At 39.3% G+C, this 72,089-nt stretch overlaps 1 protein-coding gene and 1 long non-coding RNA gene across 2 annotated transcripts; both read right to left on the bottom strand.

The window, feature by feature from the left end:
* Positions 1–42,214: 42,214 nt before the first annotated feature.
* Positions 42,215–55,606, bottom strand: LOC150040068 (serine-rich coiled-coil domain-containing protein 2-like). The gene is made up of 6 exons (XM_090327428.1): positions 55,558–55,606; positions 53,450–53,506; positions 50,591–50,644; positions 48,312–48,365; positions 43,411–44,866; positions 42,215–42,459 (listed from the first exon to the last, which is right to left on the bottom strand). The coding sequence occupies exons 5-6, from the start codon at positions 44,825–44,827 to the stop codon at positions 42,215–42,217; spliced, it is 1,662 nt and encodes a 553-aa protein (XP_090183554.1). The 5' UTR covers positions 44,828–44,866; positions 48,312–48,365; positions 50,591–50,644; positions 53,450–53,506; positions 55,558–55,606.
* A 9,291-nt stretch (positions 55,607–64,897) lies between these two features.
* LOC150040067 (uncharacterized) lies at positions 64,898–71,662 on the bottom strand. Its single transcript, XR_016534105.1, has 4 exons — positions 71,627–71,662; positions 70,812–70,862; positions 69,530–69,586; positions 64,898–65,064 (listed from the first exon to the last, which is right to left on the bottom strand). It is a non-coding gene; the product is annotated as an uncharacterized LOC150040067 (long non-coding RNA).
* Positions 71,663–72,089: the final 427 nt, after the last annotated feature.

Here is a 72,089-nt window from a genome sequence, read left to right as displayed (position 1 = left end):
TTTAGGATTTTTTTGTTGTTCATTTTTTTATTTTAAGAAAGAACTGTTTACACAAAAAGAACACTCCAATTCATGGTTTTAATTGAAAATAGTAAAGGGATAAGTGATATACTTCTTATACGTATTTTTTAAAAGAAGGAATTAAAAATGCTAACATATAACTAAAATTATTAACATATGTTCACACTTAGTTATATGCATATTTTGGAAAATGTACACAAGAAAATACTAGTAGTTGATTTTAAGATGTAAAATAATCCTTTTGCATTTTATTTTAATTTTCATGAGCGTCTATGAATTCTACAAGAGGAACTGATTTCCTTGTTACATTTCTTTACACTTATCCCAGTCAATCTCACCCTGTCACATTCCCTTAACCTCTACCCTCTACAAAGTATCAGGCACAACAGACTTCCTTATCTCATTTTCACAGTTGCAAATAATCTCTTTAGACAGTATTCAGCCTCCTTTATCCTCCCTGCCATTCCAAACCCTGACAGTTGTTCCCACCCATCTACAGAGTTGATTTCTCTTCCCTCTTACCCTTCCCCCCTTACTTGTCAACAGCTTTCACTGAATTTCTATGTGGTATGTTAATATATACACTTTAAATGTGTTGCAGTTCTGAGCTGTTTCTTCTTCTTCTTCTTCTTCTTCTTCTTCTTCTTCTTCTTCTTCTTCTTCTTCTTCTTCTTCTTTTTCTTCTTTTCCCCCTCCTCCTCTTCCCCCTCCTCCTCCTCCTTTTTCTCCTCCTCCTCCTCCTCCTCCTCCTCCTCCTCCTTTTTCTTCTTCTTAGTGTTACTCCTGGGGCTTGAACTCAGGGTCTTGGCACTGTCCATAAAGCTTTATACTCAAGGCTAGTGCTCAACCACTGATCCACTCTACTTCCAGCTTTTTGGTGGTTCATTGGAAATAACAGTCTCACAGAATTTTCTGCCCAAGCTAGCTTTGAATCGTGATCTTCAGATCTCAGCCTCCTGAGTAAATAGGATTACAGATGTGAGCTACTACAGCATGGCTTATTTCATTCTCCCCTCCCTCCCCTTCTCATCTTGAGTTAAGGCAAGCACTCTCTCTCTCTCTCTCTCTCTCTCTCTCTCTCTCTCTCTCTCTCTCTCTCTCTCTCTCTCTCTCTCTCTCTCTCTCCGTATCCTATGTTTTCACTCACATATGGAAGCTAAGCCTAAAAAACATATATATTCAAACGTATTCATAGGTATATATGACCATGTACATAATTAATAATATGGCTAAACATAAAACATGGATTGAGCTAAGCTAAGAGACTACTCAAGACAAGAATGCTTTGGCATTGTATAGTGTTTGACTTCACCATCTATGCATATTTCTTTCTTTCTATTTCTGTACTAATCCTAGGGCTTGAATTTAGGGCCTGGGTGATATCCCTGAGCTTTTTTGTTCAAGGCTAGCACTCTACCAATTAAGCAACAGTTCCACTTCTAACTTTGTTTAATTGAAGATACGAGTCTCACCAACTCCTGTCTGGGCTGGCTTTGATTGATGCTCCTCCAATCTCAGCCTCCTGAGTACATTTCTTTATAGTAATATGTGTGTATACCATATCTAATGATTACACATAAACACATACACACATTCCTGCAATCATTAGTTATTTTAATATTTAAAACTGCTTTAAAAGTTATTATGTGCTTTTTTTTGAATTTTGTTAGATGACTATCGCAGGGATCTGGAAGTATTATTGAAACATCTAGAGTCTGGCAATTATTAAAATGTCCTCAGCCTCTGAGGACATGACCAGTCTGAGGTAATGAAACCTTTAGATTTCATTGGAAATAGTCCTGCTATAGCCCTATCACCAAGAGATAGAGAGTCAACATGCAGGTCTAGTCCCACACAGGAAGAGAGGGCTCAGCTAAATAAATCCTACGCATCAGTGATTTGTTCAAACAATTTGTATACTCCCTGCCCTATGCTCAGTACAGATGAGACAGAGGAACTACAGAACCAGCACACACCACTCTCATTTTGTATGTCTTTGCAGTCATGTCTTGATCCATCCTGGTCTCTCCTTGTTCTTGATTCAAAACTCACTTGTTTACCTTTAGTTCTACTCTATCCTGTCTTTCCTTTGAAGCTACCTGCTGGTGACTTACACCTGTAATCATAGATACTCAGGAGGCTGAGTTCTGAAGACTGAGGTTTGAAGCCAGTGCAGGCAGACAAATCTCCCATTAACCACCAAGAAGCCAGAAGTAGAGGTGTGGATCAAGCGGTAGAGACCAGCCTTGAGAAGAAAGGCTGAACGCATAAGGCCCTGAGCTCAAGCCCAGTACTGGCACGGAAAGAAAGGAAGAAAAAGAAAGAGAGAAAGAAAGAAAGGAAGAAAGAAAGAAAGAAAGGAAGAAAGGAAGGAAGAAAGAGAAAGAGAAAGAAAGAAAGAAAGAAAAAAGAAAGAAAGAAAGAAGAAAGAAAGAAAGAAAGAAAAAGAGAGAGGGGGGAGAGGGAGGGAGGAGAAGGGAAGGGAAGGAAGGAAAGAAAGGAGAGAAAGAAAGGAAGGAAGGAAAGAAGAAAGGAAGGTCTACATGGGGTTTTTATTTGGAAGATGGCATTTTAGGTTTATCATTGTTTCGTAGTATTTAGTTTACTTCCATTTTTAGCCTCACATCAGTAAGCAATCACTCTCTCCCCTTTAAAATCCAAATTCTGGACCTTAGTACGCTAGGCCAACATTAGTCAACTCCAAGTTATCTGCATGATGCAGTTTGTATGTTGGTAGTGTTGGAAATATACAGTGACTCTCTGGTATCAGAAAATGAATACACAGGAGAAAGAGCAGCTTTCATCAAGGCCTTTTCCTTCTATACAGAAGGGTGATCTGCCACTCTCCTCAGAGTGAGGCAGGCCTGGTTGATCAGATCAATATTCATCCCAACCCAGATGACATCTGTGATTTGTTCAAACCATTTGTATACTCCTTACCCTCTACTCAGTACAGATGTGATAGAGGGACTCTGTGCTAAGGAGTTGCGTGAGGAGATCATATAAGGAAGCAAAAATGCTTTCTGGTCATCAGTGGAGGAAAAGATGCACATTCTTCTCATCCTTGCAGTCTGGGAGTGGGGCTGGGAGCAGGCTGCTGGGAAGTACAGTTTGAGGAGATGGGTAAAGTCAATGGAAAGTGTTCACTGAAGGGGAGGGGTCTATTCTTTAACACTTTTAGTAAGGACTCGTCCCATTGGCATGGCCAACTGGTCACAACACAGGTGATAGTGATAGTGAAAACCAAGAATTTGAGGAACTATCAGTACAGAATGATGACTGCAAAATTGAGATAGTTTATTTTATTAGGAAGTACAAAGGAGTTACCACTGAACAGTTTATGAATACAATGTTGCTGGGTCAAGAGTAAAGATAACAGTCTCCCAGACTTTTCTACCCTGGTTGATTTTGAACCTTGATCCTCAGCTTCCTGAGTAGGACTGACTACTCATTGGTATGAGCCAAGCTGGTGCCTGGCTTCATCACTGCTGTATTATAATTATTTGACTCCCACACAACTTAGATGAGAATAAAATCTGAATATAAAATCTCTTCAAGGGAGCAGGGAGTTTGGGCTCATGGGAGAGTACTGCCTAGCATGCACGATGACCCGGATTCGTTCCTTGATGCCACCTATACAGAAAAAGCCGGAAGTGGTGATGTAGCCCAAGTGGCAGACTATTAGCCTTGAGCAAGACCAAGGACAGTGGTCAGGACTTGAGTTCAAGCCCCAGGATTGACAAAAAAAATCTCATCAAACTCACAGGCATTGCCTAAGTGTGGAGTTGGGCTTTTTAATAAAAAATCTTTTCATATTTTATATTCTTTTGGCATGATTTCAGTGTCTGTATACTGTCCCTGAGCTGCTTGTGCTCAGAGCTAGTGCTCTACCACTTGAGCCACAGTGCCACTTCTGGCTTTTTGCTGGCTCACTGCAGATAAAAGTCTCACAGACTTTTCTTCATGAGCTGAGTTTGAACCTTGACCATCAGATCTCAGCCTCCTGAGCAGCTAGGATTACAAGTGTGAGCCACATGTGCCCATGCAGTTAAGGCCCCTTTTGTTTTAGAGGCATGTGCCTTACTCTCTCTTCATTCCTGATTGACTTCTACAGGTGTGTCTTGCTCTGGCAGCACTGCTAGCCACTTCCTCCCCACAGCTGCAGCTTTGTCAATTCTCGGTGAATTAGCCATCCAGTCATCTGATGACTCAGCAAATGGATTTCCAGCAAATTACCTCCTAGTTATTTGACTTTTAGCAAATTAGCCATTTAATAAATTAGTTTTCTTTGGATTGACCTAGATCTGTGGGCAATCTCAGTTTCTAAGTAACGTTTTACAACAATACCAACTGAGAAGCCAGGTGCTAACCCTGAGTAGCTAATCCTAGCTACTCAGGAGGCTGAGATAGGAGGATAATTATTTGAAGACAGACTGGAAAGGAAAGCCCTTAAGACCCTTATCTCCAGAGCCAAAAGTGGAAGTATAGCTCAGGTGATAGAGCACTAGCCTTAAAGCAGAAGACTCAGAGTTCAAGCTCCAGAAATGGCATGCGCACGTACACACAGAAATACACACACACACACACACACACACACACACACACACACACACACACACACATACACGGATAGCAATTGAGAACAGAGCAGAGAGAGCAGAGTCACCACATTTGTTAAAGAGAATTAGGACGTTTAACACTGTAAGTGCACTTGCACTCTCCCTCCTATGTCCTCTCTTGCTCCCACCCACCTCTCTTCTCCCTTCTCTCTTTCTCTTCAGCTCTAATATCTACAACAGCCAACATAGACTGGGCTTTGGTCAAATACACATACCATCCCACATGCTTGTATCAACCCTAAAAGGTAAAGCATCTCTCCGTGTCCATGGTAGACTGGTTCCAGAATCCCCACAGTCACCAGCATATGAGAATGCCCAAATCCCCTTTCTAAACAGCACAGTTTGGGGCCGGGAATTTGGCCTAGTAGTAGAGTGCTTGCCTAGCATGCATGAAGAGCTGAGTTTGATTCCTCAGTACCACATACATTGAAAAAGGCTGGAAGTAGTGCTGTGGCTTAAGTGGTAGAGTGGTAGCCTTGAGAAAACCCAGGAACAGTGCTCAGGCTCTGAGTTCAAGCCCCAGGACTGGCAAAAAACAAAACAAAACAAAAACACATATTTGCATAAACTTCCATATACTCTCCCGGATGCACAGATATCCTCTCCTGATGTGAAGTAAATGGTTTGCAGCTACACTGTTCTGTTTAGAGGATAATGCAAAGGGGGGAAAGGCATGCACATTCTGTTCAGAAGCGGTTCAGCTGCAATGGGTTCAGCTTGTTGGTGGCTTGTGTCTGCAGATGCAGGTCCCATGGATACAGAAAGCTTGCTGAATGCGCAGTCCCTGTAACATACAAGAGGAAAGCTGAAGAATAGAGAACTCTGAGGCCCTGGTGGCTCACTCCTGTAAACCTAGCTACTCAGGAGGCTGGGATTTGAGGATCCAGGTTTGAAGCCAGCTTGGGCAGGAAAATCTGTATGACTATTAGCTTCCATTCAACACCAAAGCACTAGGGAAAAAAAATAAGCCAAAGTTGGTGATATGGCTTCATGGTAGATTGTCAGACTTGAGTGAAAAAGTGCATGGGTCCTAAGTTCAAGTTCTGGGACTGGCACGTACACACACACACACACACACACACACACACACTAAGTGACTCAACGCCACTGAGTTAATACACAACGGAATGAGCAATAAAATCCTACCCCCAGCAATTCCCTGGTGGTTGCTAAAATTTGGTACAACTAGAAGGTAAAAAAAAAAAAAAGATGGTGTCAGAACTACAGTGCAACAGGGTGGAACAAGCCAGAGGCCAGAAGGAGAGAAGGGAAAGAAAGAAAAAAATAAGAAGACTGAGCTCCTACTCTGTGCTAAGCACTGGGGCCAATACTTTTCCTAAGCCTAGGAAAGTAGAAGCAAGCCGAAGGGAATAGACTCGGTCACAAAGAGGACACGCTAGAATCAGGCTCAGCCTTAGACAGATCTGGCTGCAAAGCCATGGACAGACAGTGCAAAGCTTGCAGCTGAGTAGCTTTGAGAAAACAGAAAGAGTTCCTGTGTGTTGGGAGCCAGAGTGGAATCAAACTGTACCTTGATTTGCATCAGACAATGGCTTTATTGTCTTATTGTTTTCTGGCCTTATTCTGTTTAAATGACCTGAGATTTACCATATGAATGTAACACCTGGAAGTTCCTTGGGTCTCCAGAAGGGAAGAAGCAGGAGTTGAATAAACGAGGCAGTCTTTACTTGGGCTGCAGACATCCCGGACCCGGTGTGTCTGTCTCTCTTCTATTTTTTCCTAGTCCTTGCCCCCTATTTCAGGAACCCCAATCTGCGAACCCTGGTTTGCTGCCGGCTGGCCCCGGCACCTGTGTACTCAACACAATGTCTGACTCCAGCAGGAAAATGACCTCTTTTCGCCCCAGATGCCACTGTAGAAATGCCCAACTGCTTGACTCTTGGAAGAATATTCTAGAATCCATGTTCTGCCACTTGGTGGTTACCAGGCATTACAGCCTTTCCACTACCCCGTAGTCAGTAGCAGCCCACCAAGGCATTTAACTTTGCAGAGCAAACATTGGTTATCAGTTAGAATTCTTATCAAATGTCAATCCATGCTCTGCCATAATAGATGCCTAATTAATATGTCCTCACAGGTTGCTGGATGCCAATTAAGTGCTTAAACAGTCCTTTCTATTTTATTGCACGAGACAGTAATTGTACATTTCTCAGTTAAGTAACTTTGGAGTTAATTTTATGGTGGGCTTTTTGGAACATAATTGATATGTGCTCCTTTGATGTTGTTAAAGCCTATCAGTCCCTTCCTGAAAACAAAAATCAAATTATTCATCTCTAGGAGATGTAGGTACCATACACATACAGATGTAAAACAGGATCAAGAGGGATGGAGGAGAAGGAAAGAAAGAAAAGCAGTTCCACAGTTTCCTTCCTTCCTCCCTCGGTCCCCTGTAGTGCCTTTCTGGAATATTCTGGGAAGGGATCCTGCTTGCCTGGGACACCTATAGGACACCCAAGTAGGGATGTGTGGATGGCTGAGCCTTCAGTCCTGCACGCAGAAGACACATATGCATATAAATATCTAGTCATCAGGTTTGGCTATGGCTTTCACCAGAGGAATTTAAAACACTTAGCTAAAGAGAGGCCAGAGAACTGAGCACAAAGGAAATGTTGGAGGCACTTAGCCTGGAGTAGGAGAGACAGAAACAAGCCCTTCACCTTGACCAGAAGAAGTAGGTCATTGATTCAGTAACTGTATCTCAGCTCCTGGCCCATCTCAGCCCAGGGATGCAGCAAACCCATAGATGCTCTAGCTGCTCCCTGTTGGATTCTGCCAGTAGAGGGCACTGGAGAGAAACTGCAAGGCTGGCAGAGGGCTCAGGGTTTTGCCTCCTCCTGTAGATCTCCTTACCCCATCCAGGCTTCTTCACCCCTCCGAGGGTAGGCAGAAATCGGGTGCATTCTGCAGAGATGCTCATCCGATCCACCCTCATCCACTGGAGAGAGCCCAGCCCTGGGCCCAACCTCACTCAGCAATCTGGGGCCTCTTCTGCTGACCTTAGAGATTTCAGACATCCATTCTCTTCCTTCATTCCTCCATCCGTGGGGTGAGAGCTCATTCCTGATACCACTCACTATGTCTGTGACACTCTAGAATCCCTTTGCGTGTTTTAGTGACAGACTTTCACAATGGTATAGCTTGTGAGAAATGCTTTATATTAAATGTGCTCTGATTATTGATAATCCCTGTCCTATGACAGTACCCAGGTTGATGAGGAAGCACAGACTAGACCTGAAGAAACCTTTGCCAAGGACCATGGCACACACCTGTACTTAAAGAAAAAGGATGAATGGGTGAGGGGTCAGGTCTGGGAAGAAGGAAGGACTGGAAATGAGGAAGCCCTGTCACCAGCCTGGCAAGGGAGGATTGTTCTGAGTTGGAATCTGACTCATTCTAGCAGGTTACCTAGCTTCTCTGTGCCTCGGTTTCCTCAATATGGAGAGGGGGGGAACTTGCTGGGAGCCCCTGCCTTGTTAATTTGCTTTGTATATTTGATATTACATGGAAGTAGAGTGTCTGGCAAGAAAGAAAGGGGGAAAGAAAGCTCAAGTCCACACATCCACAAACACCGTCCTTGGGAGAAGTGGAGAGAGGTGGGTGAGTAAATGATGCTCAGAAAGGCTCGCGCCTGCCCAGGACCACACAGCCAGCTCTGGCAGCTGCTCCCTGGGGACCCACAGCTGGGACAGGGAAGTGAATGACCTGCTCCACACAGCTGATGTGGGAGCTGCAGGTCACAGGTCTTGGGCCTGCCAGTCATGCCAGGAGCTGCTCAGATAGCATGGGCGGCTCACTGCATACTCTCCTCCTCAGTCCTGACCACGATGTCCTCAAGCTGTTGGAGCCAAGGTTGCGCCTTCACATACCCTAGGGCTCCTCCAGAGGCAATACCCACCCACAAACCCCTCTCCAGAGAGCTGAGAAGGGGGCTTTCAGGAGATCAGCCCCCCCTGGCTGTATGAGAACACGCCTGGGAGGGGGCCTCTCAGATAAGGGTGGGGAGGGATGTGTTTCATCAAGATTGTGGAAGGAAACCCTAGGATCTGGGTGTTGTGGCTGCCCATGGGGAAAGCTTGAACAACCTGAAGGCAAGGAAAGCTGCATGGTGAGGCTTCTGTGTACATGGATTTGAGAGCATGTGAGATCATGAGGATCCCCTCATGCCTTGCATCTGTAGGCTGCAAATCATGTCACCAGCAATCCCAGCAGCCCTCCTTCAGCTGTCCACCTGTGGGTGCCCAGGCCTGGCTTCCTAGCCTCCTCCATGCTCAGCACACTCCCAGGGAATTCAAGGATTATTCATATATAAGCCCCCCCCCGCCCCAGAACTAGAACAGAACTTCTATGGTTTGAATACATGTTGACATCTATGTCATGATGAAGTAAGGAGGTCAGGTGTGGCTGGCACCATCTTGGCCACATGGTGGATGGCAGGCTCTGGCATCTTGTCTTCATGGTGGGGGAATGAAAAGGCACCACCTTCCAGGTGAGGGGCGTGCCTGAATCCCTGGAGAGAGGGGTGGGCAGTGGCTGATAGGTTATGAGACCTGTCAGTCCAGAGCCTGGGACTGGGAGTTTCCTGTGACCCTGACCTTACCCTGTTTAGATCTGGACCAGCAGAGGCAACTTTACACCATGCCACAGGTCTCTGTGTTCACATCCTGTCCCTTGTTCTCCAGTCACCATGGAGTCCCAATTCTGCTCTCCATTACTTTCCTCTCTGGCTTATTTCCTATGCTAAGGGTATTTGCTGGGTGCTGGTCTTTGGGTCCCCCATGCAGTCAGTGGACTTTTAATAAAGACTCCAAGATTTGACCTCTCAAAATCCTGCCTTGTCTGTATTCAAACCTTACAACAGTTAATCAGCACTGTGTGAGGACCACTGGCCTGGGTCAGTCAGACTAAAGCTTTAGCATCCCTAGGAGTTTGAAAGGATGCTACCCTGCCTGTTCTGCCCTGGACCTGTGCGCTCTTTCCTGGACCCTGATTTGCAGGGTCCTGGCCAATGATTTGCAGCTATCTGCATCACAGGGCCTATCACCACTGACTCCGGGCCCCTCCTAGAGTTGTGGGTTGGAATACTAAAAACCACAGGCCTACAATAAGTCCACTGCAGAAGTATGGCTGGGTGGGGCAGGACCAGAAACCAAGTTCAGTGTCCCTCAGCCAAGCCATGTAGTCCCGCACTCCAGGGGGTAAAGGTCAGAGCTGGGCTGGATGAGCCAACGCAGCACTGACACAACTCATGAGAGTCAAGAGTCCATTAGGAGCTAGAGATGGTGAGCACCTCAGAAACAACCCACGTCCTTGTAGACTAGACTGAGGGCTCACCCAGATCTCCCACCAGGGAGAAGCTTGGGCTTGCTGAGAGAGAAGACCTCACTCACAGACCTTTGTAAAGCCACGCCTCATATAAACAAGTTCAAGTGGGTGTTGAGGTTAGGGTATGGCTGTGTCTTCTCCTGCTGGAAATTTAGTCCAGTGTGGCTATGGCCACACTGGGAGGCACAGCCCTAAGAATAGATTCATGTAACTCTCACAGGGATTTGACTTGCTCCCGACAGAGCTGGTTATTTCAAACAACAACAAAAAGAACCTGTTCTCTACTGCCTGGCTTTCCTGTTTTGCCATCCCCTTAGCTCCCACCCACCTCCTTGTGACACCCCTTGCCATGAGCTCCTTACCAGATGCCAAGCCAACAGAGCCATCCAATCTCAGCCCTTTCAATCTCCAAAACAGTGAGCTGCAGACACCTCTTTTATTTATAAAGTACCCAGCCAGATTGTGTTATAGCAACTCCAAGTGAACTCATATAAATGACTTTGTAGGGTAGCCTCTAGTTTGCTTCTATTCCCCACCTCAAGCTGAGACGTGTGTGTTCAAAAGCCTGCCAGTATCAAACTCACAGATTTTGATGCGCCCAATTATTTTTAAAATAGCTCAGACAAGCCAAGTTTTTAGCCATGTAAAGTCTACCTGCGTCGCTGTCATTCCCAGCCCCAACTAATAGCTGTTAGCAATGGATAGGATGAGGCCTGTGCAGTCAAAGGCTCTAAGATGCCCAGGACTGTCTGGGCTGTGCATTCAGACCCCACTCCACACTGCTGAGTGACAGAGCCCCCCACAATTCCCTTCCATACCAGGAGATCCCTCATTTCTCCTGGGAGCTCTCTTGGCCACATTCCTTGCCAAGTAGTAACCCTGAGTCCAGTAGATTGATTCTTGCTGGATGAGCCTTCTCATGCATACACCAACCCAATGCCTAAGATCTGTGATGGCTGACTCTAGCAACTTTATCCCTTAACCCAAATTGATTTACCCTTAATGAACCCTCAAATTACCACTGAAGAATGGGGCACTCTCTTGGGGGAAAAAAAGGGTAGGTAGGTACAAAGAATGAGCCAGGTACCAGTGGCTCACACCTGTAATCCTAGCTACTCAGGTGGCTGAGATCTGTGAATCAAGGTTTGAAGTCAACCCAGGCAGGAAGTCCATAAGATAAGGCCTTATCTCTAATTAACTACGAAAAAGCTGTGGCTCAAGTGGAAGAGTACTAGTTTTGAACAAAGCAAGCTCAGAGACAGCTTTCAAGCCCTGAGTCCAAGCTCTAGGACTAGCACAAAAACAAAAACAAACAACAAGAAACTCAATCCCTGAATAGATTTAGTGAATCGCTAGGGGGTGTGGCTCCATTTTAGAGCACTTTGCTGGTACTTGTGAGGCCCTGAGTTTGATTCTCAGAGTTCTCAACTGCAAAGAAAGGAAGAGAGAGAAAGACGGGGGTGAGGGAGGGAGAGAGAGAGCACACAAGCACTACAAGCAAGAGGGGGATAGGGTAAAACTTGTAATTTATATATGGATGGGACAAAACTGACTGTTCTTGTTTTCCAAATACTTTTTGCCAGAGATCACACCACCATTGATTTTCCCTTTATATTGAAATGCCCTTTATATTATAAACTAAATTCATGTACTACTTGTGTATGTTTCTACATGGGAATGTTATCCATTGATGTGCCTAACTTCTGTACCAAACTGATTTTATTCCAATAATTGTCCCATTATAATGTATTTTCCTATCTGAAGCAAGTTGAATATCCGGATGTATTTTGTATGAATGTTCTAGGTGCATTATTTTACATAAATTAAAGGAATCATTCAATAAAATGCATAAAAATAAAATAAGACCCCATCTTATTTTTTTTTATTTGGGCTGGAATTGTTATTCCCAGACTACCCCAAGGAGAATCGCACTTGGGTCCCTTTACCCACTGATTGTAGATGCCAAAAGCTTATTTTGAAATTTATTTAAAGGACAATTCACACATTGGTGGGAGGTGAATTCTCACTCAGGGACAAGCCAGTATTTATACCACTCTCTGTACGTGCCAACACAGAAAAGACACTCGCAGCAGCCTGGGAGGTTGGAAGTGAGAAACACAGACACTGGAGCAGAACCATCATTGGAGGGCCATGTCATTCAGGCCCGGTCCAAGGGGCAGACCTGGCCAATCAGAGCTGTGCATTTTGATTGGCATGGGGAGTGTTTTAGAGGAGAGCATATTTCCCAGTCAAAGACACAGGTAGGTAGTGATACTTTTCTCAGGTTTTCTAGGAAGATCCCTACTTTTCTCTAGGGTATGACCAGATACATTGTAGTTTAGAGGAAAGAGACAGACCCTGAGAAGAAGTCTGGAGCAGACCCAAAAAAGAAGGGAGTTCCGAACAACGGAAGAGACTGATAATGACATCCTTACAATCTTCTTTAAGGCCAAAGCAAGCCACACCAGAACACCTTGTGTGTAAGCCCGTTTGCATGTTTTTCTACCATCGATATGAGTTAAATGCGTGTGTGTACACAAGCAGATCCTGGGGCTTGAATGCAGGGCCTGGGCACTGTCCCTGAGCTTTTTTAACTCAAGGCTGGCACTCTACCACTTGAGCGACTGCTTACTTCCACCTTTTTGGTAGTTAATTGGAACTAAGTGTCTCACAGACTTTCCTATCCAGGCTAGCATCAAACTAGGATGCTCAGCTCTCAGACTCCTGAATATATAGGATTACAGGCACGAGCCATGGATACTTGGCTTGCTTGAGTCAATCCTATGGCTTCATCTTTTGTTCATTTTTGAGTTGGTTTCTCCATTTTGTACTTCAGATTGCTTCATGGTTTGTCTTCTCCATGATCAGCTGGTACCCAGGCAGAGGACCTGGGGTTTATAACCATCCTGAGGGTGTCTCTGGATCATTCCTAGAATCCCTGCCCCTAGAACTCACAGGCCAAATTCTGAAGGGCACGAGAGGAGAGTAATTGCCACATTTCCTAGAATAGGTTCACAATGGGGTACAAGTACCTCCACCCCTCTCTAAGAAGCACCTAAGTCAAACATTGCCAGCTGATTCCCTTCGTTGAAATGAGACCTTCCTGGCTATGTTGTAACCAGCTCATTTCATATCACCCTTCCCAACCTCTAACAACCATCCCCACCTTCTCTTCCCAACCACCACTAACATAGAAATATCTCTGTAATGACACCCAGCCCTACTGAGCACCATTCTCCATTTATCTCATTATAAATGAAATGATCTTGTTATTTGGGTAAACTGGGAACAGAAACACCCTGTGTCAGATGGTACGGCATAATTCTCCCTCGTTGTTTCATTACTCTGAAAGGAGTTGGAGGTTCTGCCTCCAAAAGTCTGCTTCTGTTTTCAGATCTTGGAGGACTATGACTCAGCTATGTCTCAGCTGCCATGAAGCCTGTCCTCTCTTAGAGGGAGCCTTCCATAACAACTTCCCTGGCTTTACCTGCCTGGTAGCCAAAGGCTTTTGAGAAGTGGTAGCCAGGCCGTAAACCTCATCCACACATGGGGAAAGGAAACAACTTACCTGGTGTCTACAACCCAGGTAAATCAGTATCTTGAGAATATGATGATGCCTAAATGACAGCACAGGGGATTTGAGTGCTGAATAGCACTAGTGTGGCCAAAAATGATATCACCTGTGTCTTCAGAATGGAAATCGTGCAACATTTCAGCTCCAGCCAGCAGACCGCAGAAAATAAAACCAGAATCTAAGAGGCCAGGAGCCTGAGTCTTAGTCGATCTATTCCATTTACTGATAGATTAAAAGAAAAAAAGCCAGGGACTAGTGGCTCACACTTGTTATCCTAACTACTCAGAAGGATGAAATCTTCAGATTGCAATTTGAATTCAGTCCAAGCAGAAAAGTCTGTGAAGCTCTTCTCCCCACTTCACCACCAAAAAGCTGGAGTGTGGCTGCAGCTCAAGTATTAGAATGCTAATCTTGAGGGGAAAAAGAAAGGAAAGGAAAGGAAAGAAAAGGAAAGGTAAGGAAAGGAAAGGAAAGGAAAGAAAGAAAGAAAGAAAGAAAAGCAAGCTCCTCTGCGGCAGTGTCTACACATTGAGTTCAAGATCCAGGACGAGCACAAAAGAGAGAGAGAGACAGAAAGAGAGAGAGAGGAAGGGAGGGAGGGAGGGAGGGAGGGAGGGAGGGAGGGAGAGAGAGAGAGAGAGAGAGAGAGAGAGAGAGAGAGAGAGAGAGAAATAAGTAAACCAAGAATCTACTACTGGGAATGGGACAGTGTTCATTCAGTGAGCGGATATGTGCAGGCTTGGGCAGGGACAGCTAAGGACAAGCAGGCCCCAGCCACACCATCCATCCTGGTTGTGGGACCCCCATCCCAGGACAAGGCTGACTGTGAGCCAGCTTCTCACCTGTCCTGGATGCAGCCTTCTACCTAAATTCTCCAGGCTTGTACTCTTCCACTTGAGCCATATCCCTACTTCCAGCTTTTTGCTGATTAACCAGGGATAAGTCTCACAGATTTGTCTGCCTAGGCTGGCTTTAAACCATGCCTCTCACATCTCATTCTCCTAAGGAGGTAGGATCCCAAGTGGAAACCACTGGCACCTAGCTCATTATACTTATCTACATCACTATAGCATTTCATAAACTATGTGTCAGAGGCTCACATCCGTAATATCAGCTACTCAGGAGGCTGAGATCTGGAAGATCAAAGTTCAAAGCCAATATGGGCAGAAAAGTCCTCAAGACTCCAGATCTAAAAGAATTAACAAAAGCCAGGTCGCTCAATTGCTGGAGTAGCATCCTGTCCATCAGGAAGCCCTGAGTTCAAATCCTGGTACAAACAGCAAAAGGGCAAACAAAAAAAAGGAAATGTCATGGAAGCTGGAAAAGTGTCCTTTCTTTTCTGCCTAGAACTGGGTGCTCCATAATGTAAGGTGAATAAAGCACCTCTAGACCTTCACTTGGGCCACAGTAGAAAACCCCTGCAGGGAGGAGACTGCAAAACCATTTCTCCTTCACTCCTTCCCTATCTCCTCACAGCTGGAGCCCCAAGCCCTGCATGTGGCATGCCCTTAGCAGTAGTCTGTGATCACTGGTCAGTGAAAGGAAGGGAGCATGGAGCTATTTCTTGACAGCCCCGGAGCCTGAACGGTCTCAAGGGCCTTGCAAGGAGCCTGTGCCACTGGCAGTGCGCACAAGGCCTAGGAGACACAGCAGACAGGAAATCAGAGAGCAAGAATAGGTCTTAAGGCTACAGGGAGCAGACGAATAGGTGTTCAAGTTCCCTGCACTGGGCTGTTCCTGGCCTGCTCTACCCCCTACAACTGGAAGCCTACCCGTGAACTGAAAAACATACCAGCACCTGCGTCCCCAGGGTTGTGAGAGGGCAGAGACATCATATGTCACAGAGGCATAGAGCAAGCTGTAATAATCCCCATGTCGCTACTGATGGTACAGGGCTGAACGTGTTCTCCCTCGCGTGGCCAAATCTGGAAGTACAGGGCCAGCCATCACCTCCGTCTGTGCCTGCGCGCCTTCGGCCCCAGCTTTTCCCTGGGAAAGTTGTGACACTCGTAGTTAGGCCACGAGGCTCAGGAATCCTTGCTTCCTGTGCGAACTTTCCCCTCTGAAAGACTGGCGAAGAGAAAAATGTGTTGGGCCAGGAGGAAGAATTCGGGGTGCAGTTTCCGTTTTACAATGGACTGGACCTGGCTGAGCTCTTGGACCTACTTGTCCAAGCTGCAGTGTCTTTGGAAACAAAGTCATCGAGGGGACCTCTGCCAACAATGTCGCACCTGGGGTGTCCAGACAGCCCCCGGGGGCGCGGGAGTGTAGGAGAAAGTCTGATCTGCAAAGAGTGATGAGCTACAAAAACAGGCTTGTGACAAAGACTTGAAAGCCAGTCTGGTCCGGAGCGAGGGCCGCGTGCCCTCGTGTGGCAGGCCCTGAGAATGCAGGTCCTGTTGGCAGGCTGTCCAGCCTGAGGCCTGAGGGCCTGCAATGGGAAGGAAAGACCACAATGAGGGGACAGGAAGGGAGGGAGGGAGGCACACAGCCCAAGAGACAACCCTTACACCTGGCAATTACAACTTGCAATTGGGAGTGTCCAGGGGACTGGAGATATCCACTTGATTGTGAGACACTGGTTGTTATTTGGTGCAAGCACCTAATAACAATAACACACTAGGGAAACTTGACCCAATATATTTTCCCTAGTACATGATGTAGGGGACACGACACCACAGGAGGGATGAGTTCCGGACACTGTTTTGCTTAGGATGGGTGAACACTTGTCAAAAGAGGGGCCCGCCCAGTTTACCTTTGCTTTCTCCTTCCCCTCTCCCTGCTGCCCCCAGCAAAACTGTTTGTGACACTGAATGTTGCAGCTAAGTTTCCCCATTCTGATGTAGCTTTGGTGTGGTTCAATGGAATTTCCCTCTCCCAACCCCAAGCAACCCTCTGTGGAGGACAAGAATGAAAACATTCTGTGATATGATAACAGATTTTAGAGGACCCTGCATTTTCATGTAGTTAGAGCTAGGGAGAGGCAGAATAATAGCTTGGGCCAGCACTTCAGGGATTAATGGGCTCAGAGAGCAGCCATCTGTGCAATTTTAAATCATGTACAAGTCACATATTAAAATATGAAAACAAGTGAACTTAATATTGATAATCCAATAGGAGATAACTTCTTTTGATATGTAATAAATACAAAGTTATAAATAAAATTTGTTTTTCTGCTCCTGCTACTGCAGTTGGAACTTACAGCCTCAAAGTCAGCCCAGCTTTTTGTTGGTTATTTGGAGATGCCTTATACTTGAGGACTTTTCTGCTTGGCCTGTTTTTGAACAATAGTCCTCTGGGTCTCACCTTACAGAGTAGCTTGGCACAAGCCACTAGTTCTCAGCTTATAAACTATATATATATATATATATATATATATCTATGACTCTGAACAAGGATGTGCAGGGTTCTTAAAGAAAGAGGCAAGCCTGTCACATGAAAACATGAGGCTGGCTTTTCTAGGTAAGTGAATGTCAAACAGAGGTCATTGGGTTATTTTATAAATTCCAAGAATCATTAAAACTCTTGTGATGTTCAGTTCCTAATTGGGCAGTGACAGCATGGACATGTAAATTTCTTCCTTTCCCCCCTGGCTGTCAGGAAACTCAGAGCTAAACCTGAGTGTTCTCATTTAAAAGATATCATCTCAGCCAAACTTCATTATTTTTCTAATTCTTGTCCTTTAGTATTTGAACACCTTAGAAATTGCTGTTTTCTGAGATTTTCACTTCTGGGTTATCCATATGTAAGGAAGCTTGTACATTGCTCCAGTAGATGTCAGCATTGTATAAGAGAAGAACCCAGCCATAGCTCTTTTAACCTTCCTTCCCCTATCAGAGCTAAATATGACTATTTAATAGCTTTGTGATTTTGATCCAGTGACTTTTGAACACCATGGGCCTCCTTTTCCCATGAGAAAGAAAGAACTGCTGTAAAAAATTGAACTGGGATTAAATGTACCTTGCGAGCAAAAGGCTCGGCCATTTACCGTTTAAGTGCACGGAGCATGATGCAGGCGTCTTGATTTCAAGTTCTAGTATGTCATTTCAAGATTGTGAGCTCGGCCAGGTTATAAAGCTTCTCTGAGCCTGAGCTTCTTCCTTGCAAAATAGTGAGCCTACTGCCCAGCTTGTGAGCTAAGTGCAGTCAGAGGGCTGCTCTGCAAAGTTACAACAGGGGCCAGTCCAGGGGTCAGTGAGGTGTGAAGTGCGGGCTGGGCATGGCACAGAACTCAGTTTGTCACCATCATTATACGCATGTGTCTGTCAGATGTTTCAACTGGGGCTTCTGGGGATGCCAAAGAGGTAGGGTTGGGTCCTGTTCCCACTGCTCCACAGAACAAAAGACTGGATGGGGGCATGAAAGAGACAAGAAGAAAGGTGACCCCCTTATAAGTAATTCCCACTTCCCCCTAATGGCAAAGACTCCCTGCGTTCCTCATATTTCCCACATGCTTTCTTGTAGAAGTTGACAAAACAATTCTAAAATTAACCAGGAGTTATAGAAAATGATGGATAGCTAAAATAGTTTGGAAAGAGGTATTGAGGGAAGTAATCTACAATGGGAGGGGTCTATGCTGGGGCTTGAATTTAGGCTCATCAGCTAGCATTCTATAACTTAGTCTGCACCTCCACTTCCAGCTTTTTGTTAATTGGAGATAAGAATCTCGTGGGCTCTGTGCCAGGTCCTGGTGGTATGGAGGTCGACCAGTTGTCTGTGTAGGGGCTATCTTGAAATTATGACCTTTGGATCTTGGTTCTTTGAGATTACCAACATGAGCCACCAGTACCTGACTTGTTGCATTTGATTGTATTAGGTTGTATTGCAGCAAAAGAAGTTTAGAGCTGCGAAACAAAATTAAATTACATTGGATATTCTTTCCTTCATCTTGCTCAACTAGAATAAAGCCCTGCTATGGCCTTGGGGGACCCCAGGGTCCTGAACACAGACTGAGACCCAGACCTGCCTGACAGCCTATGTCTCATTTTCTACACGAGTGGACACATATCTGCCCAGGTTGGACCACTAGGCTCTGTGCCAAGTCCTGGTGGTATGGAGGTCAACCAGTTGTCTCTCTTGTGCAGTGAGTGTTAGCACTACTTTAGTTAAAAGTGAGGAAATCTGTGGTTTAGGCTTAGTCCCACAAAATTAGGAACACAAAGCCAGCTTTCTGGTATCCTTGTGTAGAATGCCATAGTGCTGAGATTTTTTTTTCTGCTAATTCTGGGGCTTGAACTCAGCCTGAGCCCTGTCCTTGGGCTTTCTCAAGGCTACCACTCTACCACTTGAGTCACAACACGACTTCTGGCTTTTTTCTGTGTATGTGGTACCAAGAAATCGAACCCAGGGCTTCGTTCATGCTAGGCAAGCACTCTACCATTAGGCCATGCTCTCGGCCCCATAGTGATGGGATTCTTGATGAAGGCTCTACATGTCTTATTCCTCCCTTTTTTCTCAAGCATGAAGCCCCATGGCAACCCCAAGTGCTTATTATTGCTTCAGCAGGGGGAAAATCCAATGAAATTCTTAGAAGGCAGTATGGGTACATTTGGGAGGTTAAGCATGCAAGCCTATGAAGTCCCTGGCTTTGGACAAGTAGCCCCCACAAGATGTGCAGAGCCTGGTGTTTAAAATTTTTTCAGAGACAAAAAAACTCCATCATTTCCTCTGCCCTTAGATGCTATTTAGAAATGTGTCGGTCAGGCATAGACACTGGCCCAGACAGGAGAAAAAAAAGCTATCATGGGGAGAATATTATTTCTCCATCCAAAGCACGAGTAGTCACCCAGACTTTATTCAGGTTGCTTGCCTGAGGAGCTCTGCTCCTGTTCCTTTGTCTGTGCAGTTGCTGCCTCTGTTCCTTGGGGGAGGATGCGCCCATCAGGCCCTGTGGGCTTGAGACTTGGATAAATGGACTGCTGCCCCTCACCCTACTCCTGATCATTAGCATAGAAGGAAGGGAACCCTAAAGAAAAAAAATGGCATGAAGCAGGACCCAAAGAAAGATTGCTTAGTCTGTAAATACTTTCATTACAGCACTCCTATTTGGGAAGGTGTAGGTAGAACCAATAAAAAAAAAGGACTCCATGGAAAGCCTAAAGAAGGGCTTGTGCAATGCAGGGAGAGTCTCTGTAGCCCCAACTTATCTGCACTACAAAAGCAAATTGTTTGATTTCCAAAGGAATACTTTGTCACTAATGGTTGGTCTGGATCTGATACTTTGAATAATGGAGTCCCAATCCCAATTGTCTCAATCAATAAAAGGGGCCAGTCAAGTGCTGGTGATATACACTTGTAATCCTAGCTCTTGGGAGGCTGAAGATGTGAAGACTGAGGTTCCAAGTGTGGGAAGGAAAGTCCTTGCGACCCCCACCCCTTCTCAACAGGGTGCAGTGATATCCGCTATTATCCTGAGCAACATAGAGGCTGAGATTAGGAGAGAATCTATTTTATGCCAACTAGGATGGAATAATCCATTAGTCTACATCTCAACAGAAAAGCTGGGCCTGGTCACTTGAGCCAGTCAACTCCACTTTGACAGGAAGCCTAAAACAGGTGGATTAACATCCAAGAATCTGGCTGAGTGGGATCAGGACTGCCTATAAAAACAACAAAAAAAAAACAGTTAAGAGATATGGCCTCAAGAGACAGAGCACCTATCCAGCAAGGGTGAAGTTGAGTTCAAACCCTGGTAACACCAAAGAGAAGGAAGGAAGGAGGAAGGAGGAAGGAGGAAGGAAGGAAAGAAGGAAGGAAGGAAGGGAGGGAGGGAGGGAGGGAGGGAGGGAGGGAGGGAGGAAGGGAGGGACTCAGGATGCAGCAAACCCATTCGTGCATATTGCATAAGTGACTTATCATTTCCTAAAGCACTCTCCTATGTCAGGGTAGTGTGGACAGCCAGTTCATAGCTCAGTGGCTGAGATCAGTTATTGAGTACTATGTATCATGTGTTTTACCAATGTGCTCCAGGAAATAGAAATTACTTTGACTTTCAATTTGAAAACATACCTACAATCTCTCTATAAACATAGTCTCACAGCTGTGTATGTGCTTGTGCGTGTGTGTGGGGGGCAGAATTGAGGCTTTGCTTAAGAACTTGCAGTCATTTGGCTTTTCACTCAATGTTGGTGCTCTACCATTTGAGTCACACCACTTCCAGCCTTTTTCTCATTGGAGATGAGTCAGATTTGTCACTTATGTGCTGGTTTTGAACTGGGATCCTCAAATCTCAACCTCCCGAGTAGGTAGGATTAAAAGCGTAAGCCATCAACCTAGAATACAATTTCTTAAAAATAGAAAATACGGCTGGGCCAGGTGGCTCACGTCTATAATACTAGCTACTTAGGAGGCTGAGATCTGAGGATCAATGTTCAAATCCTGCCCAGGCACAAAAGGGTCTGAGACTCTTATCTCCAATTTACTTCTAGAAAACGGGAAGTGGGGCTTGGCTCAAGAGTAGGGTGGTAGCCTTGAGCTGAAGAACTTAGGGCCAGTGCCTAGGCCGAGTTCAAACCCTATGACCCACCATATATATATATAGAGAAAAAAAAGTATGTAAGGCAGAGTACAAAAGTAAAATCAACTAGAATTCAATTTCTACTATCAACTAGTTGTCTCATAAACATATTTATATGTATATCCCTATTAAGATGATATTGCTTTCAAGGTTTTAAGCTTAGTCCCAGTTGTGACTTTTAATTCAGTTATAATGTGGATAATATAAAAGCAAAAATTTCAAGAGCAGTAGCTATGGAATCATTTTTATATGGATGAAATAATTCAGTCATTTTTATTGTCAGCTAGGTTTCTATTTTTTGCTTATCATTTTTGCTTCTATTTTACAGATCTTTGCACATAAAGATTTTTAATAAATAGAATGTCACTGTATGGTACAATTCTGATTACTAGAAAGCATTTCTTTTCATGTTTAGCAACCCTTTATGCTTCTATGGTTGGTCCTTGGTGTGACTTCTAATGCTCCTTGGATTATCTTGCCACATGACCCTGCATCCACAGACTTTCCCTCTTGGATTTCGGCCTCACCCTATGCTCTGAACATTCCTGGCAGTTGGGACTTCAGAAAGCCTATAATTGCTTCTCAACATTAGTCATGAACAAATTTAAGAAATAACCTATATCATAGCTGCTATGACTTTTCTCATTGCAGTTCACATTTGCATTTGACCTACCTTGGTTATCAAAGTACAAACACTCAGCTGAGATTTGTCAAGGAAATGTAGAAAATTCCTCAGAACTTGGAAATACTGGGCACTTACCAGATGGTTAGTCTCAGATTGTAAGTGTATTGTCATGTGATTAAGATCTATTTGTATTTTGTTTAGCTATAAATGCACATTTGCTGAGGAAGAATTTTGCATGTTATGTCATTATTAACTATTGGGGCCTACTACTTGCTAGGCAAGTGCTCTAACCACATGGGCTACAATTCCAGCCCTGAGAATTGGTTTTGGAAGTGAGCTCAGCTGTGATGCTATAATCTGCCCTCTTGGGATGGATGAGGGTTGGGGATGCATCTGAACTGTTCCTGTGACTTCTTGCAGGCAAGCTGTCAATCATACACACATTCTGAAGAGCTGGGCAGTGAGGGAGCTTTCCAACAATGTCAAGGGGAATGAGGAGAATACAGGCTGACATTGAAAAATAATTTTGCCATCAAAGATCCATTCTGTAGTCACTGAAAGTATTATCACTGCAGACTCTCTCTTTCTCAAAATGCCTGTGTGAATAAATGCATAGAATTAAGAAATGGGGCATTTGGGGATAATTTGGGAATCCCAAAATAGTGATTTCTCATTTCCATGTCTGAGAAGTCATAGAAATTCCTCTGATGATCTCTCCCCTCCCCCACTCTTTATCTCTGCTTTCACACAGAATAGATATTAAGTGGGAGGCTACTTCGTAGGAGTTGAGGATTCACAAATGAGTAGATCCTAAAGAAGAAACTAAGGCCCCATTTGGAGCTACAAAGCAGGTATTGTAAAATGTCTGGATGTTATGGAAACAAGGGAATGGAACAGGAGAGAAAGAAGTCAAGTCATAAATCTGAATGTCAAATGCAGACTCAGAAAATCAGAACTTGATGCCATTAAAGTATCGTAGAATAGTTGAGAATCCTCAAAATTAAATTCTAACACTCTAGCAGAAGGTAGAATACTTAAAAATTCCTTGCACTTCTAGAGTATTATTCTTGTAATAAAATCACTGATTTAAAAAAAAAAAAAGGCCAGATTTTCAGAGGGAGATGCATGCAAACCAAGAAAAAACACAGGAGCAGAAAGGGGCATGAGAATTAAAGACAAAAAATGAAATCAGGCGGCTGGGAGTTTAGCCTAGTGGTAGAGTGCTTGCCTAGCATGCACAAAGACCCAAGTTCAATTCCGGGCCTTGTCACTTTCTTCTATGTGGACACAGCAGTGACTAGCCCACATGAGATGGGCCACCAATGTAACTCAAGCCTAGTCAACACACAACTATTAATTCTTGCTTCACTCCATTTTCCAAATGGAAAATACACAGTGCAAATGAAGAACCTAAAATGACCGTATTTGATTGAACAAGAGTAAATGTGAGGCAGTATCAAACATGTGGTAATAACTCAGATGGCCTTGAAGTTAACATTGGTGTCTTTAACAGCAGCCAAAGCTGCTGTCAAGCTTTATTACCAATGCAGTTTCCTCCACAAGAATGCGCTCTACTACTGAGCTACATCTCCAGATCCCCCAAAGTTCCGTTTCTACAAAATCCAGTGATCTAATTTAAAAAAAAAGCTAAGCTCATTCCTCCAACACTGAAAAATCATGAAGCAATTTATACCCAACTTTGTCAGAACTGAATGAAAAAACAAATTTAGTGCAACCAACCAAAAAAAAAAAAAGGACAATGTAAAAACAGGCTTTGAGAATCTTCTCTAGGCTCCTCCCATAATCCCCTTCTCTGCTCCACTGTATACTTGAAGACAGCACACTCCCTCCAGAAACATTGGTTCCAGAGGGCAAAGTTGAAGCCTTTACTCACAAAGAATTATTTGTCTGCCCTAACCAGTCTGAGGTTACCAGAAGTAATTCAGAATTCACTGGGGCAGAAAAGCTTAGGGTAGTCCTCAAAAACAATGTAAGGTAAATGAACTATGAAGAGTCACCTGTGGCAAAGGATGACAAACATAACAGAATGTGGAAAAAATGGAGAAAAAAAGCCAGGAAGAATTTCTCTCCAAAACTGGGGGTAACCTGGTTCTCCCTCATACTTTTATCTTCACCCTAAACTTGTTTTGTTGTTGCTGTCATTAGAAAAGTGTTTTAGTTATGTGAGAAATTCTTTCATCTTTTCATTCTGAGATGTGACTTCAAATCTGTTTATACTGAATAATGTAGACTGAATTTCCATTATACTCATTTTTATAATATGCACTCGTTGTTCTATCACAATATTAACAAAACATAAACATGAAAAAATATACTGATTATCCCATTAGTTACCTGGCCTTTTGCATTAAATTATTTATTGTTATTTCTACCATGTCTTTCTTGATGACCAAAGGCTGAGAGACTGAAATTCTTTTCACAAAAGAATTTAAATCTTAGCTTTCTGGGACAAAATTCACTAAACTTTACTATATAAAATGTTATTGAGTAAATTCTATTTGAGTAAATCATATTAGATTTTTTAAAATAAAAGCTTGGAGTGAAAAGACAATGTAATGCTGCCATGAATACTGGGGAAATTTAGAAAGCCGCAAAAATGCAGGACAGCACCTTACTCTCAGTAAACATCTAAGAGAACCTGAGACAGCTTTCCACTTCCTTGGCTCAGTGGAGCACAAAGGGAAGCAAGCACTGGAAGTGTAACCCAGGACAGAGTCAACCTGTCTTTTTATTTTTGTCTTTTAGGGTTTGTCTCCTGCTCAAACTTATATATTCTGTGTGTGTGTGTGTGTGTGTGTGTGTGTGTGTGTGTGTGTGTGTGTGTCCTTCCTCTTTTCTTATAATTTTGATTACATTTGGCTTATGACATTCAAGGAAATATTCACAAAACACTAAGTAACCACAAGCCAACATATCAGGCATGCCAGAGCACACATGACTAAAACAGAGATTTATTGAAACATATCTGAGGAAAACCTCAGCTCTGAACTTACTAAATGTTGATTTTTTAATTTTTATTATAAATGTAAAGAACCAAAGGAAACCATCAATAAGTAGTCTCACCACTAATCCCATTACTAGCAACACCAGTAAAGTATGAGAATTTCTAAAAAGGACCTCCCCAAGACTAATAGGACAGAAAAGACAGAATCAGCTCAAGAAAAATCTAACTACAACTTCTATGTATACAAACAAAAGAACTGCAAACAGAATCTTGAAGAAATATTTATACTAATGATTTGAGTGTGAATTGTTTCCACCAAACCTCATGTGTTTTTTTGGTTGTGGGGCTTGAACTCTGGGCCTGGATGCTGTTCCTGAGCTCTTAAGCTGAAGGCTAGCATTGAGTCACAGTTTCATTTTCCTCATGTTAAATTTTTTTCCAACGTAACATTTCTGAAAGTTAATGGGCCTCTAAGATGTAATCATGCCAAAGGTGTACCACCCTCAGAAGGGGATTTGGGTACTTTCCACACAAATTTAGTTATTTAGAGAGCCAGTTGTTAACAAGGTAGCACCTGGCACCTAGCACCTGGACTCAACCTCGTATACTCTACTTTTTCAGTGTGTGGCTGTTCCACCTTCTACTTTTCTGTTCAAGTTGATCTAACATGAAGCCTTCACCAGAAGCTAAAGGATGTTGACACCAAGATCCTAAGCCTCCCTGCCTGCCTCCAAAATTGTGAACTAAATAAACCTTACAAAAGGTGATATGTAGCTATAACAAAATATTACTCGGTCTTTTAATTGCCCACCCTAGGACTCAAACTCAGGGCCTGATTGCTGCCCCTGGACTTTTGTGCTGAAGGTTAGTACTCCACCATTTGAGCCACCACTCCATTTCTGGCTTTTCTGGTAATAAATTAGAGATAAGAGTTTCACAGACTTTCCTGTTTGATCTTGCTTCAAACCATGATCCCTGGATCTCCCAGCTTCCTGAGTAGCTAGGGTGACAGAGTGAAGCTACTAGTAGCCAGCTCACTACATAATCTCAAAGAAAAAGCGTAATTCTTAAGGACATTGTTAAATGAAATAAGGTATCTTACAATGACAAATACTGTATGAATCCACTAATAAGATGAGTGCAAAGCAGTTACATTCACAGAAACAAAAACCAAAATGATGGTTATCAAGAACTAGGGGAGAAAAAAAAGAATATTCAAAATACAACAGGAGTATGGTGGTTATCTCAGACACAAAGTAAGGCAGGACTAGAATGGAGAATTTGAAACCAGCCTGAGATATATACTGAGACTCTGCCTTAAATTAAGAACAATAATAATATCCAGCCTGTAATATAAGAAGGTTCTGGATATTGGTTGCATTAACAATTTGAATGCTAAAGTTATGAAACTATATATACACCTAAAACTGTTTAAGATGGTAAATTTTAACTTGTTTTACAATTAAAAATCTCAAAAACTGGCAAATCTTAAGAATTAAGAGCAAAATTATAAAGATGTAATTTATAATTACTGCATTCCTATTGGAACCAGATACTGTGAAAATTGTTCTGAAAGCTTCATTTGTTCCTCAAAAGAAAACAAAAGGCAACCTTAGTAGGGAATTTCTATAGCCAATTTGAACCAGAGAGAGAATGAGCTTGATCATATAAAATTTCAGGCCACAGAGGAAAAAAAAACCCACAATCAAGAAAAACAAAGCCTAAGGAAATTTGAGGACAGAAATAAAATATCTATTAATCAATATTTTTGTTAAGAAAGAGATTCGCATAAGTGAGAAAAAGGATATTTGAAGTCATAATGTCTCATGCCTATAATCCTAGCTACATAAAAGGTGGAAGGCCTATCAAAAGTTAGTGTGATTATCTCAAAAAAGAAGTCAAGAATATTTGCTCACATCTGTAATTTTAAGTAGCTAAAAAGTATAAGAATAGGCTTGCCAAATAATGTTTTATATAAAAACTATTTTGAATATATACAAAGATCCAAAGGAAATCATACATTAGATTCATAAGGAAGATAATAGTAATAAAGCAACAGAAGGCTTAAAAAAAATTCTGAAGACAAAAAGTCTGCCAGTTGAAGGCAGTTGGAGATGCGGTGTAGATAATAAACTAAAGACAGCTGAAAAAGTAGCTCAAGTAGTTGACTGCCTAGGAAGCACAAGGCACTGAGTTCAAATCTGAATACAGAAAGAAGACAAGATGAGATGAGAAGACTAAAGCTTTCTAAACTAGAAAAAGGCCACAGTAGATTATAGATATAAACAGCAACCACACAAAGACATTATTCAAACTGTTTAAAGTCTAAGGTTTTCTGAAATCAGAAAGAGAAATGATGTCACATGTCAGGAACCCACAGTGAGATGAACAATGACACCGTCCATCAGAAAGCTTACAGTCCACTGCAGTGAAATGATATCTATGATATCTATAAAGCTGTCAACTAATGATGAAAGCATGAACTTGGATCATTATTTCACATCACAAACAAAAACCACAAAATGGAACAATGGCCAGGCCGGACTCAGTGCTCACACTTGTAATCCTAGCTATTCAGGAGGCTGAGAACTGAGGATCAAGGTTCAAAGCCAGCCTGGGAACAACAGGACCTGAGACTCACCTCCAATTAACATCTAGAAGTGGGGCATGGCTCAAGGGTAGGGGTGGTAGACTTGAGCTGAAGAGGTTAGGGACAAAGCCTAGGCCCAGGGGTAGGGTGGTAGCCATGAGCTGAAGAGCTCAGGGACAGTGCCCAAGCCAAGTTCAAGCCCCATGACCCAAAAAATAAACAAATAAACAAACAAACAAAATAAAACAATGGCCTTAATATTAAAAGGAAAAAACAACATAAAATTCTTAGAAGAAAACATAAGGGCAAAGGGCAAATCTTCATGACTTTTGTACTTGGCATTGAATTTTCAGGACATGAAATCTGGATTATAAATAATAAAGGAAATAATAAATAGGATTTCATTAAAACTTTTTGTGTACTTTCTTGAAATTACAAGGAAAATTAAGACAGCGAACAGAATCACAGAAAAATCTGTGCATCATATATCGGATGAAACCAGTATCCACAAATTCAACTATGAAATTCTTACAATTCAACCATGAAAACGAGCCAAAACTAGGCAGAGGAGCTGATATTTCTCTGAGGATGTGCAAACAGCTAACAGGACATGATATGAGAAATGCAACCAAAAGCACCACTAAATACAATTTACCACCCAGAAAAATAGCTATTTAAAAAGTAGGAGCAAAGAATGTGGGCAGATATGTGGGAAAATATGAACTTTCATATATTGTTAATAGAAAAGTAAAATAACTCAGCTGTTAGGAGAGTTTGGCAGTTCTTCCAAAAGTTAAACATAGAATTAACTGCCATATGACTCAGAAATTTTATATGTACATATAAAACCCCTCAAATTTAAAACAGGTGCTCAAAAACAGACTGCATTACTCAGCTTTATAAGAGTGATTGCTGATACATACTACAACATGGATGAATTTTAAACCATTCTACTATTCTATCTTTATGTAAATTATGTACATCCATTGAGGCAGAAAGCACATTAGTAGTCTCCAGAGGTAGAGGGGTTTAGGGTGGGTAGAAATAACTACTTAATATGGTTAAAGTTCACTTTGGGATGTTGGAAGTGTTTTAGAACTGCCAGAGATGGTAGAGTTCCTACCTTGCAAGGACAAAGCTGCCTTCCACATCCAAAAAATAAAAAAGTTTTCAAACTACATAGAGATTGTTGGTATGAAGTATTTCAATGAGCTAAATGCCACTAAAATATTTTTATGTTATGTAAAGTTCATCCAACTTAAAAGAAAACTTTTTAAACTTAAATTAGTGCTCAGGTAACTTATGAAATCACTTGAAAATATACCTTTGGTTAACACTGCAATTCTATATACATCTGTTATCAAAATAGAAAAATGACACAGCCAATTACTGAATTATCTGTAATGGCATAATATATTTCTACACGCATATGGAAGGTAAATATATTCATATTTGTCTCCTGTTTCTAAAAAATGGCATACTTATTTCAGTTTAAATTAAACATTCATATCCCTTCTTTTACTAAGTCCTTATACTATGCTACTCTTAGGTCATATGACTATTATTTAGATGTTTGGGTTGTTTCCAATTTTCCAAAATTACAACTAATGCTTCAAAGAATCACCCTAAAAATAAAAAATAAAACAATATACATAAACTTAAGTATTTCTAGTTAATGACATAATCCTTCTGAAAGAAAGTAATCTGTTAGGGAAAAGAGGAACTAGCCTCCACACTGTTTTCAGTAATCATAAATATTGTTGATGGAGGCATTATTATTCTGAGACTTCATACATAATAATTCCATCAACTTTTATATTTACAGTAGTTTTCTGTACCCCTTCAACAAGTTTTGATTGGGAAAGTATTTCCTAGTTCGACATAATATCCATTTAGGTAAAAGAAAAAAAAAGCAACCACTTTACATAAATAAACTTGCTTAAAAAAAATCAATTTTCATCCCCATCTTTCATCTTCAAATGTCATAAAATTAAATTTCATCAAATCAATCTATATATTTCTATACTCTCAGTATTTATCACTACCCCAATTGAGATTTCACCTAAAGTGCATGGGGCCTTCGGTCCAGGAGTTTCAGGAATATCTCTTCTGTAGCCCATGACCATGTTAGCCACTCAAGTACATGATATTAAGCATTAAATTCAAATAAAGGCCTTTTTTATATAAATCTTTGACTAATCTACTGAAATACCATCCCAGGCTACATCCTATATCAACCCAACCTTTTCTTCCATTGTGTAGGAATCAAAGTTAAAATAAAAATTAGTCAGCTTCATATCATCAGAAAGAACGACATCACCCCATTTCTAAGGAAATGGAAACACTTGGAAAAAAATCATATTAAGAGAAGTAAGCTAGACTCAAATGAACATAGGCCCAATGGTTTCCTTCATTTGTCATAATTAGTATAAACCTTGGACTCTCCTAGCAGAGGTTTACAATAAGCAAAACCTAGATACATAAGGCCACATAGGATGAGGCTAAATGAAAGGACCTTCAAGATATACAAACAAGATTGTTTCTATACCTTGATTGTTGTTCTATTAAGAACTATATTATTTCTTTTTTTTTCTTTGCCAGTCCTGAGCTTGAGCTCCGGGCCTGAGCACTGCCCTTGGACTTTCTCAAGGCTAGAGCTCTACCACTTGAGCCTCAGCACCACTTCCGGCTTTTTGCTATATGTGGTACCGAGGATTCGAACCCGGGTCTTCATGCATGCTAGGCAAGCACTTTAACCACTAGGCCAAACTCCCAGCCAAACTATATTATTTCTCATCTACTGTATTGTCCCTTGGTTATCTCATATTGTTACAGTATCTTATCTTGTTATCTGATATATTGTATATATGTTTATTTGAAAAGGATAGAGAAGGAGGAAAACAAGAAGAGGGGAGGAGGAGGGAGAGGGAAATGGGGACAAAAACATGAGAAAGGGTAGCAATGTTTGTGAAGTAATGCACCTTCTATCTGGCAAATATAATATAACCCTTCTATTAATTACAATAAAAAATTAGTCAGCTTCAAAATTAGTCAGCAAAAGATAGTTCAGGATATTGATGAGAATGGGCCACAAAGCGAGGCAACTGTTTTATATTATAACCTCTGATTTCAGTACAATCTTTATTTGTTCTCTCCACTACCTTCCTTAAAATCAGAAGCCATGAATAGTACTCTCCAGTGCACTATAACAACCTTTCCCACCATGGGTGGCTTTGAGGCTAGTGGTCATGGCTCAGACTGATTGAAACCTAGTTTGGTTCAACTTCAGGGGCTCCAGCATTCTCTATGACTTTCACTTATTGTTTTTACAGGTAATAATTATCAATGAACTTCTTTTTTTGTTTTTGTTGCTGTTGTTCGTCAGTCATAGGGCTTGAACTCTGGGCCTGGGCTCTTCAGCTCAAGGCTACTGTTCTACCATGATGAGCCACTTTGCCACTTCTGGTTTTTTGGGGGTTAACAGGAGATAGAAGTCTCATGGACTCCCATGCCCTAGCTGGCTTTGAACCACGATTCTCAGAACTCAGCCTCTTAAATAGCTAGGAGAAAGGCATGAGCCAACAGCGCCCAACCTGAACTTCATATTTAATTGTTTTTTTTTTAATTTTACAATTCCTTTTGTATCTAGTTGAGGTGTTTCCTGAAAAGCTGGGCCTACTGCCCTTTCCAAATTCCATCCCTTAACTTTTTTTTTTGAAGGAAAAAAATTTCATTTCCATCCCTTAATTTGTATCTTCAGTAACAGATCACAGTCAAACATTTCATGTCACAAGTGATTGGGAAGTTACCCCACAATCACAGGTTCCTCAAGTCTACCTTTCATCAGTTTTTCTCATACCAAACCACAATCTAGTGCCTAGGAGTTGTTCTAACAAAAGCCCAGGATTTCTACAACTATCTAGAATTATACGAAACACATCACAAATTAAAGAAACAGAATGTCTTTACTTCGAATACCAGCTGCAAGTTGAGAAGCTCCCAGGATACCTGTACTTCTGAACAACTGACTACAAATTCAGAGGTACTTATTTCTCCCTTGGGTGTGATAATTTGCTAAAATAATTCATACAACTAAAAAAAGCAGTACATTAATAGTTTTATTATAGCAAAAAAAGGATATAAATCATGACAACCTGAAAATGTGACAAACAGCACAAGTTCTGAGATGAGTCCAAATATAAACCTTCCATGTCTACACAAAATCAGCCCAGCCCATGTCACCCTTCTGCAGCATGACACATAATTGCACACACACAAGAATATTATTGACCAGGTATAACATGTGCAAGGTTTTTATTAGTCATTCTCCTTACATAGACTGAACTGAATTATTGCCCACATGACAGAATCAATCTCCAGTACCTTTTTCTTCCTTCCCCAAAAGTTAGATTATACCATATGGCTCAAAACCCAGTCCTCCACATATTTGGTCATTCTGACATAACTTGCCTGCCCCCATGCTGTCACCTGATTAGCATAAGCTAGCAGGGCCCACCAAGAACAAAGATACTTCTGTTACTCTAAAAATTCTGAAGATGGATAGAGGCTCCCACACAAGAACCAGGGAGAACAACTAACTGAACTCCTTATTGTACATGAGAGGACATACCCCAAGACAAAACAAGACAGGAATCAAGACAGCAAAGGAAAAGATGCACAGATCAGTCAATAGAACACATAGTTCAGAAATAACCCCACACAAATACCGTTAACTGATTACAAGAAAGGCACATAAGTATTCCCTGCAGAAACGTCTTTTCAACAAGTAGTGCTAAAACTCACAACAAAAAACACAAAGAAGTCAACCCAAATACAAAAATTTATTCTAAAAATATATTAAGCATATGCCCTCTATAGCATAAAAAAAATCAGATAGTCACTGACTAACACTTATAATCGTAGCTAATCAGTAGGCTGAGATTTGGGACTATATTCCAAGCCAATCTGGGCATAGGAGTCTGTGAGACTTTTATTTCCAATTAACCAGAAACAAATCCAGAAATGGAGTAGTAGAAAACCAGTCCTAAATGAAATGGCCAGGCAAGAGCCAATACAGACATTAAAAAGGTACTATACTAAACTTAATTTCCTGGTTTTGATCACTACCCCATGGCTAACATTAGGAGATGAGAGATGAAAGTTATACTCCAACTCTATTTTTCAATTTTTCTCTGTAAGTCTAAATAGCTAAAACTAAAAAGCTGTAAGATGAAACAAAACTTTAAGTCATTCTTACATAGAATATCTGAGTAGCAAAACATTTCCTATTGATTACTTCACACTAACCGGAGTTAGTCAACCCCTGAAAACAAAGGAAATCTCAAAAACAAATAGTAATAATTTAGGAAATTAAAGCTTTTCAAAGAAAGATACTATATTTTCAAAACAAAAGTTATTTCTGCAAGTATTAAAAGCAAGAGGCAAAGAAAACAAGTTACATTACAGGGCAGAGAAAACTTTAAGAGCTTCAGAGCTGGTAAAAATCTCTAGTCACTTAATGCAAATCATAAGGGAAGAACAGTATATATATATATATATATATATAGAGAGAGAGAGAGAGAGAGAGAGAGAGAGAAATAAAAAGCACCAATTGTAGAACTAGGGTCAAAATTTTGGGTTCCTTTGTAGTCCATCTAATATTCTCATATTTTCTACTTCATTAAATCCAGTTAAAGATTAACTTTCCATCTGCCTACATGAAACCAACTTAAGCTCCTAAATCAGCAACAATGACAAATACAGATTACCGGGTTCCTAAACTAGAAAAGAGATGAAAGATTAGGAAAATACCAACTAAAGGACACTAGAAACAGAAGAGTCTGCAGACAGTATGTTCTGGCTTTTGCTTTGTCACAGGACAAATTTTGGTGATGATGATGATGATGATGATGATGATGATGATGATGATGATGATGGTGATGATGACGATGACAACAACAACAATAGCAGCCTGAGTTTAAAATTTGCAATTACTATTCAGACAAAACAGTAACTTCAACTCTTAAATTTTTTCTAGTTTGTGAAAATCATTTAATATCTCAGCTTCAGTGTACCAGTTAACTACATGCTATCTGATTCAATTCACAGAATTCACAAATTTTTCCATAAATATTATAAATCTACCTTGTGCCTGGTTCTATGCTCCATAAAGGAGATGTGGTGAGAAGAAAATTTACTTTTACATTCACTAATTTTTGTTTTGAACGACAGTCTCTGACTGGGAAGTATAAAGTTTAATTTGTGAAAGTACTCAGAAAAAAATATTCTACTCATCATCTCACATATAGGTACACTAATATTTAACACATCTGTCATATATTTCTAGGATGTGATTTGTATACATCATCTGTCCTTCTGAGATACCCGATTTTCCTTCCTTCCCATATTATTTCTCTAGCTTTTTCCCCCTACTTGTATTTTTTTCTTTACATTCTTAGCAATTTCCCTATTCTTCCCACACATCTCATTTTAGTGGTACTCTCAGGATACATGCTGGTACCTATAACTAAAATGCAAAACTTCTCAATTCCTTGGCCAATAAGCTAACTTTGTACCCATTATTCAAAACTCAATTCAAAATGTTCTTCTTTGAAACTTGATTATTATTTTCCTGCCCTCCTCCATCTATCTCCTTCCTACTCCTATACTTATACATGTATATGAAAAGATAACTTGTTATTTCAAGACATTATATGTACTAATCACATCATATCACTTATAAAATCATCTTGTGATCATGTTTCTATCTGTCATATTAGGATCTGAATTCATTAAAAATAAAACCTTTTCCACATCAGTGTCCTCAGAATTTATGTGTACTTGCATCATCATAGTTCAAAAAAGTACTAAATTAAACTTCATATTATACTTAATTACATTAATATTGGATGAAAAAATGTTTTAAAGGGTCACAACTATATTTGGCAAATCTGAACTTTCTCCAAATATAAGAGTTATATTAATAGGAAAAAAATGAACCTATGCTGATCAGTATATATGTAAAGCTTTACTACTCGGGGAAAAAAACTTTTGAGAAAGTTTCTTCATCTTACTGTATCCCTTCATCAAATGTGTGGAGAAGTTCACTTCTAATTCTCTGTGATTTGGTGGTCAAGCAAAAGTGGAAGGAACAATAGGAGTTTGAGATTTTGATTTACCTATGTTAAGCCCGTCTCAACTTTCTGTAAGCCGTCCCTCCACTATCCATCTGTGCTAGCATCATATTTCCAGCAAGCTGCAGCTTGCTATTATGACATGTGATACCTTAGAAACTTACTCTGAAAAGACACTGTGTCACAATGTATGTGAAAAAAATCCTAAACAGCAATAAACAGTATCTTTAAGTGTTTCTAGTTTTTTTTAACTAAATGGTAATGGTTATCAGGTCATCAGGCATCCATTTTAACAAGTGTTTATTAAAACATTAAGTATCAGAACCCTAAAGCAGAAATGAGTTACCAAGTATACATTAGTCAGTCAGAGGTAACTCATGCTTATAATCCTACCTACTCAGGCAGCTGAGGATCATAGTTCAAAGCCAGCCTCCACAGGAAAATCCATGAGACTCTTATCTACAATGAACCCCAAGTAACTACCAGAAAACTAGAAATGGAGCTGAAGCTCAAAGAGGTAGAGCACTGGCCTTGAACACAAAAGCTCAGGGACAGCATCAAGGCCCTGAGTTCAAGCCAATGATCCACCAAAAAATTAAAATTAAATAGAAAATTAAAATAAAATCCATACTATATTCAAGGTGTGTAGCAGAAACTGGAGAGCAAAGGTGTTTAGACTAAAAAAATATAGTGAGAACTGAGCAAAGAGAAATTATGAAAATAAAAAAGAAATTAACAAGTTATACTTCCCATTTCAAATAATCTAGAAGAACAAACAAAAGCAGAAATGTTACTCAACAATTTCTTAAAGTGAGGACATGAGCTTTTTCCCCCCTACAGTCAATCCATTATAGAATTTGGTAAATTCCAATTATCTTAAGAGAAAAAAATATTACAAAACATTAAGAACAAAATGTTTGTAATATCTCAATCAAGTATAGTGGCACATGTCTACAATCCCTGCACTCAGGAGGCTGAAGTAGGAGAATATTTAACTGTATAGTAGAATATAAACAGGTGCCCTTGAACCTTACTTGAGAGCCATGATGATTGAAGAATGGGGGGAGGGTCTGAAAAATGTTGCAAAAGTAGCTGTGAAAGATTATTTGTGGCTTTACAAAAAGTAGAACATTTAACAATTTCATGTATCTTTTTTGTTGGGGGGGGATTGTTTTGGGAGGAGATTCTTTTCCCCTAGTCTTTTTGAAGTAATCTCACTTTCTATGTAGTTTAGGTTTGCCTTCAAGTCAGTCTTCCACAATCCACTAGGATTGTAGTCATGTGCTATTACCTAGGGCCATGCTGTCACTTTTTAAATAAATGCAAAACTGTGTTAGTAGCTACATCCTCTTTTGTGTGTATGCTGGTACTGGGGCATAGACTCATGGCCTTGTGTTCTCATTCACTCACAGCTGACACTCTACCACTCCAGTTCCTCATTTCTGCTTATTAATTGGAGATGAGAGCCTCATGGATTTTTCTGCCCAGGATGACTTAGAACTTCAATCCTCAGATCTCAGCCTTCCGAGTGGCTAGGGTTATCACTGCACAGCCCCTGAATCATTTTACAGAGATAACAATCATCATTTACCCTATACTTGTTACATCACATAATGAATCTGAATGAATAGGAGGACTCATATAGAAATATAGCAGACTCATATAGAAAAGGAGGGGAACCAATTCACCACACAAAAAAAGAGAGAGACAAACCTGAATAAAATCAAAAGGTCAGCCTTGAAAATGACCCTATGGACCACAAGTCTAAACTTGAGATTTCACTGTAAACCACAGGGACAGAAGTTAAATATCAATAACCAACATGAAACTCAGCACTAATATAGACTTCATAGTAAAATCCGGGCTGAAGGAGAACATATATATATATATATATATATATATATATATCATAAAAATGATAATTTTACAGAATAAAATAAAAATCTGAATATAATTCATTATCACTAGTACTAACTTCTCTAGGTCCATTTCATGTCAAAGAACCAATAAATCCTACCTGTGTATGCCAAGAAAGAAATACAAAATATAATTTGTTCTTTACCTTCAGACAATGAGGAAATCAGTTTAAAGTGACCCCAAAGGGGAAAGTACTGATACAAGGGAAAGCACTGCAGTTAGAAGCAGAGAAGAAGGAGTGATTAATTCTAATGGAAAAGAGGCATTTACTAAAGACTACAAATACTAAGTCTGTTGGAAATCAGGATAGCAAACATCACTTCATATTGAGCAAAACAAAAAAAAAGAAAGCTAGGATGTGATTTTTTTTAATGCTAGAAGTGGGATAGAGATATGATTCAAGTGATAGCCATTTGCTGAAGAGCAAGTAAATCACCAAGCAAATGTGCAACACTTAGCTGAAACCCTATTTCCAGTAATAGTAAAAAGGAATAATTAATGCATATATATACACATACATACATATATATTACATGTGTACATACATACAAACATATATACATACATGAATACAGATACAGATACATAAAGTGCTGCCAGGTGCCTCATTAAATAGTAACCCTTAGGGGGCAAGGAGAAAAAAACATTACAGAACAAGTACACATTTGACCAGCAGAGAAACTAAGGAAGGAAGGCTTCCTAGGCTTAAGAACAACATAGGCAAAAGTAACACTGAAAAAATACAAGTAATCTCAAATAGTATATACACAAATATATAAGGAATAGCAGTATGAGAGTCCTATAACAAAGATACAGGTATAAATAAGGCACATAAACTCATCACTTAAATGATAACTATTTGGCAATAGTACAATGCCTGTTAAAGGGGGCGAAAAACTAGCAGAACAAATATATTGTGAATATTCCTTTTTTATTTGTGTGGGGGGGCAGTTTTGAGCTCAGGGCTGAGCACTGTCCTTGGGCTTTCTCAAGGCTAGAGCTCTACCGCTTGAGCCACAGCATCACTTCCAGATTTTTCTATATATGTGGTACCAAGAAATCCAACCCAGGTCTTCGTCCTACCACTAGGCCAAACTCCCAGCCCCACGAATACTCCTCATAGAGATTTAAAAAAAAAGCCATCTCTAGTCTCTTTCTTAAAGTAAAATAACCAGGATAAATTAAAGGATAGAAAGCCAAAAATTATCTAGGTTACCTCTAAAACTCAAAACAAAATTAAGCATTTTTATGGTTTTCTCTACTTTTGTACTTGAGATATTCCAAACTTCAGTAAAAATAACCCAGAAATTCATAAAAATCACAAGAACTACTAATAAGAATATTATTATACTCAGCACATAGTTAGGTCTCAATAAAGTCTAGACCAATCGTCAACATAGAAAATCAAATATAGAAGTAGATGCCAGTGGCTCACATCTAGAATTCTAGCTACTCAAAAACTGAAATCAGTAGAATTAAGGTTCACAGACAGCCTGGGCACAAATGTAAGACGTCATTTCAATCAACAACTGGACACAGTGTACAGTGTATAGGATCCAAGCTACATAAAGTATAAATAGCCAATCTTAGGCATAAATATAAGACCCTAAGACCCAATCCAAAATATAACAAGGGCAAAAAGGGCCAAGGATATGAGTCAAGAAATAGAACACCTGCCTAGCAAGCATCATGCCCTGAATACAACCCTCAGTTACACCAAAAAATAAATCTAGCCTGTTGTTTTTTAGTAAACCACAAATGTTCAGTAAAATATATCTGTATACTTGAAATTAGAATAATTACATGAAAGACATTCAAACAATTGTTAAACTCCATTTAATATTCAAGATTATTTAAAGGATAAGGAATTACACAGTCTTGGAGATATAAACATAATTACATAGACATAAAAATCTATGATGGGATATTACTCTATAGATATGTCATATAGATTGATAGGTATCTATGATATACTAACTCTCAGCTTAATTTTAATTATGTTCTAAAAACTATGTACATAGACGGCCGGGAGTTTGGCCTAGTGGTTAAAGAGTTTGCCTAGCATGCATGAAGACCCGGGTTCGATTCCTCGGTACCACATGCACAGAAAAAAGCCAGAAGTGGTGCTGAGGCTCAAGTGGTAGAGCACTAGCCTTGAGAAAGTCCAAGGACAGCGCTCAGGCCCTGAGCTCAAGCCCAGGACTGGCAAAAAAAAAAAAAACTATGTACATAGAGAGATTCCCTTCTTGAATTCTTGTTTGTTAAAGATGACATTTGAAATATGATGTAAAAATCAGTGTTAATAAAATCTTTCAAAAATTAAAATAATGAAAAGGAATTAAACTGTCCTACTATAAGAAAATGAGGCAAAGTTGACAAAACACAGAACAGCAAAGCTAGACACTTTTATAAGGACATGAGATTCAAATATAAAAATCATTCCAGATGACTGTGCATATTCATAACTTTAATCTTGAGGCAGGAGGATTATGAGTTTGAGGCTACCCAGAGCGATCTACCAAGTCCCAGGCCACCCTAAGCTACATGGCAAAAAGCCTTTTTAAGATAATAGAAGAAAAACAAGAAAGAAAAAGTAATTCCCAAAATAACAGCATCTTATACTTTAAAATTACCACTTCCTAAATATTTTGGAGTTATGAAATCAGTCATTGTGACACTATAGTTCAATTCCCCTCAATTAGAGCTTTCATACTGGTCACAGCATGACAGCAGAGGATTCTGAGTACAGTTAACTGTGCTTAAAAAAGAAAAAAATGCTTTTGCCTAATGCTATATAAATAAATATGACTATAATAACACTTAGCAGAAAAAAGTACTGAATTTCATCTCCAAAATAGTTGTGTTTCAACTAATGGTTTAATGAGTACAAAAAGGATGAAAACACTAATTTTTAATTACTTACAAAGTATCAAAACATTTATTCTAGTCAGGTGAGGTGGCTCATGCATGTAATCCTAGCTACTCAGGAGGCTGAGATCTGAGGGTCAAAGTTCAAGGCCAGCCCCTGCACTAAAGTCTGTAAGACTCTTTTTATTTTTTAATTGTCAGGATAATGCATAGAGGGGTTATAGTTACATTTGTCAGGTAGTAGGTGCATCACTTCTCACACATTGATACCCCTTTCTCATGTTTTTGTCCCCATTTCCCTCCCCGAACCCCTCCCAATCATCTTGTTCCTCCCCCTTCCCTATTTTAAATAAACGTATACACAATATACCAGATAAGAAAGTCAGATGCAGTAACAACATGAGATTAACCATAAGGGTAAAAAAAAGAGAAGAGAAATAACATAGTACATTAAGAACAACAATCACACAAGATAAACCTCTTGTTTCCCTATCCTAGAGTTTATTTTTTATAAAAGAGAATACTCACATGAGTATCTGGAGAAAAAGAGATAAGACAAAATGCACAAAAAAGAATAGAATATAGAGAGTGAATAAAGGCTGTAACAATAATTCATCATAAAAGCAATTCTATACAAGTACATGCTTGTATAAGTAAGTTTAAAATACTCAAAGCAAAAATTCAGCTGAACTTCCAAGCAAAAATGCTAAGTCCAACTATTGCAAAACAGAATCTCAACACGTATCTCAACTTTTCCATCAGTTCTTCATCCTTTTTTAGCCTGTCTTCTTTTGATTAGAAGAAAAATACTAGAGACACCAAAGTACAGAAAGCCTATTTTTTCCTTCCCATCTCAAGTAAACAGAAACATACTGATCACGGAGGAAAGTCATGGATATCAGGGGCTAATAGTCAATTGAGACATGTTTAAAACTAAGAGAAGGCATTTTTGGGTGTTGAAAATGGTAAACCGCTAAAGGCACCAGGTACTAAATGTCATATTGCTGCCATCTGCTGGACATCACATTCATGTGCATTTCAATTACATTCATTTTTAAAAGGCCTCATAATAAAAAAAATCATAAACTGTAAGCCTTTATCTAATAACATAAAGACACTTTCTCTAAATTAAATGCTTCCTCTTACTCTATATGCTTGTACAACTTAAAATATTTCTGTTAAGTTTGAGTATAGTAGCTTGTAACTATAATCACAGTTACTCAGAAGGCAGAGATTGAGAGAATGCCAAGTCTCAAGGCCAGCCTTGGCAAAAAGTTAGCTAGAGTTCATCCCAACAAACAAGCCAGTCATCACCTGTGACAATCACCTGTGACCCCAGCTAAGGGAGACGCTGTGGTTAGAAGGATTATGAGGTGAAGCCAGACCCAGAAAAAACAAGAACCCCTATCTGAACGATAATGAAAGTAAAAAGGACTAGGGTGTGGCTGAAGAGATAAAGTACCAGCCCAAGAAAGGCCTGAGATCAAACTCCAGAAGCACTCCTATCTCCACTTTTACCCTCTTCCTGAAAATAGCCTGGTAGCAATATTGTTGGGTTTTTTTTCCATGTCTTTATTTCATAGGAGTACAAAAAAAATCATACTGCTTGAAATCTACTTTGAATGCAACATAATCACAAAAACTACTATATGACTTTATGAGGAAATCTCATTTTACATACTAAATAATAAAGGATGAGAGTGGTTTTTGTTGTTGTTTTGTTTGTTGGCCAGTCGTAGGGCTTCAACTCAGGACTTGTGCCATGATTCTGAGCTGCTTTTGCTCAAGGCTAGCATTCTACCAGCTGAACCACATCATCACTTTCAGCTTTTTTTCATTTATGTGGTACTGTAGATGAATTGAACCCAGGATTTCATGCATGCTAGGCATGCCCTCTACCACTAAAACACATTCCCAGCCTGAGTCTTTTTGTTTAATTGTCAGAAGCTCTTGGAGCTTGTTGGGCTCAGTTTGCTTACTCAGCTAACATTCTACCACTTAAGTCAACCTTTCCTTTTTGTGAGTCATTTGAGGTGTAGTTTGTCTAAGCATTCTTAAAACTGCACTCCTCTGGATCTACGCCTCTTAAGTTCAGGAATACAAGCACAAAAGGCATCAATGCCCTGTTAACTAACACATCTGTTACACCTTATTCAAACAGCATATTAACCACATTACTCACAACTGTTTCTTAGAATACCTGTGTATAATAAATGCATGGTAGATTGATAGGAAACTTATAAATAAGACAACAACACAATCTCTTCCTCTCCAACAAAGGGCTTCAAGTGATCAAACTTGCAGAGATCATAATGGACAGGTGCCTCCAATGGCTATCCAGGCCTTTAACAAGGTAAAGAGTAAAGACTAAAGGTAAGACTAAAAGTTAAAACTTACTGTGTTGAAGTAGTACTGTGGCTCAACATGGTCGAGTACTAGCTAGCCTTGAGCTAAAGAGCTTAGGGATAACACCCAGACCCTGAGTTTAAGCTTCACAGTCAACAACAAGGAAGAACAACAACAAAAAAACCTTACTGTGGTCTGTGAATGGTATCCCTAGGTTTCTCAATAATTGCTAGGTAATGTTTTGCCATGGGCACAGTGAGATAGCTGAACCTCTAGCTTCTTTCTATTCACCAACTAACACTCTGCAATATAACTGAAAATGTTTCCAGAAAGGCCCAGGAAATAGATCAGTGGCACAGCCCTTGCCTATCAAGTGCAATGTCCTAGGTTCAATCCCGGTATCAAAAGGAAAAAGACCCAAAAATGTTCCCAGATACTGACGATCTCTACCTACTTGAGAATTTCTGGCCTAGCTAAACTTGCCCAATAAAGTACATCCATAGATACATGTGTATGTGTGTGCATGTATGTATGCATATTCTATAATGAACATGTGTATATGTATTTAAATCAAAGGTTACACTTTCTGTATTTACTATACATTTTATAGGGTCCTAATAAATACATGAGTTATTATTTCCCAAACTAGGAAAGTTATTTCATAAATTAAAAATGTCAATCAATGCCAAAAGCTTCACTACAGTAAGGTAAAGTATTTCAAGAGGGCATAGAAATCCATACGTACTATGCTGTTCATTTCAGAAGATTCATAGCTGCCAACTGGATGCACATTCCCAATGGGTTCCAAACCCTCTTCATCCCACATGTATGTTCCATCAGAACTATCCGATGGGGAGAGTTCAAATGAAGAGCCAGCTCTGTAATCCGCATCCGGGGAAATCAAGTTATTTCCGGAAGTATGCTTTGTATAGCCACTCCTATCTTCAGTTGGTTTAAAAAAGAGAGAAATATTGATTCACAAAATATGATTATTTGTCATTTCTAAAAAATAAGCTATAAGAATTCAATATATTATGGCCAAAGAGATGGCCCCCAAACGCATACATAACTGCAACATCTTCTAAGTCTTAAAGAATGTTTTTTAAAAATAAAGAATAAAATCTTTAAAATATTTCTAGTAAACAAAAAAATTCACTTAGCCATCCTTTACTACTGTAACATTTCTGATATCCTCATATTTCTTTAATATTTTCCAAGATATTATTTTAACCACTGTTCAGGAAATTCCTTTCATAGTTGCCTCCTTATAAGGAAATAAACTTGTTCTCACAGTCCCTTTTATAAGACCTGCAGACAATCAAGGGTTTGTGTGTATTTCCAGGCATGACCACATTCCTGTATCCATTCTTTTCAGTTCTTCTTTTAGGGCATATGAAAATACAAATATACGTTCTCTAGTATCTAATGTCAATATAGCTATCTATATTGGGAAATGATTCATATACGGCTATTTCATTTTCTTCAATTACAGAAATAAAGTTCCTTGGGCAGTATCACTATTAAAATTGCTAAACAAGCAAATTTAGACTGGGCATGACTTCCCTATCTTATGTTTCTTTTGACATAGTTTTATTCTTAAAAAAGACCAATGATTCACCACTCTAGGCAGAGAGATCATTTGGGAAACATTGTCTATATTAAATACGAAGTGGCTTGGATATAATAGCCAAGAAAGACCAAAAAAGACATTTTACTGACTTTGCATTAGATAGGTTAAAAAGAGGACAGGGAACAAAAATCACAAGGAAGATAAATGTTGCCCAACTCCAGATTCAACCCGCTGTATAACACTGAGAGTATCTTAGAAGATAATCCTAAATGATAATTTGGTTATAGGAGAAAAGCAAGGAAATTAAGGATGTTAATATTTACCAGAAACACTTAAATCTATCCATTCATCAGTTTTACCAAAGGTTTTTTCATTTTCTTTGGGGGAATCAAATACATCCTTTGAAGGTCCATTTTCATGTTTTTCTTCTTTGAGAGACATTTCCTCTGGTGTTATTCTAGTTCTGTTGGAGTCTTCTATATCAATAAAATCATCACTGAAGTCTTCACTTAAGTCATTCTTATCAGAAGATGATAAAGAAGATAAGGAAATATCATCCACATCATCACTTAGATATCTAATTTTAGTATCATGTTTCATGGTCTGGTCATTATCTGTTCTGTAACTTTCATTTTCAATTACTTCTTGGTCCTTATTGGTAGTGTTGTCCTTAACCAAAACTGTAGCCGCTTCCTCTACACAGGTGTCAGCAGATGTATTTTTATTACCATCGACGGTGATAGTTCCAGAAAATGGAGGTCGGCTGGATTTCAGTAGAGAGGGGTGAACCATCCTATAACCCAAAGTAGAAGTTACACCTGGCCCATTTGCTAAAGCCAGTTTCTTTCCACCAGGAGCATAAGGCCTATTAAATCCATACCCCAAATGTTCATTTCCATTAAGTACTTCCAAATGCCGAGAACTTCTTGTTAGCATACTTGACCGTAGAGGCACTCTAATGGGAAGCTGCTGGTTCTGATAAGGCTTTGTAAGATCAACAGCTCTATTGAAGGAATGTGATCTGGTTATAGATGAAGGGGGAAGGAATGAATTCTGAATGGAATGTGAAAAACTCTGTGACCTTACCATTCTTTCACAAGCCATAGACTTAATATTGTCTGGGGACTGTGCTAAGCTTTCTCCAGAACTGCTTCGAGTGGCACAGGAGTTTGCTCGGGGCCTCTGCATGCTACCAGCTGATCGATTTCCATAAAATCCATTCAACTGAGATTTTGGAGCACTGACTGAAGAATATGAAGTCCTTCCTAGTAACGTGCCTTTGGTGAATTTACTCAAGTTAGATGGTCCAGAAAAAGACTTTCGGTTTACCTCCTCTGTAGATGATACAAACATAGTGGATGGCTTTGTTAACTTTGATGTGAATAAAGGAAGACTTTTTAAACCTCCCTTTACCTCATTTTTATCCAACATTCCTTGAGCAGGTGCATGTTTTTCAGTATCAGTGAGTTTATCATGTGAATTTTGAGTACTGTTAGGTTCTTCAGTATTTTGTGTACTAAGTTGGTATTTATTTGCTTTCCTCCAATTAAAGGAATGAGATAATGAACAATCAGAGCCATTATTTTTTATATAACTTTTGATGTTACTACCCTTGGACGTTCCTAATAGAGTAACAGCTGTCCCACTGGACATCGGCTTCAGTGTACTTCTTACAGATTTTGCACCATATTTCGGCAACTTGGAACCCAAAAATGTCTTGATTTGTGTCTTCTCTTCCATGAGCTATAAGGTACATTTGTTCTCAAATTGTGACAGAATCTGAAGAGAAAAAAAAAGAAAGTAAGATATCCAAAGTAAGATTAATAATGCTTGCCTATATAAATGTACATATGTAATAACACAAAGAAAAATTCAAAATTATTAATGGTTCTTGTAGTCATCTTAAAAAAGACCAAATATACTAATTAAAGCAACAACTTCATGACATTTTTCTAAATACCTTATTAAAAATTTGGGCCATATATAACAGAAATGCCCACAGGTAATAAAAGTGGACAATCAAATGTGACTAGATTTCAAGAAGTTTCTACAGTATATCATCCAATTTCCTATTAAAACAGTTTCATTTATTACAATAAAAAATATATGAAAAAAGTTTCACTTTTGATTATAAACTCTTCTTTTGAAAAATCAGAACATAATGGAATTCATTGCCTTAGGTATTTAAAAATAGTGTATTATTATCATTGGGGCTGGCTCTATGCTTGAAAACCAATTTATTTATAATCTGTTGTAAATGTTTTATTCTGTTTGCAGTTAGGAAATGCAGAATTCAAAGTGATCTCCTAGCTTGTAAGCAAACTGAGATGTACTATCCCTTTTTATTAAAAATGAGGTAATGTGTCAAGAAACCAACTAGCAAAGTGGGTTTAACCATTACCCCTTCTGTGTTCTATCTAATTCCTTTGGTTGTTAATATGGTGATAACTGAAAGCCAACGTAAATTTTAAATATTAAGATTTCTGATTTATTGAGTTTGAATTATGCCACCATGCTTATGTAAAGGTGAAAGTGGCACTATGGTGAAACTTAACAAGAATCAGTTTCTTAGTTGTAACAATTTTAATTCTCCTTTTTTGTGACTTCTTTCCCTATAGTCTTGAAATAGCAAAAGGTTACTACATCTCTCATTACTGTAGTGCTGAGGTTATTGAAGTCACACAAATATATCTGTGTGTTTGATTCTTGGAAAGTTATCTGTTAAGTCCTAGAACAAAGGTAACTGTGTTTCATGTTTTGCACACAAATTCAGAATTTGAATAACCATTTGACTTCATAGTGTGATCTCAAAAAAGGAATTTCTCCTTTATTTTTTCTTGCAGTTAATGTAAGAGTACACTAAATCTCTAAGTTTCTGAACTATTAGAAGTACAGATGACCTAGTAAAGATGTAGTAGTGTGTTTTATTCATTTTGCATGTGTTTATTTTTCCTTATGTTCTCAGAAGATGATTTATTTGCTCAGCTCAGTGGTGTTATAACTAAAAATCATCAAAAGAAGCAGTCTCCAGATAACAAGCCAAGTATTACTTATTATTTTTTATTGAGTTGAAATTGTAATTCTAACACTTTTCCACATACAAAACACAAGTGTCATGAAGGGTCTTCATGATTGCATTATAGAAGAATTTAATATGTCATAGTTAGTTAATTGGGCATTCAACTATAATGTTAATTTCCCATGATGGAAAAATTTAAAGATGAGTTTGAAAAAAAATTGAAAGAATTTCACTTATTAGTTTCTGTTACATGTATCTTGCTTAAGTTTCTGTTCATTAATTTACATTCATCCAATTATATAAAGCAAATTTGGAGGAAACAAGAAGTTGTGCAGTATTTCCAACGACAGTTCTCTTTTATTTTTGTGTTTTCTATTTTAAAATGTCTGTTTTATCAGGTCAGTTTAATCGGGTAGATTATCAAAATTCAAGAATGATCTCTTTCCCCATCAAAAAAAAAAGAAAATAAAAAATCAGAACATGTGATTTTGATTGCAAAAAATACACAAGGTCTTACAAAAATTGGAACATATTTTTAAATAATTACTAAAATTATAATAAGGATGAGAAAAATGAAATAGCACCAAAAAAGAAAAACTATTCTGGCACTAAGAGTTGACATTTTAGCTATCTTTATTTTATTTTGTTGTAAAGGTAATGTACAGAGGGGTCACAGTTAATAAGTAAGGTAATGAGTACGTTTCTTTTGTTTTTTCCAGTCCTGGGGCTTGAACTCAGGACCTGGACACTGTCCTTGGGCTTTCTCAAGGCTAGCACTCTACCACTTGAGCCGCAGCACCACTTCTAGCTTTGCCCATATTCATGGTACCAAACAATCAAACCCAGGACTTCCTACATGCTAGGCAAGCACTCTACCACTAGGCCTTACTCCAGGCCCTTGAGTACATTTCTTGTTGAACACAGTTACAACTCTATCCTTTTTCTCTCACTCTCCTACTCCTTTAATTCCCCCTCACCCCAAGTTGTAAAGTTCATTTCTAACCTAGTGTCTTGTGAGTATCACTGTTACACTGGTTCACCCTATGTCCTTGATTCACCACGTTGTCATTCTCCTTTCTTTCCCAAATCAGATAAACATATATACAACACACAGGGTACCAGAATCAAAAAGTGTTAAGCAGCTACCTCAAAAGAACTTCCATCCAGTAATACAAGCAAACACTAAACTTAGTGTCAAAATGAAACAAAAAAAGTTAATAAAGTTGATTGGCCCATGAATCATTAACCTCAATATCTCAAATCAATTTTAAACATAACATAAAACTACCATACACATATTCACATATGAACATAGAACTGGAAACTAGCTTCTCCTCTTCAAGTAACCACTCAATAAATACATCCTATGATAAAATTATTTTAAAATTATAAAGAAATATTTAAAAATGTGTCTAAATTTTTAGAAAAACATAATACAGTCACTGCTTCCACTAACTATGTAATTCTGTAAAAATCCAAATGAGTAAAATACAAACAAAAATGCAAGCCTTTGTATCACTAATATTTTTATGTAATTATGACATCTTTAATTTGTCAAAAAAAAGAAACTTGTGCATCCACCAGTCCTGAGGCCTGGATGCTATGAACTTTTTTATGATAGTGCTCTTCCACTTGAGCCACAGCTCCAGTCCCAGTTTTTCTTTGTTTTGTTTTGTTTGGTAGTTATTTGGAGATAACAATTTCCTGCCCAGAGCTAGCTTTGAATTGTGATCCTCAGAACTCAGCCCCTTAAGAGACCCCCAACACATACTTGGCTGTATTCTTAACTGCTTCTCACCAAAGGACAAGGAACAACAGCCTAGAAGCTGGACTCTCATCATAACTGTCAGTGGGCCTGTCCAAGTATCAGATTTCTGGAGAATGAAAGAGGCCCACCAGCTCTTTCACCTCAGAAACACGGAGACCACCTCAATGTGCCTGACTGTGATTCTTACCTCCATTGGCTCAGTAAAAGTTGCATGTAGGCAATAAGTAAATAAGGTAGAGAATAGGTAAAGAAAGATACGGTTGCTATGTTTGAATTCACAGTAGACCATGACCAAGTATCTGCTGCCAGATGCTATCATTTTCTATTTAGTTTCAGTACAGGAGGAGGAATAATGAAGACAACGATCAGCTGTCATATAGACTGTGTACTAAACTCACACTAAAAATGAATTTACATTCAGATGACAGATAACTCACCAAATGTTAATGCTCGATTCACAAACCGCAATGGCAGTTAATGTTGTGTCATCCCTAAAAAGTGAAGTAAAAAAAAAAAAGACACAGAAAATTGAGTTGGAAACTGTAGAGGAAATCAAACCTTTTCTACAAGGCTGGGTACTAAAACCATAACTGCGTTCATCCTAGGAACAGGTTTTGCCACTTGAGCTACAGCTCTATCTCCAGCTCCTCTGTTCCCTCTAGCTCTTTGCTCTGGTACTCCGGTGTGAACTAACAGACCAGAACCAAATGAAAATCAGTATTTTCCTTTTACCACAGAAATACAGTTGAATCTGTTCAGGAAATTAAATATGGACCGGTTTCATGCAAGGTAGAGAATTTTTCCCAGTACTCCTACCACAGTACCTCTTGACATCTTGTATGAATTTCAATACAATACTCTTCAAGGGAACTCAACCTGAGATCATAGCTAATATTCTGCTTCCTCTGTTCCTTCTATTCCCTCATTCCCTTCAGTAATCCTAGATGTCTTTACTGACTTACTCTCAGATTGGACCAAGGGGAGGCAGGCCAGAAACAGAGAACACTTCATTGTTCACCAGGACATTGAGATTTCCCTCTCCTTACAGGAGCCTCAATTCTTTACCCAATTTGTGAAAACACAAAATGGCACAGAAAAATTTCACTTCCTTGACCTTCCAAGGGGTTCCCACAAACATGGTACTTAGTCTCTGTACAGCTTTCTACACAAGTCTGTCTACATTTGAGTATCTGACAACAAATGGCTCTCATCTGTCAATCTGTGTGTATTCTGCTCCTCATTATCAACATAAACCATTAATTTATGCACAGTCAAATACTATGGAAGTTCCTAAAGAGACTTTTCTTCTCAAATTGCTATAATACCCAGAAAACGAACTCTACATATACTATATATGTAAAGGGGTATTTCCTAGAAATGAGGCCTCTCTCTCCAATGAAATGACTACCTGTGCTAAATAAAAACTTACGCAAGATTCACAAGGAGTTCTTTTCCTATGACCCTAAAGCACTGTTTACACTATTTTCGTGAGTTTCCTGATGTTCCGTTTCCCTTGCTGTGAAGGAAATTGAGCTGATCATTCATCTACATTTCTGCTTCCTCTCTCCCCTCCTTGCTTCCTCTGTCTGTCCAGCCTCTCTGATTCATAATAGGATTGGTACTTCATGAGTTATTCACCTTAAACTACAAAATACATGTGGAAACCAACACACAGACATGCTTTGGCAATTGAGTAATATTTGCCTTTCACATAAAATTCCAACCCTTACTTGATGGTAAAAGACTTTTCATTCACTAAATAAATCACAAATGCTATGAGGGAGCTGTCTTCAGCTGTCACGTCTCCCATGAACATCTGAAAACCTAGGTAAGTCATTCTATTTTAGACAGCCTCCTTCTCACAGCAATAAAATGAGACACATCAAGGATGAACATGGGCATGAACAGATTCGCTGGTCTTTTCATCATCATCATCATCTCTTGAGATAGACATCCAGCACATAATTAGGCAAATTTTTGATTGGGGCCAAAAACGCACCTTATCAGTAAAGCATTTTAGAAAAATACATAACAAATTAAAAAGACCCTAATGATCAGCCTTTACTCATTCATTGAGAGAGACAGAGACAGAGAGAGAGAGAGAGAGAGAGAGAGAGAGAGAGAGAGAGAGAGAGAGAGAGAGAGAGAGAGAGAGAGAGAGGGAGGGAGGGAGGGAGAGAGAGAGAGAGACAGACAGACAGACAGACAGACAGACAGACATACAGACAGACAGAGACAGAGAGACAGAGAGAGACAGTGTGTGAGAAAGAGAGAGAGAGAGAGAGAGACAAACAGACACACACACAGACAGACACACAGACAGACACACAGACAGACACACAGACAGACCACCACCTTTAACTTGTCTTATCCTCTAACTAGAAACAACGGAGTCACCAGAACGTTTAACCTGCTGAATCTTACAACAAAACACTAAATTTCTTTTGGCCACCACACTAAATTAGGAACAAGAAGAATTCTTGATATTTCTTCTTGAAAACACCTAAGATTTTAGAAAGTGATCTAGAGATATTACAGCCCAAGAATCTTAGAAAAATAACAAAGGCCCTGCAGTGTCATCAATACCTAAAATAAAGTTCTGTAATCCTAATCACTTTCATTTCAATGACTATCCTTTCATGTGTGACTGTACTTATATACATTTAATTATGCATAGATGCACATAGATGAGAGTATATGTATATTTAGACCTTACCCTTCATTGTTCTTTGTTTCGTCAAGTTTGGTTGTGGTATAAGTTGAGGTGTCCCTATAGAATGAAACCAAATGTCATAGTCAGCCTCTCTAATGGTTTTTGTAGACTTGATTACAAATCCCTTCTTTCTTTCTTTAATAACCCATTAACCATTCACAGTGTTTGGTTCGATTTCTATCTATTTCAATATTTTCTGCAGTTTATCTTGCTATTTCCAGTTGAATCCCACCATAGTATGATAGGAAAGAGTACATTGACTTTTCTTATATGCAATTGTTAAGATTTCTGCGAAGAAATCTCTTTGAATAATTACTGTAGAGGAGTATTAGAGAAAGGGAAAGGGAAAAAGAATAATGCTGCCTCTAGGCTCTAAATATTATTTCCTTTGGAGAAAGCTTGTGGGTTGCTGGGATGATACATATTCTGGGACTGTTGTGTGGAATATTCTGCAGATATGTGCTGCCTTTGGTTCTTGGCCTTCAGTTGAATCTGGTTTCTTGCGGATTCTTTGGAAAGGATCCAACATGGTTGGAATCCATCTACTCATTTATGTTTAGCACTGTCTGTTGCGCCAAATTGGGTGCATTGAGTCTTAGTAGGATTTTGTTGTTAATAATTGCAGTGCCTTTAGCCAAATGAAATGACTTTCATGTTGTAATACTTTCAAGTTTTCTTTGCCAGATAGGAATACATTTATATTTGCTTCCTTTTGGGTGCCATTCTTGGAATATCTCTTTCCATCCATTCACAACAAGCCTGTGACTTTCTCTGCTAGGGAGGTGGACTTCCTTCTTTCTCTTTCTTACTGTGTTTATGTGCAGGTACTATTGGGCTTCCTCTTAGGGCCTGGGTGCTCTCCCTTAGCTTTCTCTATTAAGACGGGTACTCTACCACTTGAGCCATACTTCTGGCTTTCAGGAAGTTAACTGGATAAGAATCTCATAGAGTTTCCTACCGATATTACTATTTAGACCTCCACACCTCTTTGTTCCAGAAAGGATTCTATCCTTTGGTTGACTGCATTTGTAACATCTTGTGAAGTGCAGCCGACATACTGACTAGAAAAAATTCTCTTCATGACCTGTTCCTCTAGCTGAAGAATATATATTCTATCAGAAGATCATATGCTAATAATCAGATCTCAAGAAGCTGAAAAAATGAAATCAAAAGTATATCTGATATTTTTTCATTCAAGGGGCTTGAACTCTGAGCCTGGGCATTGTCCCTGAGCTCTTCAGCTCAGAGCTACCACTCTACTTCTTGAGCCCAAGCACCGCTTCTGTTTTTTTCTGGTACTTAATGGGAGGTAGGAGTCTCAAGGTCTTTAGTGCCAGGGCTGACTCTGAACCACGATCCACAGTTCTCAGCCTCCTCAGTAGCTAGGATTATAGGCTCTATGTGTCTTTTATTTTTATAAAGACAGAGCTACAAATATCCCAAAGACTTTAGGGTTTATAATAAGACATGAAAGTAAATTGATAAGTACTTGATCAATCAGAGGTCTGATAAACCAAGAAAGAAAGTAAAAATTACTTCAAGCAAATAGAAAAATAAATGATTCTATTGCAAAACACACTAATTTTCATGTGGTAGCTCAAGTTGATGTTCTAGATGTGTAAGACAGAAGAGTAGTCAATGGTGGGGATTTGGTAGTGTGTGTCCAAGGATTGTGAAATGCCCTTTAGATTGTGCTGGTGTTTTTGCAGGATCTCAATCACAATGGGGACATGAAACATATCTTAATATATTTCTGTTTTGTTTGAATAAAATTAGAAAGATTCCCAGGCATACAATATCGAGATGAGGTAGAAACTTAGTTGATGTCATTTTCTAGCGCTGGAAAATTTTCCCTGAACATCAGAAATCTGTCTCCACATTTCTCTACTTATTAGGAATGTTCAGTATCCTCACATGCAAAGAAACTGAAGTGAGGCTTTTTGCAGAAATTAAACTTTTACATCTGCAAAAGATGATTTTTATCCAAGGTTTTATAACACTAGAAACAAATAAATCTACCTAACCTGGTGGATAACAGCCTCATCTTCTTGCACCCAACTCAATTCAAAGGGACTCAAGAGTTATATCTAATTTCCGCATGCCACTTGCCTTCCACTCCCAGCTCTATTTCCTGCCCCTCAGTTAGGGACAAGGAAGAGCAGTCTAAAAGCAGGACTCCCATTCAGTGTGAATGTGCTTCTTCCTCTTGTGCCCTTCAGACACCTGGGACTACCTTTAGGTTTCAGAAAGGGATTGCCAGGTCCCTGGGCTTCCAGTGAGTAGCTCATAGGCTCTGTGATAATCCCAGGATTCTGGGTGCTAGTTCTTGACTTCACAGCACTCCATGAGCCACTGTCTTATGATCTGCTCTATCATTTCTCCTTAGTTTCAAAACATATCATGATTCCATGCGATATGGATAGGTAGTCCTGTGTACTGTGAAAATTCATCATTGTTCAAAATGGTTTATCATTTAGATGATCAAAAACTCAACTCACACTAAATGAAAGGAACTCTAGGATATGGAAACAAGAGCTTTATCTTGTGTGATTGCTGTTCTTAATGTACTATGTTATTTCTCTTCTCTTTTTTACCCCTTATGCTTAATCTCATATTGTTACTGTATCTGGCTTTGTAACCTGGCATACAGTATATACGTTTATTTCCTTGTTTGAAATAGAAAAAGGAAGTAGAAAAAACAAGATGATTGGGAGGGGGAAGGCACATCGGCACAATAACATGAGAAGGGGTATCATTGTGTGAGAAGTAATGCATCTACTATCTGGCAGATGTAACTGTAACCCCTCTATGCATTACCCCAACAATCAAAAATAAAATAAAATTTAAAATTAGTCAACTCACCCCCTCTTGATGTCTTCATCTGAATGAACAACAACTTTGGTTAAGCTGCTGTCCTCACTGTGGATATATTGAAACATACAGAAATTAAGTGGGGCAATGTAGGAAGAAGTGATGCATTTTTCTGACACTTCTTGGTTAGAAAACTATGGCCTTGTGTGTGCTACACAGGTCGTCTGTCAAATGTACTTTGTCTCTAGCTCTTCTGTCTCTGCCAAACCTTCATCCAGTACTGAAGTCTCAACTCAGAGCCCTGTCGTTGCTACACCTTTAATCATGGCCTGGTGAGCCTTCATGCCTAGGCTTGCCTGTTTAATGACACTTTCACTTAGTCTTTCACCAGAACTCGAGATGGATGTGCAAGCCTTTTGTTCACAGATGTGATTCTGTTTTCCAGGGGTGTGGTGGATGTGGGGGGAAGACCACCAGAGGATGGCAAGATGAAGCCATCCAGGGTAGAAATTCCTTTCTGTGGTAGGCCATCTCCAATGAATCAGAAAAATGGTGTGCTGCACATGTGTATGAAGAAGCAGAGCCTCAGTGATAAGTAAGAAAGGAAAACATTCCTGGAGCCCTGACTTGAAGGGATATCAGAGTACCGTCCTTCAGCCACATACGTATGGACTCTCTCTCTCTAACTCTCTGTCTCGTAGCTCTTTCATTGAAAATGTACATTTATTCATGAACCATGTATTCACAGATGTGAGTAGTAAGGACCTTGTCATAATGTCACCGAGTCATCTGATTATCCAATATAAATGGTACCCAGACAATGTTTATAGTTACACAAAACTTAGAACCACAGTTTTTAAAAGTTGGCATTAAGTGCACAATGAAAGGTATATGTAAAAATTAAGTTCCAGACCTAGGGAAAGGGAATACCCATCAAAGAATCAGACATAGCCAAAAAACTACAGAAAAGATCAAACAAAGTTGTATAGCCACTTTGAACTGACACTTGTATTTCTTCACCTGTGAAGAAATTGTTATGGCAGGAAATAAATACATAGAATTGTATGTCATTGCCGTCAGAAAAAAGGAACATAACCAATTGTAGGTTCTCATTCACTGGCAATGTGCAGGGTTTGGGGGGTTTTCCTGCACTGCTCCCTAAAATAGCAAAACACTTTGTGCACCTCCTTTCTCATTTACTCATCAAAATGAAAAGGAGTAATATGACAGACAGAAGGTACACTGAAAGTATTTGGAAACTACCCAGAAATGATCAGTCTGTTTCATAACATATATATTTATGTACGTTTTTCTATTGATAGATATCTGACCTTTGCTTGAAGTCTTCTGTCCCAAATTCTGTTGAATCATTTTTATCCAAGCTAGAGAATTAAATTATATACAGTCAAATACCATGTACATTCTTAGTCTTACTCAAGGTAGCAAGTTACCCAAACACTAGTGAATTTGTAGAATTTAAATTTTTCCATACTTAGCTAAATAAACAGAGGAATTCTACTATTACCCAGAAAGGAAATTAATTTCTGTGGAAACTTACATTTTTATCTCTTCAAAAGAAAGCTTTAGTGCACAAGTAAAGAAATTTCCTTTCTTAGTAAACCTAACACAATGTTTATTGGTATCATGTATTTTCATTGTACATACAACTCACTACAGAGGAACTCAATCCTTTATGCAATCTGATTTTCAACTTTCCAAGTCTGCTCTACCCCCTCCGTACTTACATTAACTTGTTGTTTTCTTAACTGCTTCTCACCAAAAGAGAGTCCAAAAGCTGGACTGTCATCAGAACTGAGAGTCCAAATATCACATTTGTGAAGTATGAAAGAGGCCCACCGGCTCTTTTCACCTCAGAAACACTGAGACTAGCTCATTGCTCCTGATTGGGATTCTTACCTCCATTGGCTCAGTGCAAGTGGCATGAAGGCCCTGATAATAGGTAAATAAAGATATGCTTGCTACTTTTCACTTCATAGCAGACCATGACCAAGTATGTGCTAACTGACTCTATCATTTTCTTTTAGTTTCAATACAAACAAAATGATTACAGGAGGACACTAAGAAGCTGTCATATAGATTGTGTAATAAATTCACAGTACAAATGAATTTATACTCAGATGAGAGATAATACAACTTACCAAATGTTAATGGTTGGGTCACAAACTGCAATTGCAGTTAACGTTGTTTCATCTCTAAAAAATAAAGTAAGACACAAACAATTGATTTGGAACATAGAGAGGAAATCAAACTTTTCTACAAGGCTGGATACTAAAATCATGACTCTGTTCATGTAGGATCATGTTTGCCATTTGAGCTACAGCTCCATCTCCAGCTCCTCTGTCCCCTCTAGCACTTTGCTCTGGTACTCCGGTGTGAACTAACAGACCAGAACCAAATGAAAAGCAGTATTTTCATTTTACCCAGAAATACAGTTGAATCTGTTCAGGAAATTAAATATGGAACAGTTTCATGCAAAATAGAAGAATTTTTCCCAGTACCCCTACCACAGTACCTCTTGACATCTTGTATGAATTTCAATAAAATACTCTTCAAGGGAACTCAACCTGAGGTCATAGCTAATATTCTGCTTCCTCTGTTCCTTCTATTCCCTCCTTACTTTCAGTAATCCTAGATGTCTTTACTGACTTACTCTCAGATTGGACCAATGGGTGGCAGGCCAGAAGCAGAGAACTCTTCACTGCTCAGCAGGACAAGGAGAACTCCCTCTCCATACTGGAGTCTCAATCCTTCACTCAATTTGCAAAAAAGACGGAATGGCACAGACAAAATTACACTTCCCTTCTAAATTGTTCCCACAAATACGGTGCTTGTTCTCTGTACAGCTTTGTACACTACTCTGTTTATACTTGGGTATCTGACCACATATGGCTGTCCTCTGTCAATCTATGTATGTTCTGCTCCTCATTATCAACATGAACCATTAAATTATGCACAGTCAAATACTATGGAAGTTTCTAAAGAGACCTTTTTCTTCCCAAATTGCAATAATACCCGGAAAACAAACTCTACATATACTATATATGGAAGGGGGTATTTCCTGTGCTTTCCTAGAAATGAGGCCTCTCTCTCCAATGAAATGATTACCTGTGCTAAATAAAAACTTATGCAAGATTCACAAGGAGTTCTTTTCCTATGACCCTAAAGCACTGTTTACACTGTTTTCGTGGGTTTCCTGATGTTCCGTTTCCCTTGCTATGAAGGAAATTGAGCTGATCAACCATCTACATTTCTGGTTCCTCTCTCCCCTCCTTGCTGGCACTACTGTCCTCTGTCTCTCCAGCCTCTCTAATTCATAAAAGGATTTCTAGTTCATGACTTATTCACCTTAACCTACAGAATATATGTGGAAACAAAAACACAGACATGCTTTGGCTGTTTAGGAATATTTGATTTTCACATAATATTTCAACCCTAACTTGATGATAAAAAACTTCTCATTCACTAAATAAATCACAAATGGTATGAGGGAGGTGTCTTCAGCTGCCACTTCTCCCATGAACAACTGAAATCCTAGGCAAGTCATTCTATATTAGACAGTCTCCTTCCCACAGCAATGAAATAAGACACATGAGGGATGAACATGGGCATGAACAGATTCGCTAGTCTTTTTATCATCATCATCATCTCTTGAGATAGACATCCAGCACATAATTAGGCAAATTTTTGTTTGGGGCAGAAAACGCACCTTAGCAGTAAGGCATTTTAGGAAAATATACATCAAATTAAAAATCCCCTAATAATCAGCCTTTTCTCTTTCATGGAGACAAAGAGACAATGAGAGATAGGTACAGAGAGGGAGAGGGAGAGGGAGAGGGAGAGAGAGAGAGAGAGAGAGAGAGAGAGAGAGAGAGAGAGAGAGAGAGAGAGAGAGAGAGAGAGCGAGAGCTCGCAACTGTAACTTGTTTTATCCTCTAGTTATCAGAGAGAAGTTTTTAAGTTGCTGAGCCTTACAACAAAACACTAAATTGCCTTTGAACGCCACAATAGATTAGGAACAATAACTCTTGACATTTCTTCTTGGAAACACCTAAGATTTTAGAAAGTTATCTACTGATATTACAGCCCAAAAAATCTTAGAAAAATATCAAAGGCCCTGCAGTGTCATCAATACCTAAAATAAAGTTCAATAATCCTAATCACTTTCTTTTCAGTGACTATCCTTTTATGTATGACTGTACTTACATTCATTTTATTATGCATAGATGCACATAGATGAGAGTATATATATATATATATATATATATATATATATATATATATATTTAGACCTTACCCTTCATTATTGTTTGTTTCTTCAAGTTTGGTTGTGGTATAGGATGAGGTGTCCCTATAGGATGAAACCAAATGTCATAGTCAGACTCTCTAATGGTTATTATAGACTTGAATACATATCCATCCTTTCTTTCTCCAATAATCAATTAACCATTCAAAGCGTTTTGTTCCATTTCTATGTATTTCAATATTTTCTGTCTTTTATCTTTTGTCTATTTCAAATTGAATTCCATCATACTATGATAGCAAACAGTAACATTGTCTTTTCTTATATGTGATTGTTAGGAGTTCCTTTATACTCTGCCAAGAAACCTCTTTGAATATTTACTGTAGAGGAATATTAGAGGAAGGGAAAGGGAAAAAGAGAATAATGCTGCCTCTATGCTCTAAATATTAATTTCCTTTGTAGAAAGCTTGAGGGTTGCTGGGATGATATTTATTCTGAGAATGTTGTGTGGAATATTCTGCAGTTATGTGCTGTCTTTGGCTCTTGGCCTTCAGTTGAATCTGGTTTCTTGCGGATTCTTTGGAAAGGATCTAACATGGTTGGGATCCATCTACTCATTTATGTTCAGCGATGTCTGTTGTGTCAAATTGGGTGCATTGAGGATTAGTTGCCTATTCTTTGTTGTTAATCATTGCAGTGTCTTTAGCAAAATGAAATGACTTTCATGTTGTAATACTTTCAAGTTTTCTTTGCCAGATAGGAGTACATTTACATTTGCTTCCTTTTGGGTGCCATATTGGAATATCTCTTTCCATCCATTCACATCAGGCCTGTGACTGTCTCTGCTAGGGAGGTGGACTTCCTTCTTTCTCTTTCTTACTGTATTTATGTGCAGGTACTATTGGGCTTCCTCTTAGGGCCTGGGTGCTCTCCCTTAGCTTTCTCTGTGAAGAAGGTACTCTACCACTTGAGCCATATTTCTGGCTTTCAGGAAGTTAACTGGATAAGAATTCCAGAGTTTCCCACCGATATTACTAATTAGATCTCCACTGCTTCGTCCAGAAAGGATTGTATCACTTGGTTGATATTCAAGGGGCTTGAACTCTGAGCCTGGGCATTGTCCCTGAGCTCTTCAGCTCAGAGCTACCACTCTACTTCTTGAGTCCCAGCACCGCTTCGGGGTTTTTTTGGTTGTTAATGGGAGGTAGGAATCTCTAGGTCTTTAGTGCCAGGGCTGTGTCTGATCCACGATACACAGTTCTCAGACTCTTCAGTAGCTAGGATACAGGCTCTATGTATCTTTTATTTTTATAAAGACAGAGCTACAAATATCCCAAAGACTTTAGGGATTTTGATAAGACATGAAAGTAAATTGATAAGTACTTGATCAATCAGAGGTGTGATAAACCAAGAAAGAAAGTAAAAATTACTTCAAGCAAATAGAAAAATAAATGATTCTATTGCAAAACACACTAATTTTCATGTGGTAGCTCAAGTTGATATTCCAGATGTGTAAGACAGAAGTGTAGTCAACAGTGGGGATTTGGTAGTATGTGTCCAAGGATTGTGAAATGCCCTTTAGATTGTGCTAGTGTTTTTGCAGTATCTCAATCACAACAGGGACATGAAACATATCTTTTATATGTTTCTGTTTTTCCAAACAAAGTTAGAAAGATTCCCAGGCACACAATATCGAGATGATATAGAAACTTAGTTAATGTCTTTTCCTTTGTTGGAAAAATTTCCCTGAACATTAGAAATCTGTCCCCACATTTCCCTAGAAAGGAAATTAATTTCTTTGGGAATTTACACTGTTATCTCTTCAAAAGAAAGTTTCTATGCACAAGTAAAGAAATTTTCTTTCTTAAAATTAACAAAATATTTATTGGTATCATGTAGTTTAATTGTACATGCAGCTCACTACAGAGAAACTCAATCCTTTATGCAATCTGATTTTCAGCTGTCTAAGTCTGCTCTACTCCCTTCTTATTTTCACTAACTTGGCTCTTTTCTTAACTGCTTATCAACAAAATACAAGGAACAACAGCTGAGAAATTGGACTCTCATCAGAACTGACAGTGGGCCTGTCTAAGAAACAGATTTCTGGAGAAGGAAAGAGACCCAACAACTCTTTTCACCTCAGAACCACTGAGACAACCTAACTGTTCCTGACTGGGATTCGTATCTCTATTAGCTCAGTGTAAGTTGCACGTAGGCACTGATAATAGGTAAATAAGGATATGATTGCTAATTTCACTTCATGGCAGACCATGACCAAGTATGTACTAATTGACTCTACCAATTTCTACTTAGTTTCAGTACAAAAATAACTATTACATGAGGATACTGATAAGCTGTCACATAGATTGTACACTAAACTCACACTACAAATGAATTTACACTCAGATGACAGATAACACAACTTACCAAATGTTAATTCTTGAGTCACAAACTGCAATTGCAGTTAACGTTGTTTCATCTCTAAAAAATAAAATAAAATAAGACACAGAAAACTCATTTGGGACATACTGCAGAAATCAAACTTTTCTACGAGGCTGGGAACTTAAACCATGTCTGTGTTCATGCTAGGATCATGTTTGCCACTTGAGCTGCAGCCCCATCTCCAGCTCTTTTGTTCCATCTAGCACTGTGCTTGAGTACTCTGGTGTGAACTAAGAGACCAGAACCAAGTGAAAAGCAGTATTTTCATTTTACCACAGAAATGCAGTTGAATCTCTTCAGGAAATTAAATATGGACCGTTTTAATCCAAGGTAGAAGAATTTTTCCCAGTAGCCTAACACTGGACCTAATGCTATCTTGTATGACTTTCAATATGATGTTGTTCAAGGGAACTCAACCCTGAGGTCATACCTAATATTCTGCTTCCTCTGTTCCTTCTATTCCCTCCTTACTTTCAGTAATCTTGGATGTCTTTACTGACTTACTCTCACATTGCACCAATGGGTGGCAGGCCAGAAGCAGAGGACTCTTCACTGCTCACCAGGACAGTGAGAACTCCCTCTCCTTACTGGAGTCTCAGTCCTTCACCCAATTTGCAAAATGATGGAATGGCACAGACAAAATTGCACTTCCCTGACCTTCCAAATGGTTCCCACTAACATGTTCCTTCATCTTGGTACAGCTTTCTACACAAGTCTGACTGTATTTGGGTATCTGACCTCTTATGGCTGTCCTCTGTAGATCTCTGAGTGTTCTGCTCTTCATTACCAACATGAACCATTAAGTTGTTCGCAGTCAAATACTATGGAAATTCCTAAAACTACTTTTTCTCTCCAAACAGCTATAACTAGCTGAATACTAACTCTAAATACTCTTTATATGCTAGGAGTTATTTCCTGTGTTTTCCTAGAAATGAGGCCTCTCTCTTCAATGAAATGTGATACACAAAGATTTATGCAAGGTGTAAAAGGAGTTTTTTTCACATGACCCTAAACCACTTTTTGCAGTGATTTTGTGGGTTTCCTTATGTTCCATATCCCTTGCTATGAAGAAAATGGAGCTGATCAACCATCTACATTTCTGCTTCCTCTCTCCCCTCCTTGCTAGCACTACTGTCCTCTGTCTGTACAGCCTCTCTGATTCATAAAAGGATTTGTAGTTCATGAGTTATTTACCTTAATCTACAGAATATATGTGCAAACAAACACACAGACATGCTTTGGGTATTACCTTTCACATAAAATTCCAACCATCACTTGATGGTAAAAGACTTCTCATCCACTAAAAATATCACAAATGGTATGAGGGAGCTGTCTTCAGCTGTCTGTTTTCCCCAGAACATGTGAAATCCTAGGCAAGTCATTCTATTTTAGCCAGCCTCCTTCCAACAGCAATGAAATGAGACATATCAGGGATGATCATGGGCATGAAAAGATTCTCTGGTCTTTTCATCATCATCTCTTGAGATAGACATCCAGCACATAATTAGGCAAATTTTTGTTTGGGGCTGAAAACACACCTTAACAGTAAGGCATTTCTGGAAAATACACATCAAATTTAAAAACCCCTAGTGTCAAACCTTTTCTCAGTCATTGAGACATAGAGAGAGACAGGGAGAGACACACAGAGACACAGAGAATAGACACAGAGAGAGAAACAGAGACAGTCAGTCAGACAGACAGACAAAACCCCTGTAACTTGCTTTATCCTCTAGCTAGACAAAATGGAGTCACCAGAGAGAAATTTCTTAACCTGCTGAGTCTTACAGCATAACACTGAATTGGTTTTGGCCACTACAATAGATTAGGAACAAGAAGAATTCATGGTATTTCTTCTTGGAAATACCTAAGATTTTAGAAAGGTCTCTACTGATACTAGAGCCCAAGGATCTTAGAAAAATATCAAAGGCTCTGCAGTGTCATCAATACTTAAAATTAAATTCTCTAATCTCTATCACTTTCTTTTCTGTAACTATCCATTCACGTGTGTCTGGACTTACCAACATGCAAATATGCATAGATACACATAGGTGAGAGTGTATGTATATTTAGACCCTACCCTTCATTTTTATTTCTTTCAGGAAGTTCAGTTGTAGTATCAGATGACAGTTCTTCATTTTGGGGCAAAATCTCTTACCTCTCATACATTTCCCACAGAGTTTCCTTCACTGCTTAGGTTTGACAGCAGACTATAGTATTCCTACCTATGTCTCACAGCTGGGATCTCATGCCTATACCATATTGCTCTGCTACTTCTTGTTTAACATGTTGACATCTGTTTGTGTATGCACACATTTCTTGCCTTCATTCTGACATTAGGAATACGCATAGATATGTATATATGTAAATATCATCAGATCATTGAGAGCCTTCAAGGATATTAACTCACATTTCCATCCTAGATCACACATTATGTCCTACAGCCAATTTTCAGGATAGAAGTGTATTGGAATACATAGGCAGGCATGACACATAACTTTAGCATACATGTTCAGTCAAAGAACAATCTACTTTATACAAATGATCAATTTTCACTACTCATAGCAAATTGCTACCTCATAGGATACCATACATAATGATAGATAAAATCAGAATATAGATGAAACTAGGTCATCATTTTGATTATAATAAAAATGATATATTAACATTTACTGATTGTATAACTATCCTTCACTTAACAATAGATTGTTAATATTACCACAGACCCCACAAAAGCATTTATTTCAAGCTGAAATAAATATGTTCTTTGATGATAATCAAGTATTTTAATCATATCTTTACTGACACTAAGTCAACTTACTGCCAGTCATACAGGGTACAATTTTAGGCTAATACACAAAGAAGAAGAGAATCAATCCTTCTCTGGGTTGGCAGCCACCAAATAACAAAGAAGCAATGAAACAAGGATATATGACAGAAATAAATGAGAATGGGAGCAATATGTCTCTTCTGATCAATCAGAAACTTAGGGGAATATGCATTATTGTATCCAATGAAAGTGCCAATGGTAGTAGAGTAAGTTTGAAAACCCCTGCCCCAATGATATGCTGGCTGCTGAATACCCATTTTTAAGAGTGAGGATGGAAAGGAAGAGTGTATGTCTAGAAAAAATCAAATGAAAGTAATAACAAGCAGTTCTTGATATGTAAAAAAAAACCCCAGACTACAGCAATCCCTGGAAAAAGATGTCAAGAAGAGCAGGAAATTATGGCAAATACATCAAATAAACAACCAGGAATAGTTATTGTAAAGATAGAGGTATATAGTGCAGGAAAATGCTTTTCTATAAAACCAACATCATGAGACCTACAAGGAGACATATACTTGAAGAGTATATTACATGCATTCATATCCATTGCTAGAAAAGAAGGATCATTCAGACAAAAATGTCAATCACAAAACATCAAAGTTTACCACATTTCAAATTTGTCTAGAAGACACTTCAAAACATTTCATTTTCTAACTGAAGAATATACATTCTACCAGAAAATCACATGTTAAGCTAATAACCAGGTTAGAAGAAACTGAAACAAAAATTGGATATACCAATGTATCTTATTTTTACAAAGCAATAGAGATACAAAAAGATAGAGGACAAAACAACGCATGAAAGTTAAGTGATAGACACTTGAATGATCGGGGGACTGATAAACCAAGAAAGAAATTTAAAGTGTCTTGAAGCAAATGAAAACAAAGTGATGATATTGAAAAACATACTAACTTTAATGTGACAGCTCAACATGATAGTCAAGAAGTGTGAGGTAGAATAGTAGTCACAGGGTGGGGAGTTTTGGAGGTGGGTACAGAGTCAGTGGTGTATTAGCACAGAAGGAGTCACACCTAATGTTTTACAGAGCCAGTAGGAGCTTGTTGGAAATTTACTGAATGCTTCCCCTTTTTGTCACACTGGTGTGTGATGACAGGGCATTCTGTTTGCCTGCTAGGCAAACACTCGACCACCTGAGTAATGGCCTAAGTCATTTGGTGCTGTAGATGTCTTTCCAGGAAGGTCTTCCTTCTGTCTAGGTCTGGAAGTGGCCTCAGATCATCACCTGGTTATCTGTGCTCCTGGGAGAAGGGAATACAGCTGTGAGCTCCTAGGACAGGCTCACTGCTTGAGATAAGGGTCTCAATAACTTGTTTTCCATGCTGGCTTCTACATAGGATCACCTCCAATTTCCACATACCACACAGTCAGTGTGACAGGCAGACCCTTCCTGATGCATATTTCTTTCATTTTCCTGGCAGCACTGGTGATCCAACACAGAATCTTTCACTTTCTGAACTGCACTGCATCACACATGTCACCGCTCCTTTCATGCTGTTTGTATTTCTTCAAATACAAGGGCTCAGCTCCAGCCTTAGGAATGTGGATACTTATGTGTCCATGTGTCTGTACATACATTCATATAAAATATGTACATAAACTTCTACATATACATTTGTCTAGCACTCTATTATATGGCTTGGATTATAGCTTACCTTTCAGTCACACTGTCATCATCATGGGCTGAACAAAATTCAAATGCAGATGTGCTATAGGAACAAAAAATACATATAGTCAGATATCACATGAATAATTAAACTTCATATTCTGGGTCAAATTATTTTGCAAGTCACAAAACAGTGGACTATACTTCTTCCCTATAACTGAGATATTCTTCTCACACTTGATTTCAAATCAGCACAACATTACAGTTTAAGATTATCAAAGAAATATACTTGGTGATAAAATATTAACAATAAGCGTTCTAAAGTAATTGTGTATCTGGCTCACTGGGTCAGAAAAGAAGACAGGTGCAAGGTCATCTCCAAAGGTAAAGAGAACACATTACTCATTGAGTCACCAAGACACTAGGCCACAACTTCCTAAGGAGAAGGCAGGGTAGTCATCTATCCATGATCTTCATCACATGTAATCAAAACCTCCAGTTTTCCCAAGTAACTGAAGACAGAGGAGAGAAAGTAACCATGGAGTCATTACTTGCTCTGAACGATACTGCAATATCCTCCATTCACAGGTTGGGATAATCTTCAGAGTATGTGGTGCCAAGAATGAACATTGTTACCACATCAATCCAGTCACTTTGAGACTTGGCAACAACCTTTGCATATAAAGAAGAGAGAGTAGTTTGGGAAGGGACATATTTGGTCTGGGACAATTCCATACAAGAAAGCCATATCCATACAACAAAACTTTTATGCTCATTGTTTGCAACTAAGTAAAAGCAGTGCTGTTAGCTTCTAATGGCCCTGTTTTCTCATTCCAAATTTCTTCTTTTCTCACAGCTAAGTTCCAGATTCTCCACTTCTCATAGCAATTTCTTATACCCACCATTAAAAATATCTACATTGTTATAAAACAATACAAAGTGTGGTATGAGGGTAAATGTCTTTTCAGTTTGTTAGAGATTAGGATCAGAACAAGCTGGCAGAGAGGCACAGCTAGACCCAGGGGCATTGTAAACACTAGCTTCACATGATGACAGGGCTGTATATTATAAGGGATACTTACATGACCTTGATCTTTCATACAAATAGTTCTGCTGCTCACTAGCCTCTACGTCTGTTTCTTTCTGCAATATACTGCAGACCTGTGGGGACTTGTAGCTAGTGGTTTAGGAGCCATGCTGCTTGCCACCTGTGCTTCAGCATGTACACTCTCAGTGATGCAAGCAGTCCAGAATCAGAGGGTGCCTGGTCCCTCCCGCCTGGAGTAGGAGATCCCAGATACTCCCAGCGAGTGGGGCCTGTCTCAGGACACCATTGGCTGATGGTCGCATTCAGGGAGGTCCCTATTTGATGACATGACAACCACCGCTTGATCTGTATTTAGCCATCGCGTTTTCTAAAATAAACTTAGATCTGCACTGAGAGTCTGGTGTCCAGACTCTGTGTTCCTGGGATTATTCGTGGGCTCTGTCACCATCTTACCCCCTCCTAGAAGTCTGAGAAAGACTCCAAAAACTGGTGCCCAGACGTGGGGCATAACTAGTAGGGAAGTGGACCTCTATAAGCAATTATGTGGAAAGGGATCTTGGAGAGCAGGCACCTTCACTTTTGTGATAGACAGCTTGAGCAAGTTTATGAAATTGTTCTGTCTCTCTCCCTGTGAGGGATTGGAGGTAGGATACGGGATGAATCCATGTGGAAAAGGGTAGTCCGGCAGGTCAGAAAGGGGAGCACATTGGTGATTTGCCTCATTTCTTCCCCATCGTGGTCGCTATTCTGAGTTGCCTCCAGGGTTCAGTCACCTTAGCTCCGGTGCCAGTCGGGAGACCAGCACCCCCCTGGAAGAAGGCTGCCAGCCGCAGCCAGCTGACCTAAGTTCTGCCTCCACCTTTGCGATCTCACCAGTATGACCTAGGACACCGACCTATCCAGAAAAACCACCCTGGATGACTGCTTTGCTGGCTGTGGATGCCACAGACTCTGCCTCCACACTCTCCTCAAAGCTACCTCATCCTATGTCTACCCTGGCATGGGACTGTGATATGATTATGAACAATACAATCAGAGGAACTGCAACCCTATTGTCTTCCCTCAAAGCATGCTGGGGAGTACATGGGGGCTGTGTCTCCTGTTAACGCCAGTCCCATCTTAAACCCACATAGCCCTAGTTCTCTCTGGCCCACCACACTCATTTCCACAGCAGCAGGACCCATGTTTGCTTTAGCTAAGTTGGTTGAGTTTATCCAGGCTTGCCTGGATGCCATCTAGCTAATATCTTTGCACAAGGTTTGGGCCCCATCCTACATTCCGTTATGAGTGTCCACAAATAAAGAAAAAGGGGAAACTGCGGGGACTCCTAGATAGTGATTTAGGAGCCCCGCTGCTTGCCACCTGTGCTTCAGCATGTGCACACTCAGTGACCCAAGCAGTCCAGAGCCAGAGGGCAGCTGGCCCCTCCCACCAGAAATAGGAGTTCCCAGGTACTCCTAGAAAGTGGGGCGTGTCTCAGGACATCATTGGCTGACGGTCATACACAGGGAAGTCCCCATTTGCTGATGTGGCGGCCACCACTCGATCTGTATTTAGCGAACTGCACCGAGAGTCTGGAGTCTGGTCTCCAGAGTCTGTGTTCCCGGGATTATTTGTGGGCTCCGTCGCCATCTTACCCCCCTCCTAGATGTCCAAGAAGGACTCCAACACAGACCCATAAGTAATATACTTCATATTTTCTGAAGGAATATGTTATTAATGTGAGCAAGGTAGATGAAGTATATTGCTCATGACCTGTTCTTCCCTCACCCAGTTTCATCTGAAGACAGATGTCATCCCCTGACACATCAGTGACAAGCATGACAGTTAAAATGACACAGCAATTCCAAACTCTCAAGAGGGTCGTTCTACAAATTTGAACGTCTTCTTCCTTTCTCCTCTTATTTCATCCTGCCCACTTCCAATCATGTGCTCTACACACTTAGCTATCATTAACTCATGTGTTTTGTGTGTTCACACATTATAAATATCTCTGCATATGTATATATGCACACTTGTGATAACATACATTTGATCACATATCAGATCTGATATATTAATTCTTAAATATTGTATAAAAATGATTCTGAAGCGTATAGCTACAGGAACCTTACGCCCAAGTAAATCAATTACTTGGAAGTTTGTATATGACTTTACAATTTACTGAGTTGTATAAATTTATGATGCATTAAACACCTATTGCATATAGGAAAATGTTTACTTCCTCTGTCTTTCTTCTCAGATGCAAAAAGGATACAGCATTTGGTGATGGTTTCTGTTACCTCCCGATTCAGTTTGTTCTCCTAGTATACATCTCTTGTATACTATTTAAGTTCTTGATCCCAGTGTCTGTCACTAACACCGAAAGTTCAACATCATAAGAGAATTCACGCTGTAACCCAAGGGCCATAAACTAGAGACCTGCAGCTGGGCCTCTGAACAATGTACACTGGGATTGAGGTGTCTGCTATCAATATGTACAAAAGTACATATATACTGTTATTGAATATAACTTTGGAAAAGCCAATCACTGCATTTCTTTGATGAGTCTGGTAAAAACTGACCTTGAATATTCATCTATATCATCCTAATTCATATCTAACATCTTTAACTAGAAATGAGTTTTCCTGTGATAGTGACCTGAACATTAAACTTCTGCAAAGGAAAAGCTGATGGATTCATATTGAAGGACCTATCATCTTAATACCAATGCATAGTCCCCCTTTTTAAGTACAATTACACTCTAGAGGGACACATCTTCATTGCAACCAAGAAATTCCTGATTAAGTCCCTAGACTAACTTCTTACATCCATCCATATCCACCAGAATAAACATGAAACACGTATAAATGTGAGGCGGGGTTCCATCAACAGTGATGATGAGTGGGTACTTGTAGAACCAGCTTCACCTGCTGTTGAAGGTTCCTCTACGCCCTGCCAACTGCAGCCTGTTTCTGGCTCTTTCCAAATTCTTTGTTTCTTGCTCTTTCAGGATTCTTTTGTCCTTCACCCAATCTGAAAAATCTCATACCAAAGCATTTTGAATGAAATGTTCTTTTAGATTGTGTGGGTGTTTTTACAGTGTCTTAAACACAACAGGGACACAAAACATTGCTTTCCTGGCATGTTTCTCTTTTATCCAGATAAGTTTCTGTTTTATCCAAAGAAACAAAGTTAGAAAGACTCCTATACACCCTGTATTCAGATCAGATAGAAACTAGGTTAATGGTGTTCTCTAGTGCTGGAAACCTCCATGAACATCACAATTCTCAGTCTCCACATTTGTCTACTTGGATAGCTATGTTCAGTATCCATGCAAGCTAGGAAACTCAATTGGAGGCGTCTTAGAGAAATTAAACTCTTCTACTTGCAAAAGGTAAGACTTTTCCCTAAAAGTTAATAATACTATGACCCAATATATCTACCTGATCTGATGGAGAATAACCTCTTCTGGTTTCAGTTCAACTAATTTCAATGGAAATCAAGACTTGGATATCATCTAAATATCAACATTCTAGGTGGCCTCTATTCCCTGGTGACTTTCCTGCCGCTAACATAGGGACAAGGAACAGAAGTCTAGAAGCAGGGCTACCATTGATTGTGGTTGCAGGCATCTATAGAAGGAAGGATATAGTCTTCCTTCATGAGCCATATAGACTGCTAGGATTACTTTTTTGTTTCAGAAAGGGATTCCCAGCTGCCTGGGCTCATGTGACTAGCTGACAGGCACTGTGGTGATCTAAGGATTTGAGATGCTAGTACTTGACTTCATAGCACCCCATGAGCCAGTGTATTTTGATCTACTCTATCATTTTCTAATAAGTTTCAAACCAGTTCACGATTACCTGCAGATATGGACAGGCAGTCCTGTGTAGTCTGAAGACACATTATCCTCCAAAATGATATATTACTAAAAAAAATCAACTCACCAATTACTGTTGTCTTCATTAGAATGAAAAACAACCGTTGTTAAGTCGTTGTCTTCACTGTGGACATATTAAACATATACAAAAATCAGGTTGCACCATGTTGGAAAAAAATCACACATTTTTTTCTGACACTACTAGGTATAGAAATTATGATCTTGAGTATGCCACCCAAGTATCTGCCAATGGAGCTGTATCTCTAGCTTTTCTGTCCCTAACACCCCTTATCTCCAGTATTCAGGTCTCAACTCAGAGCACTATCTGTGATACTCTCTGTTCATGGTATGTGAATCTTTGTGCCTAGGCTTGCTTGATCCACTTGGGCTTTCACCAGAATCTACGATGGATGTGCATGCTTTTGGTTCATATGTATAATTATCTCTACACAGGTGGCAAAGATCAGAGGACAGCAATATGAAAACATCCAGGGTAGAAATTTATTTTTGTAATTGTCCATCTCCAAGGATCCAGTAAAATGTTGCACTGTATGTGTGGTTCCAGAAGCAGAGCCTCAGGTATAAGCAAGAAAGCAGAATATTCCTGAAGCCCTGACTAGAAGCCATAGTATCAGAGTACCCCCATTCCACATGCTCATGGACCCAATCTGTCTCCAAACTCTTTTATTTGAAATGTGAATTTTTTCATGATCCCTGTATTCACATGTGAGCAGTAAGAAGTAAAATAAAATCATAATGCCATGGATTCATCTCTTTCACCAGTATAAATGCTGTCTATAAAGTGTTCATAGTGTCACCAACCTTAGAACCACAGTGTTTAAAATGTGGCATGAAGTGGACAATGAAAATATTATGCATAAATTAAAGTTTTGGATCTAGAGAAAGAGCACACCCATCAGAGAACTGGGCATAACCAGCAAAAATATGGGAAAGAGTTGTACAAGAGGTTATTTACCCCTTTCACAATGAAACAAACTTGTAGTCTCTTTGGTATGACATTTTATTTCTTCACCTTGAAAAAATTCATTTGGTCAGAACAAATGCATGGAATTGTGTGTCACTGCTGTAACACCAAAGGAACAAATCTAATTCTAGTAGGATCTCATATATCAGCAAGGTGTGGATTGTCTAGGAATTTTGCTTCACTGCTTACTAAAATAGCAAAACACTTTTGTGAGACTCGTTTCTCATTTATTCAACAACCATGGAAAAGGAGTAATATTACAGACAAAAGCTGCACTGAGAACATTTTGAAAATAATTCCCAGAAACACTCTGTTTAACAACCATGTATATTTACATATCTTTATCTACATATAGATATCTGACCTTTTTGTCAATTCTTCGTTCCCAACTTCTGTTGGATCTTTTCCATTCATGCTAGAGGATTAAACGATAGAATCAAATGCCATGTGAACTCATAGTCTTAGTTTTTTATTCAAATTGGCTACAGTTTACCTAACACAAATAAATTCATAGGAATAGAAATAATACATAACTTAGCAAAATGAACAAAGGTATTTTCATTTTTCCCTGGAAAGGAAAATTAATTTCTTTTGTAAAAGAAAACTTTTATGCATGATTAAAGTCTTTTTCTTTCCTAGTAAACTTAGCACAATGCTATTGATATTATGCAGTTTAATGCTAGTTGGAACTCACTTCAGAGGAACTCAGTGCTTTAGAACTTCTAATTTTCTGCATTCTAAGTCTGCTCTACTCCCTCTGTCCTTTCATTTATTTGGTTATTTTTTTAACTGCCTCTCACAAATGGACAAGGAACGGTAGCCTAAGAAGAAGGATTCTCATCAGTTCTGATAGTGGGTATCAGAATTCTGGAGAATGAAAAAGATATGTTGTTCTTTTCATTGAGAAACCATTAAGACCATTCTCACTGTTTCTAACTGGGATTCTTACCACTGTTGGCTCTGTGAAAGCTGCATGCAGGCACTGATATGTAAATAAGGATTTGGTTGCTAGGTTTCACTTCAAAGCAGACCATGATCAAGTGTGTGTTCATTTATGCTATCATTCTCTATTTCAATACACACAAGGATTACATGAGAACTCTCTGAGAAGCTGCCATATTGATTGGGCATTGTACTTACATTGAAATCAGTTTAACTTTCAGATGATAGACAACTCACCAAATGTCAATGTTTGAGTCACAAACCGCAGTGGCTGGAAACGTCCTGACATCACTAGTAATGAAATAAAATTAGAAACAGATAATTGAGTTGGACCATGGAGAGGAACTCAAACACGTTTTATGCAAGCTGGATATCGAAATCATGGCCTTGCTCCTGCTAGGAAAATGTTCTGCCACTTGAGCTACATCTACATCTCCAGCACTTGTATTCCTCTAGTGATTTTCTCTGGTACTGCAGTGCAAAACTGAGAGGCATGTTATTAAATGAAAAGCAGTATTCCATTTTGCCATAGAAATGGAATTGTATCTCTTGGGGATATTAAATATGGACCTCAGAAAATTAAAGGTTTCATCCAAGATGGAAGAATTTTTCTCAGTACATCTACCACAATGCCTAATTCCATCTTGTGTAACTTTCAATGCAAGTCAAAGGAACTCAACCCTGAATTCCCTAATTTTCT

The sequence above is a fragment of the Megascapheus bottae genome, unplaced genomic scaffold, assembly GCF_031878675.1.
Source record: "Megascapheus bottae isolate mThoBot1 unplaced genomic scaffold, mThoBot2.hap1 HAP1_SCAFFOLD_103, whole genome shotgun sequence".
Taxonomy (NCBI): Eukaryota; Metazoa; Chordata; class Mammalia; order Rodentia; family Geomyidae; genus Megascapheus; species Megascapheus bottae.
The sequence above is the reverse complement of the archived record's forward strand: the minus strand, read 5'-3'. Positions and strand labels throughout refer to the sequence as shown.

What these genes read in the sequence shown, in the direction of transcription:
- LOC150040068 (XM_090327428.1), bottom strand. Translation starts at nt 44,827, where the DNA reads ATGGAAGAGAAGACACAAATCAAGACATTTTTGGGTTCCAAGTTGCCG. An exon ending in GATAGATTTAAGTGTTTCTG is followed by an intron (nt 42,460 to 43,410) that starts GTAAATATTAAC and finishes AACCAACTGAAG; the next exon opens with ATAGGAGTGGCTATACAAAG.